The sequence below is a fragment of the Sebastes fasciatus genome, chromosome 8 (assembly GCF_043250625.1).
Source record: "Sebastes fasciatus isolate fSebFas1 chromosome 8, fSebFas1.pri, whole genome shotgun sequence".
NCBI lineage: Eukaryota > Metazoa > Chordata > Actinopteri > Perciformes > Sebastidae > Sebastes > Sebastes fasciatus.
Genome location: NC_133802.1, coordinates 21,951,954 through 22,017,176, shown reverse-complemented (window position 1 = coordinate 22,017,176; position 65,223 = coordinate 21,951,954). Strand labels below are relative to the sequence as shown.

General features: G+C 40.0%; 3 protein-coding genes across 5 annotated transcripts; all 3 read right to left on the bottom strand.

The window, feature by feature from the left end:
• Positions 1-8,339: 8,339 nt before the first annotated feature.
• znf740b (zinc finger protein 740b) lies at positions 8,340-15,398 on the bottom strand. 2 transcript variants are annotated; one of them, XM_074644291.1, is made up of 7 exons: positions 15,286-15,398; positions 12,722-12,876; positions 12,295-12,528; positions 11,820-11,948; positions 11,604-11,733; positions 11,034-11,152; positions 8,340-10,868 (listed from the first exon to the last, which is right to left on the bottom strand). In XM_074644291.1, the coding sequence occupies exons 2-7, from the start codon at positions 12,764-12,766 to the stop codon at positions 10,719-10,721; spliced, it is 807 nt and encodes a 268-aa protein (XP_074500392.1). In that variant the 5' UTR covers positions 12,767-12,876; positions 15,286-15,398; the 3' UTR covers positions 8,340-10,718. The 2 variants fall into 2 exon arrangements, with proteins under 2 accessions (XP_074500392.1, XP_074500393.1); XM_074644292.1 differs by lacking the exon at positions 12,722-12,876 and having other exon boundaries at positions 10,580-10,868; positions 15,286-15,387.
• A 2,237-nt stretch (positions 15,399-17,635) lies between these two features.
• Positions 17,636-23,648, bottom strand: csad (cysteine sulfinic acid decarboxylase). Of its 2 annotated transcripts, none has more exons than XM_074644289.1 (14): positions 23,504-23,648; positions 23,284-23,423; positions 23,082-23,208; positions 22,903-22,993; positions 21,587-21,809; positions 21,407-21,486; positions 20,471-20,525; positions 20,159-20,275; positions 19,990-20,054; positions 19,690-19,771; positions 19,404-19,603; positions 18,428-18,479; positions 18,246-18,335; positions 17,636-18,070 (listed from the first exon to the last, which is right to left on the bottom strand). In XM_074644289.1, exons 1-14 carry the CDS (start codon positions 23,526-23,528, stop codon positions 17,897-17,899), a joined length of 1,521 nt encoding a protein of 506 aa, XP_074500390.1. In that variant the 5' UTR covers positions 23,529-23,648; the 3' UTR covers positions 17,636-17,896. The 2 variants fall into 2 exon arrangements, with proteins under 2 accessions (XP_074500390.1, XP_074500391.1); XM_074644290.1 differs by having other exon boundaries at positions 23,284-23,420; positions 23,504-23,639.
• A 1,272-nt stretch (positions 23,649-24,920) lies between these two features.
• Positions 24,921-27,648, bottom strand: LOC141772847 (uncharacterized). Its single transcript, XM_074644288.1, has 4 exons — positions 27,465-27,648; positions 25,938-26,253; positions 25,771-25,851; positions 24,921-25,679 (listed from the first exon to the last, which is right to left on the bottom strand). The coding sequence occupies exons 2-4, from the start codon at positions 26,239-26,241 to the stop codon at positions 25,399-25,401; spliced, it is 666 nt and encodes a 221-aa protein (XP_074500389.1). The 5' UTR covers positions 26,242-26,253; positions 27,465-27,648; the 3' UTR covers positions 24,921-25,398.
• Between the last annotated feature and the right edge of the window lie 37,575 nt (positions 27,649-65,223).

Below are 65,223 nucleotides of genomic sequence, written 5' to 3'. Positions count from 1 at the left end.
ACATCTTGCCTCCGATTTTTCTACCTGCATGGGAATGTGCATTTGTCTTCTTCTCTTCTCTCATTCCACATCTCTAATGTTCAGCAGGTTTTTGCTTGACTTTGGGGTCAGAAGATCCTAAGCGACTGAGTAAATCACGCATATATCTCATAGCTGATCAACAGCAGCAAACTGCCAAAGTCACTTTGGGGTCTGACTACTGTATCTGCTCACCGCAGCCCTGGCGTTCGTGCAACGCCATCATCTATCTGCAGCCTATCTCTTCATCAGCCTGACAGTTTATCCTGACAAGATCAAGAGGAGCGAGAGCGCGGCCCTGTAACAGCCTTGACCCATGGAAATCTCTAAGGGTAAAAAGCATGGCTGCCCCTGCCCCGTCTATCAACCCCTGGTGAATTCATGCTCCGTTTCCCTTGGATATCAAATCCCTCTCTTTACTCTTTCACTTCACACTTGAGGTCGTCTGCTCAAGTGGAAAATTGTCGGAAAATAAAGAGACAGAGGAAAGCCCTGGACTTGCCTTGTCAAGTGGGATTGCATAATTTCATCAGGGACCTTCTCATGAACTTGATAACTCAGGGTTACACACATGCCCTCTGACAATGTGCCATGTAAGAGAAAGAAAACAGGTTTTACATCTTTAAGAGACATGATCCCTCTGAACTCAGCGCAATGATGGATAGTTTGGCGGTGTGTTTGAAGAGGTTGAGACAAATATACCTGTATAGAGTTAACTGTTTCACTGAGGTCTTTTCTGTTGAACCATGCTCTATTTGTAAACCTTTGTAAACTGTCTGAAGGAACAGTGTAGCATTTAGGGGGATCCATTGGCAGAAATGGAATATAATATAAATAAGTATGTTTTCTTTAGTGTTTAATCACCTGAAAATAAGAATCGTTGCATTTTCATTAACTCTATCTACAAACGGAGCGGGTCCTCTTCAGACAGCCGGCTGCCATGTTTCTGCAGTAGCCCAGAACTGACGGACAACCCAACACTGGACAGGACCATTCACGTTTTTGCATCGGCCACCATATTCTCCTATACGCTTGGCACATTGGTGAAGTTTAAGTTGGTTGCAATTTGCAACCTCACTGCTAGGTGCCGCCAGATCCTACACACTGCACCTTTAAAGGTCTTATTGATAAAATGTTTATGTAGACAAATATTTTTTTTGGCAGGACCGCAGAGGTTCAGCCCTACAAACTCAAAAGTCTGTCACTGAGTGAGTGAGTGACAGTGATGAAGTTACACGATTTTCCTTCTGAGTGTTGGAGTTTCCTCATTGGCCGTTGCTCTTTCAAAATGAAAAGGCGGGGAACGGTCCTTTATGCAAATGAGACCTGGTGGCCATGTACTGCTGGATTTAACATTATGGACATGACCACTGACTATATGTAAAACAATTTAGCCACAAATTCACAGACTGACCATACACTGTCCAGCCATATACTCGGTTTTAACCGAGTCTTATCAAATAAAATAATCTAAAACAATACATCCAGAGAGCCTTTAGAAAGGTGCCGGATAGAAGCATGGCTTTTTCTAAAAAAAAATATTATGATTGTGAATTAATAATTAAAAAAATGTTGGCGTGTCCAAAATGAATGTTTTTTTTTTTTATCTCTATGGAAGATATCTGACATTCAATTCCCACTTCTAACAAGGCTTGTGAGCCAATAGTGTAACAACGTTGGTACCACGTGTTATCTCCGTGTCGTCAGTTAGTGTGGAAAAAAACAGATAAATGGCTGAGATTGATGGTCAGTGCCGGGCAACAACTTGTTGTGAAGTGAATGCAATGGAACAGGGGAGGGAGGATGCAACATCTTGTGGCTGAATGTTATCAGTATTATCAATAGCACCTTTAATATATAATTGGGATATCTTTTGGACCGGCAAAATGACATTGTTTGCTTCATCGTTTACCAAATCTGCAGCTGTGAGGTCATGAAAAATGTATATTCTGATACATTTATACTGGAGAAGAAATGTTGAAATGGTTTTTATTTCATCTCTCCAGATACTTATTAAGTGTGTTTCTGGTTTATGGAACATAGAGGTCGTGGCTTCCCAGATAAATAGGACTTTCCGCAGTGCAGCGAGCATCCAGCACCTCTGAAGCCCAAGTATGGCCTCTTGTTGTGGCTGGTTGGTTGTTCCCCGGAGAAGCAACTCAGTCCAAACGTGTCCCAACCAGCTGTAGATTAATAGGGAGGCGTAAGGCCAAGGCATGTTAATGTATCTGTCGAGGCTTAACGCACCTCTGTTGGAAAGTGATTCTTACACAGTCGACAGGGCGCCGGGGTGTCCATCCTGTCAAGGGGAATGTGGATTACTCTGTTTGGCCAAATAAATCTCAGCAACAAGGTCCTGCACAACTGAACTTGATCTTAGTAAATATATCTGCTTACTGCAGACCCTTAGCAGAGGTGTACATGGTAGAGCAGGAGGCCGTCACACTGGGAGTGCTGTGTTTTACTAACATTTGTTCTAATTGAGGCAGAAGATTTAGTGATTGTTTGAACTGAGGACTGGCAGTCCAGTGCGGTATTGCACATTAGAAACTCGGATATGTGCACACCCTGAAACTGAAGCAATTCAGCCATCGTTCATTTATTATTTCAGCCCAGTCGCACAGCAGTTTGTGAAATAATCACAAAATTGAATGTATTGATTTGTGTACATAGACACGAATATCCCTTTTTTTCATGATGGTCAGCACAAAATAAATTCTTAAGTAATCCATGTAATTGTGAACTGGGAAGTATAAGGAGTGGTGAACGGCGTGTATAGAGGAGGTTAGGGTGGATGGGTGGGTCCAAAATCACCAGACTTTTGCACAGCAGACTGCTGTTCGTGTCCCGTGTGAAACCAGAAGGCAACGTTGATTTATTTATCACATAACTTACGGACTTAAGTTATGGCACTTGCGGAGTTCTTTCAACCCAAACCACAATCTTTTCCTAAACCTAACTAAGTAGTTTTGTTGCCTAAACCTAACCAAGTCAATCTTTTCCTAAACTTAAACTAAAATAAGTAGTTTTATTTTGAAAGGACTGGAGCGTAAATTGACACATGTGTTGCTTAAAACACACAAAAAATATGTGGAGCATCACAAAAAAAAGGGACTTTTGTGTCTATGTATCAAATAGATTAAATTTGGTGAATATTTGACAAACTGCCGTGAGACTGTGTTGACTATTTACACCTGTGCTTTGGTCAAAAGCCACCTCTGGTCAAATAATCAAAAGGTTTCAGCCTTTTTTGTGCCTCTGCTTCCCCGTAACCAGTTCCAGTTTTTCTCCCTCTCTCTCTCAAATCTCTCCGGCTTCACTCCGTACGTGAGATTGAGCCAAATTGCAAAAAGTTAATTTTAAAGATTCAGGTTGTTTTGACTCGACTGGAGATTAATTTTCATGTATGAATATTCATGATTTGAAAAATATCAAAACACGCAAGTAGGCCGAACTTTTTTGCTTTTTCCCTCGTTACCAGCCACATGGGTGATGGCTTTCGCTTCTCTTCTCCTCTGTGATACAGTTAGTAGTACTGGGAATGATACGCGGAGGCTAATTAATCTTGTTGAGTTACACTAATTAGAAAAGTAGTGGCACACATCTGAATATGGGACAGTTTGAAGCATGATAGTCCCCGTCAGAGATGTTTTGTGAGGCAGGTGGCTGGCAGACATCCCGTCGGTAATTTCCATACATTTACTAGATTTTGGCAACGCTAACAGTAAAACCCTGGCACCCTATGGACTTTGTGTATACACCAACTTTGTACACACTTTGGAGGCCATTTTGTCCTTCTCAGATTGGTGTGAAATGGCTGCCGCTGGCTAAGACGCCCTTCACTTAACCCAGCTATTCTTTAATTTTATACTGCTAAAAATTCTCCTACTGGTGCAGGATGCCTTTTGGTTATAAGGCAGTCCAGGATTCAGCTACATCCATAATTTATTTCTGAATAATAGCCCCCAGTATTAGAGAATATTACAATATTTGGTAATCATTAATAAGTAATGCGTTCACACTTTCACTGCTCTTTGTTTGACGAGAACTTTAGATTTATGGCAAATTCTCCTCATATAATATCAAATAGTCACTGAGCAAGTGTGATAAGTCAAATTGATGTTTTTACATTTATTCTGACACAGTTGGGTTAACGTTAAAATGTATGTAGAAAAAAACAGTGAGTGCCCCAACTGGGTTATGTTCACATTTAATTTCAGATTCTTCACATTTTTCATTTAGAGAAAAACAGTCGTGGTGATCTAATTTATTGTCGCCTTGCAGTGAACACTCGGCCCGTTCCCTCTGTGTGAATGTTTGAGGACGTGTTCACCGAGGTGTCCAGAGAAATGGGAGTAACCCGGACAGAGGAATTGAAATTTTAATGATGAGCAGCACCACCACGCTGACGGCCATGGAACACCTCAGACAGCTTAAATATCACCGCTAATTAACACAGAGAGGTGGGCTGTCACAGGCATGATGGATGTTATAGGTGGGGGGGTGGAGGGAGAGGGAGGGGGAGAGATCGCTGCTTTCAACCAACCAGCGGTTCCTTTATTAATCAAAGCCTGAGATGAAAAGGCTCTCCCACACCTCGGGGAGAGGCAGATAGCAGGAGCCATTGTTGGGAGGGTTTCAATCATTCGCTGTGAGCCTGTGATGTATTTGATCAGGGGGCATCCAAACATTTGTTGGAGACAGAATGTTTCTGCTGCCGAACCGCTTGTTTTTGTAAACCTCTGAACCACCCACATGTTTACAGAACTCAGTATGCACAGTCGGCTGAGATTTACTGGTTGTTGGGGAAAATTTCTGTTTGGAGGACCTCTTTTTTTATCATCCCTCTGACAGGAGAGGTGAGCTGGCTATCACTCTTAAACACTCCCTGATGGAGTGAGCCAGACTGAGCACAAGGCAGCACTCCCACACTTTACCTCTGGACCGACTCCATGATCAGTCTGTCTCGCAGAGATGATTTCGAACCTAGATGATTTCAGCACTTTGTGTATGAAGATGGAGTGTTATCTCCCCGTCTCTGGTCGCCTCCCCATCTACCTCACTTAAGGAGGTCCATTGTTAAGTGCCAGGGGCCTGTGGGTGCTGTAAATCAGGCTGCAGAGGGAGGGGATGTCTCCCATGGGGGAAGGCGCACACTCCCAGCAGCCTTCAGGCTGATCTCATCCTGCCTATCCTAATGCTTTAATTAAGGAACTGGTCAATAGCAAAAAGGAAGGTGCTAAAGGGTATGATCTGCCTAAAGTACGACTGATGTGGCAATACCTACGCAGACGGAATGACGGGGCAATGTACTTGAAGAAATTCTTCCCGCCTCTCTGAAGAATGTGGGTATCAGCTATCATCACACAGACAGTTTAATCACCCAGTGTGACAATAATACCTCTTACCAGCAACATCTGTAACAAATCGTATTTCTTTAAACAGGACTGACTGCCGTGTATATTGTTTTAGCAAGTTTTGTGATCAAATTGGATTTGCAAACTCATAAAATGTGACTGTTTTGACCTAAAGCAGTGGTTCCCAAACGTTTTCACATCAAGGACCCTTAAACTGACATGAATTAGACCACAGACCCCCTTTTGATATGATTTTGTTACAGGGTCCCCCATCTCATAGGATATTTATTTTTATTACAGTAAGTGAAGCCCATGACATAAAAATAGTCATACATTCTGGCATTGTGTTACTTATGGATGGAATTATAGTGAAAATCATTTTTTCTCCTTTTTTTCTGGGGACCCCCTCAAGGACCCCTGGGGAGCCCCGAACCCCACTTTGAAAACCATTGGCTTAAACTACTTTAACATTTATTTGCAAGTTCCAAGTAGTGGAATGCAACATCAGATATGATTGATCATCGGTTGTCTCGGCTTTAACGATGAATAAAAAAAAAAGCCCCAGAAAACTACAGAGCACTTGGCTTTGCTCAGTGAAAGTACCGTCTGTTTCTTACCGTCTCAAGGAAGGAAGGAAGATTGTGAACAGACGGTAGCTTGGGATACACCTCCCTCTTGTGGTGCAGACAAGGCTTTGTAGAAACCGACTAGAAATTATAAAATTGTATTGCAATGTGTAGTTGTGCTAGTTGATTAAAGTGGCAGTAGGCAGTATATTTTTGGCATCATTGGGCAAAAGTTCCATAATAACCTTTTAACATATTGTAATTCAAGTGTTCTGAGAGAAAACTAGACTTCTGCACCTCTTCATGGCTCTGTTTTCACGCTTTAACAAAATCTAGCCTGTGACGGGAAACTTTGACCAATCACAGGTCATTTCATTGAAAGAGCGGTCCTATTGGCTGTGCTCCGGTCATGTGACTGGAATTTGGCGTTCCTTCACCAGATTTCACAATGGCGGTGGCGTCACAAACTTTCTCATTATACAGCTAAACCGTGCACTACAAGATGATTCTGAAAACATTTGAGGTGAGTAATAGGCATTAACGTAACATAATATTGATTCATATTTGATCAGCGCGGCCTAGTTTGACCGTTTGGTCGGAGTTCAGAGTTATTGACAGCCGGCTCTCATAGACAGCAGACCTCAGTTCAGCTCTTACTGCTTGTTTTCCTCCGGTCTGTGAATCTTGCAGATGCCGTTAGGAGCACCGGAGGATTTTTTTCAGGTTACCTGTTTCATGTACTACTGTCATGATATAGCGACTGTTTTATAAAAATCACTTTTTTTAATCATATTTGCTCCAATCTGGCCTACTTCAGCTTTAATGAGGGTGATAAAAAGAGAATTAATCACTGCCTATATCCATTAGCAATTAATTGTTTAAATTCTCTCATCAACCGAAAGACAAGTGTTAGCTTTTTAAATGTGAGGATTTGCTTCATATTGGATTTGTTTTGTTAAACAATGGTCAGAAAAAAGGGACTCAGTTTTAAGACTCTGGGCTCTGGTTCAAGGAGATTTGTCTTTATTTGTGTCAATCAACAAATTCAATTTGCAGCCTCATTTAAAAGAAAAGAGTAAATGCCTTCATGTCATACAGTTTATGATGATTTATTGTGTATATCAGTGGTTCCCAACCTTTTTACTTAGGGGACAATTTTCTATCAATTAGTAAACTGACAACCCCTGACTAAGTGGCACATTTTATGAATATTTCATATTATATTCACTGCATAACAATAACAGTACAGAGCAACTGATAAACTGTACAATTAACCCGAAATAATGACTGCAATAACTGCAGGAAGTTTGTGTAAAACGAGCAAATTGGATGAATTTTGAGCAGATTATTTCCCGTGAATATTGCATCAGATGTGAGTTTTTCCTGTTAATTTTAGGGACGTTTTATACAATTTTCTGTATTGTGTATTTATTTATTTTTAAATTTTTTTTTGACCAATCACTCATACTTAAGACTTATTTTTTTGTTGTTGACAAAGTCAGTGTTTTTTTCTCCCTAAGGCTTGGTCATTGCTCTTTTAGCTCTTTGGTTGTTTTAACTGCGTACCTTTCTAATGTAGGACGAGGCTGTTTAGCAGAGTGAATATAGCTTGTGTTCAGGTCTTCACTGTGCTTATCCTGTTTATATCTTAAATAATAATCCAAACTTTAAAAATAACAATTTAATTTAGTATTCTTCACAGAAATTAATGAAATGCTGAGATGTAGGCAACTGTATATTTAAAAAAAAAAGTTATCCTACACCCCTTAAAATCAAGAAGCTTTGGCGACCCCTAGTGGGGCTCGGGACCCAAAGGTTGGGAACAAGCGTTGTATTAAATGTGATGTTTTTGGTAGACTCATAGTTTGATGGTCTTCTGGCCAAAACTTTGTATTCAAGCCAAATGAATGCAGACACAGGAGTTGATTCCCCTTGTGGCATTGAACACACCTGCCTCCCAAGACCCATCTATAAGTAACAACAATGTTTTTTAATTATTTAAACAACAGGTTATTAACCATCATAGAAAGTGAGGACTATCTGCTTTTATCCCATTCATATTAAATCCTTACCCAGAGTATTTTATGATAATTTACCACCAATATGGGAGAACATTTGAAGTGTTTCTTCATATGCTATAGAGAATATGGTCCCTCATGTGGTCATGGATGCCATCTGCTGACAAGATTTGTGCATTACATATTTCTGAATGTTTTGTAGTCTTTCTAGTCTGAAAGATTCAGTAAGTAATCTGCCATTTGAAGACGAGTAATTAAATTTCTCATATTGTGTTGAACTAAGTGGAAGACCACTAAAATAGGTCACAATGATTCGTTAATGGGGAAATCTGGAAAATCACTTAAGAACCAGTGTTGCAGAAAATGTGAACAACATGCAATTGTTTAAAAAGTGTAACAGCTTTATTGAGACTTGGGGCCCTAAAACTCCGTTCACTACAGTATGATTGACTTGAGTCAAAACCGATTTCACTTCAGCCCTGAAATGACAAATAAGGTGGGGCTCACATATTAAAAAAAAAAATCTCTTTACCAAAACAAAATTTATACAAGATCCTCCAACAAATACATGCAAAAGAAAAAAATATGCTGACTAATCATGGCTGCTATACTAAAAAACAAAAAAGCAAGAGTGGCAGCTTTTATTTGACTCCTAATAGCAAGTTGAAGGATGACGTTCCATTTTCAGTTGTCATAAGAAATCATCAGACTAAAGATTATAACTTTGTAAATACTTTGATTTTCTGTTGAAGTGTAGGTCCCATACATACTATTCTCTACCCCTAATACAATTTAAATATATATTAACTTCATAAAAAGTAGACAAGTCGGTGTCGGGCCCCAAATTCCTTTCACATAATCTAAAAGTCTGACAGCAACAGAAGTACCAGTCTACAATACAATCCTCTACAATAGAGCTAACATCTTCAGTCCAGTGTTTACAGTCTCATGTCTTCACACAGAGGCCTGAACATAATATAATGTAGGTAATCATCGTACAAAACGCCACGTGGACTTTATATTCCCCCTGTCCACTGATCATCATCTTCATTGAAGATGGTTAAACTGGAGATGAAATGACATGGCACTATATTCAGATCACATTCAGCCAGGTCAAGACGTAGGAGAGCTCTCGAAATCTGAATGAACCAAATTATACTTTCAACAGTTTGCACCTAATTTCGCCAGTACCTCCGGTGAAAATGATTTTACGCCTTGGATTAGTTTTGATCATCTTTCAGGTGAACCTCAGGATTTCAGCCTCACTTTGCAAAACACTTTTGAAAGGACGGATGTCTTTCAAAGTCAGACAAAATCTATTAACGCTGAGCAGGAAAAAACAGTGGTTTCTAGGAACAGAGAGACAATAAACACAATGCATTTATATCGCGAGGGTTATTACAGAAGCACCATAATTTCTTCAACAGATAGGTGATTCCTACATCCAGTCATTATATATAAAAAAAAAAAAAATCACTAAGTTTGTTCAAGAGCATCAAAACATCTGAGCTCTTCCTACAAAACCTGTCAGCTTTCTACTGTATTTCAACAGACAGGACAAAACCCCTTTAAAACAAGGTAGAACAGTGAATATGGGAGCCAACAGTCGCTACACAACTTAACTAATACCAACATTAGTTGAACATTTTACACTTCAGGAGCATCTAGTTTACTTTTAGTGTTTTTCAAACTGTTTGTACACATCACCAACAGGGTTGCACCTAGTGTTGTCGAAAATAATTTAATAAATCGATACTGAATATTTGAAACGGTTTGAAACGGCTCCCTCTTCTCTCCGACAGCGAGTTGACACACACACACACCGCTATTTATCTTTTAATAAAAATCTAAAATTGTATGCCTTCAATGTGACAATTTCTCCACTGTATCGAAAATGGTATTGTATATCGGTATTTTTCAAGGTAATGTATTGAAGTTAGACATTCCAGTATCGAGACAACACTAGTTGCACCTGTATTTCAGTTTAACAGCTGGCCGAGTAGCAGGCAAGATATTATTTTAAATCAATTTAAGACTTGTGTGTCGGGAAGAAAGTTGATCTTCTACATGAAGTGAAAATGGGTTACCAGATTTTGCTCTGTAATAAGCCCCATTCATGTTTAGATTGTTGTTATTAAAAATAACATCAAAATGAATTTCAGATGTGTTACGCACGCAACACCTCCAGTATTGGATAGGACCACGGGTCTGCTGTGACCTTTCACGTCTGAGCAGCAGCTGGTACTCGATTAGTAGCATTAGGAACGCAAAATGAGAAGAACTTGAACACTAAAAAGCTACATGGTTCTTTGTGTTCGTCCTTTAGTCAATATGTAGTAGAGAGCAACACTGGGGTTGATGCAGGTCAACAGGATACTAAAATAAGCTGCACGATACATTGACAGTCAAAAATATTTGCGATCCCTCGGCAGCAACAAAAAAAACCTGCAACCTGCAACCTTTCAGATAAAAGGAGACGTGTGCCTTTTTCCATTCAGTTATTGCCATAACACCAAGACCTGTTGTCCAAGATCTGGGATTAGTCCGTCCCCTTTTGTCGGTGTCGTGGATGGAACAGTAGATTAAAAAAGTACAAAAATCCATTTTCAAGCTCTGTGATGGAGCTGGCGGGAGCAAAGTAAAGTTTGTTTGTGTTTTAAGCGAGGCTGTTTTCAGGTTACAGTACTGTTGAGCTCCAACGTGTGACGTTGCTGAGCGGTAGACTGCTGTCTGTAGGGTCTCTGTGGCAAAACGGAGGGTCAGACAGTCAGACGGTTGTTGGAAGGCTGTAGGGGGCTCCAGGAGGCTGGATGGGCAGATTGGTCCTGTGAGTACTGGTTTTCCTCTTTGCTCATCCCGACTGTACATAGCCGTCGGTGTCTCAGCAGCCGGTCTGTCCGCGAGAAGTTCTGGAGGCAAAGAAAGACGTGTTTCAGTCAAAGTTAGCAGAACAATGCTACTGACGCCGCTAAGACAGATGGATTTGTTTAATGCTGTAAGATCCTGAATAATATGCAGAAACCTAAAAGTACATGAAAAGCATATAGGCTATACTGAAACAGCGGCTTACTAACCTGATGGCAGCGGTCACACTGGTACGGCTTCTCTCCGCTGTGCACCCTCTTGTGTCTGTCCAGGTGGTAGCGCTGAATGAACCGCATATCGCACGCGTCACAAGCAAATGGCTTCTCTCCTGTGAACAACACATGCCGATCATTTAGCAGTATATATCAATACTCGCGGCATATTTCACTGGATGCAAGATACTTCTAAAAATTAATTAGTAAATATAATCTCTTGTTTTGAAAGTCTTGGCCAAAAGAGCAGCACAATTTACGTTACATGGACTAACAGGACCAAAATTCAGAAAACGAAGAAAAGTAAGGACAGGTACGAATTCATATAAGGCATTATAACAACTTTAAAATATGCATTCTATGCATTAAAACAATTGTACATGCCCAGTTAAGATGGTTTGAGTCTGTGTTTTTTTTTTGTAGTTTAATCCAAGCAGATGGAGCTTCAGAAGGGTGGTCCACTGGCTGGATAGTGGACTCATTACACCACCCTGTTTCCCACATCTAACCACTAAATGCAAAGGAGTGAGAAAGGCCACATTGAAGACGTGAGCTGTGAGTTCTCACCTGTATGTGTGAGTATGTGCCGCTTGAGGTGGTAGCTACTCCGGAAAGCTCCATAGCAGTGGTCGCAGATGAAGTTCTTCTGGACTTTCAGGGAACTGTCATCGTCCATATCCATTTGTGGCATTAAATGCTAACAACAACAATAACAACATTATTTGAAAGTGACACTGAACATCAGGAGTATTTCTTTGCACTTTTGCATGTAACTACCCTCACCTCCACTTTCACTTTGCTGGATGAACTTGATTTTTTGTGCTTCTTCTTGGGTTGCATATTCTGGTTTGCCTGCATGTCCTTTCCATCCATCATTCTTGATGAGTGATAATCACCGTCTTTTCGGATCAGCTTTCAGAGAAAGGAAGGCTTATACGTAAACTGCACTGCATGCTAGCTTTCAATCAAGCAGAAAATACATAGCTACATATACAGGGTAACACTTTAACCCCTTTGAGATTTATAGGCAGTATATAAACATAGAATAAATGTTTTTTTATTACACGGCTTTGTTGAATACTCAAATACTCACCACAGAGTTAGAGCTGCCTGTTTTCAGTCTGAGTTTTAAGTTTAGTTAAGTTTATTTTCACTGTCATAAGATCTGTCTATTAACAACTTCAATTTTAAACAGAGTTGTAAATAACAGCTTTAAGGGGCTTTCTGGGTGACCGTGCCCAGTTTTCCTCTCTCTTACCAGGGGTGGACAGCTCCCGGTTGAAGGATGGCCCATGTGGCTGTGGTGGGGTTGTCCATGGTGGACCTGGTGTCCATGGTGGTTGTGGCTGTGCTGCGAGTGGGTTTGGTGGCTCTCAGGACTGGCCCTGTGCCCTTGACCCAAGGGTGACATCATCCTCTTCTGGCCTGGGATGTTGTTGGCTTGCATCAGGGCCATGCTGGACAGCACCGCCTCGCAGCCCAGCAACCCAGCCTGGCAACACAAACAACATGTCAGAGCAGAAAGAGGGGTTTGGCCGCAGGACTCCTCACAGAGACGAGGAGTCAGGGGAAAGAGGAGAGGGAGTTGAGTAATGGGAGGAACAGAGAAATGCACTGGCATCAGGGTTGGGAATACAAACTAAAAACATGATGGTGATTCTGGAGATGAAGAGACTTCCACTGACCCATTTCATATGGTCTCGAACAGAGTTGTTAGAATGGTGTGTCATCGCCGTGGTTTGAATGCGTGTGTGTTTGGGGGAACAGAGGGGGCTTCACTTAGGATGAGGGGCAACAGAAGAGACCACCACCACCCACCCAAATCATCAGGGGCCAAAGCCTGAAAGTAGAGGCATGACAACATAAGGCTAACATTTTGACATGCTGGAAAACCAGACCAATCTAGTAAATTTCACAAATCACCAAATCTGGATTTATGACCAGAAATTTAGGTCCAGCAGCATTCATAAGTGCAGTTTATAAGGCAAGAAAGCCCCAATGGTTTGGTGCATGCCACGTGTCCATGATTGAGAGAAAGCACAACAGTCAGATTGAGAAAAATAATGACATCCAATGGGAAAAATGAAAGCAGTCAAAAAGAAAAACATACATCTGTGTACGTATGATACATTAATCAAACAAACGCTTCATACACGAGGTAGCCTAATACTGAAATATATGAAAGACAAGTATCTAAACCTTTAAATTAAATGTAATATGGGCATCTTAAAATGGAATATAAGCATTGATGTGATGTTTTCTAAACTGAGTGAAGCTAGTTTGTCCTAATATATCTGTGGGACTGACACTTCAAAGCATATTCATGCACATAATGGCTTAAATAAGTCTACATCTAAGAAAGTTATATTGTTTTTTTGTCATATTTTATAGCGCAAACAAATTGATGAATCATCAAGGTGTCAAACAGTTCAGCAGCCAGCTAATCATTATACTGGATTGCATGCAATGAAATCTGGCATTAAGATTGCAGATGCCATAAACATTTGTACTCAGTGACCTGTGGTGCAACTTTAAAGCATTGCGTGATAATGACTGAACACAACACACCTATGTCCTTGGAATTAAAAGGTATAGTGTAAAAATAACTAACAGATTGTGTATACATTTGTAACATACAACAGGCATTTGGAAGGGACTTTGTCCTAGTCTTCCATGTTTGCCCTATTCTGAAGAGAAAAAGTTGTATTACCTCCAGTCAGTGATGTTTGATACTTTGATTATTTTTAAAACTGTTGAACATTTCGTGCACATGAATGATTTTAGGATTAAAATATGACTTCTTGAGCAGTTACTGAAGTAGAGACTGAGACACATTCATTACTTATTTCATCCTTTAGTATTTGGGATAGCAATTTTTGATGCTTAGTGTGACTGGTTGTGTTAAATGTATAACAACAACAACAAACAGGAACAGTTGTGTAAGCTGCTAGATCTACACACCTTACAATACATTTGGAAAATAGGAATAACCCTTGGTTAGAGTTTAGCGTTTAGATTCCATCAAAAACTTTGTGAATTTGCCAATAGAAATATGGTAGAAAAAAACAACTGTCTCTCAAAACATGTAGCACAAGTACAAAACTAAAAAGAGCCTTTAAATTAAAGATAATGGCCCCAAATTCAGTGGGGAATGGTTAAATCCTTGTCATATGAAAGCAGATAATTTGATAAAAACACATTAATTCCCTGGCAGCAAAGCAGTTTAACATAAACCCACAATGCACATAACTCCTAATTGACTAATATGCCATCGGGAGCATTATGATTATTGCAGTTCTATGTGTTAAATTGACATCAAATAGGCTGTGAATGAAAATGATGTAGCAGATAGATACAGACCATGCATTAAAGCGTTGATAGTAAACAAACGCTGCTAGCCTATATTCATCACTTTAGCGGAACATGTTATTAAATCTATTTAAATTCAAGTTGAAAATGATCTGTTGTTTTATGATCTTGCAAAAACAAAAACTGGATAATAAAAATGGTGCATTTGAGCACAATGCACATAACTCCTAATTGACTAATAGGCCATAGGGAGCATTAAGATTATTGCAGTTTTCTGTGTTATAAATTGACATCAAATAGGCTGTGAATGAAAAATGATGTAGCAGATACAGACCATGCATTAATTAAAGTGTTGATAGTAAACAAACACTGCTAGCCTATATTCATCACTTTAGTGGAACATGTTATTAAATCTATTTATCTTCAAGTTGTATCTGTAAGTAGTATGTCTTGCAAAAACAAATGACTGGTTAATAAAAATGGTGCATTTGAGCACAAGAGAGCGAGCTAGCGACTCATCCTCAAAAACGATGGAAAAGCGACCATCGCTGATCAAAACGATCTTTATTAATGAAACGGGACTGATGTTATATCCACTGGGGAGGCAGTGTAGTCTTTATTTGGACTCTAGGTTTACCAGCATGCTGAGAGTCTCTGCTGAATGAAACAGAGAAGGCTAGCCTGCTAGCCAGCCAGTAGTTGGTTTCTGGTACAACTCTTGTATGAGTGAACCCTCCTCCTCCACCCCTCCGCCACCAGACAACACAACAACAGCCCGGCAGGGTGCGGGGCGGTGCGGTGCGGGGCGGTGCGGGGCTCAGCGCAGACCGTTAAATACCGCCTCCCTCGCCGGCTACAGCCGCTACTAACACACACCTAGCTGATGATAAAACCTTTAGAGAGCAGCGAGTCAGATACCGTGAGAAAAGCGACTGCTTACCTTTTGATTTTTAAGAGTTTTGTAGGTTTTATTTCTTGTCGCACTTCCAATTTTTTCCTCAGTTTACAAACACTGACAGGAAACGACACCGGAAGTGCTCCCCCGGAGCGAGCGGCGATTGGCCGCACGCTCTGCCACGTGACTGAAGCTAAAGCGACACACGTTGCCGGCCATCGCTGTGAGGGGACTGACTGAGACCCCAATGGATGAGTGGGACAGAAACATAATCCACAGCTAGTTCAGTCTTGTGAAGGGCTCATTGCATGGGTGGAAAAAAGTACAAAATGCAAGTCTACCTCAAAAATATTCCAAAGCACACTGTAGTGTTTGAACAAAATTAAAATGCCTTTATTTTACATGGCAATAATTGTTTAAAATGACCAATGCGTTGCGACCAACTTGTACTTTTTTTAATCTGTAGTTTTACTTTTACTTAAAGGGACTATTTGTAACTTTGTACGCGCATAAATGTAGCGGGTCGTCACACATGCGCGCTCGCATATGCGCGTTCGCGTGTAGCCGCTGTACCCTCCTCCTCTGCCTGCTCGCCTTCACTCAGACAGAGGGCGCGTTCTCAGCTCGCTCCACCTCTAGACGTGAACGCGCGCTCACTCCACACTGCAGAAGAGTTAGTTTAGCTCTGAGAATATCTAGTGAATGTACAGGGGACGTTTGTGCAGAAATAACTGCTGCAGCTCCTCCAGACCAACAGAGGTTTCCCGTGTCTTGTGACGGAGCTCTACAGAGATTTACGTTGTCTTCTCGTTACCGACCGGGTGCCGGTGTCTCCTCTGCTCTCCGGCTGCGGCCAGAGAGAGCAGAGGAGACATGCTGCAGAGCCCCGCTGCAGAGCCCCGCTGTAGAGCCCCGCTGCCTCAGCCTGCACTTAGGCAGGAAAAGCCAACACTAAGATCAGATCTAAATCATGTTCATGGAGAGACCTTCGTCTGGTCAGCTAACATTACTGCCAAGCAGCTGAAATATAGAGTGATATTGTGGTTTTAGCTGACTTGTGTCGCCTCACTGTTTTGAGTGATGCTCGTTCAGGTATATTGAGAGCGAGCAAGCGCGAGCCCGACGCTGACTTTCGTTGATTTCACGGCCACAGGTGTCGCTGTTAAGAAGCATTTCTGAAAGTTACAAATAGTCCCTTTAAGTACTATTTATCAAAGAATAGTACTTTGATACATTTCAAGTGGCATCCATAACATAACAGAGTAAAGGCCAACACTGTTTAACAGACAGGCTTCACTAGATACAACTTTGCGGTTTTGGTGCTTCCGTGTAGTTTGTGTTGGAGTCTTGTCTGAAGACGCGAGCGCGCATGGGACACTGACCTGGATTGATTTATACGTGTAAGAAGTTACAAACAGTCCCTTTAAGTACTATTTATCAAAGAATAGTACTTCGATACATTTCAAGTGGCATCCGTAACAGAGTAAAGAAAAAGTCACAAAAGCGTTTTAATGCCACTAATAACACAACTTGTGATTTTTGGTTGTAGCGGGCTCAGTTTTAAAGCTACAATCCATTGGTACTAACCATGTCATACTAGCTTGTTGCAAAGGAGGCTAAATAACGCTCTAAACTTATGCTGAATTTTGACGAGGAAAAACTGGCATTGCCATTTTCAAAGGGGTCCCTTGACCTCTGACCTCAAGATATGTGAATGAAAATGGATTCTATGGGTACCCACGAGTCTCCCCTTTACAGACATGCCCACTTTATGATAATCACATGCAGTTTGGGGCAAGTCATAGTTAAGTCAGCACACTGACACACTGACAGCTGTTGTTGCCTGTTGGGCTGCAGTTTGCCATGTTGCTCGGTGCCAGGCGAGCAATTCTTATTGGACTGAATAGGGACCATCTTGGCGTCCGGTATCCAGTTGTTATTATACATCCATGCTGCAGCCACTGTGGATTTTATATTGTTTACATATCCACGTTGTCTGCTTTGGTGATGTTTTATCCTGTTGATTCTTTAAGGTTTAGACTGTTGGTCAGACAAACCAAGACATTTCAAGCTATCACCTTGGACACTGGAAAGTGTGATGGTCATTTTTCAGTTTTCTGATGTTTTATAGAACAAAACATTAATGAAAATAATCACCAGTTGCAGCCCTAGAGTTATGAAAGCAAATACGAGGGACCAGCTGACATAAAGACATGAAGGCTTTACATTCAGAAAATTTACCATGGACAAAAGTAAAATATAAAAGGATAGATCCCCACAAATGTTTGGGTTGACAATTCTCCAGCTCTGCAAAATGTTTTTTTTAAAAAGTGAACTGATTTCAGAACAGTTGTTTAATTCACTAGAAATGTTTCAAATAAAGGCCACAAATCAATTAAATTCAAATAAAGTCTTTATTCTTTTATTCTACACAGTTATCAAGAATAAGGAATCTTTATTTGTTGATTTATTCATTCATTTTCTGGTCCATTGTCCTCAGATTTCACAGTTTAGTAGCTCTTATATTATCACAGCTGTCTAAATTCCCACAGGAGTTGGTACAGTTAGCTAGTTTGTGTCATTAATGGCAGGCTTTGTGCGTAACCTTGAATTCTTGATAGACAAGAGTTACACATCTTACAAGTTTTGTTTTTGTTCACAAGTCATTTCCCAGTCTTTCGATTTCGTCAAGGACGAAGTCCATATCTTTCTGGGAAACCAGCGGTGAGAAAACAAGCATGCGGAAAAAGTTGACTTTTTCTCGCAAAGGTTGGTAGCCCACCATCATAGTGCCTTGTTTCATCATGCGTTCCTTGATGACTGGAGCAACCTGTTATTAAGAGCAAAAACACACACACATACACAGTTCACTGTTTGATTCAGAAGTGCTGCACAGAAGTGGTAAATTAACAATTAAAAAGCATGCACAGTGCTTAATGTGTGTGTGCAACAGAAGAGTTACAAAACTAATTTCTGTAGTCCTCTGATGTAATACAGAAACTTACTTTTGCTAGTCGGTCCTGGTAATCTGCACTCCCTTCCTTCCCCCTCATACTTGGTGGTATAAACCAGAAGCATACATTCACAAACTCTGGCTGTCCATGGAGACAAACAAACACAGGTACTCAACAATTTGGCAGGGAGAAAACATCTCATCTTTCTCAGTATGCTTGAGATATTTACTTACCTCGCGCAAAAGATGAAACCCTTCTCTTTTCTTCATCTGCTCCACCAGATATCTGCAGGATATATGTTAATAGACTTTTGTTTTTAAAGAGAAAAGAAAGAAAAGATTTGAATGAAAATGTTCCTGTTGTATAACTTAGGATTCAATGTTAAGCAAAGATGAGGAAAATGAGGCGATTAAATGTCAAAAGCAGCCTACAAGCTATCTGAACCTGCTGTGCATGATGGACCCAAATGCCCCTTGTTCCTTGATGTTTGTATTCAGAGAAATCAGCATCTAAGTAGCCACCCGATTTGACTGTTCTCAGGCCATTAAATAGGCATTTTTGCTATAACCATCATAGATGTGGGTCATTAGGGGCCTACTATGGTATAAAAGCAAAACTTAAAAGCAACACATTCTAAAACATTCTAAAACTGAATGAAATGTTATGTTTTGAACACAAACAAAAAGGCTTCTTTAGGTTAGGCAACAAAACCAATCACCTAAGTTTAGGGAAAAACATTGTGTTTTGGCTTAAAATAACTACGTTTCAAAAGTGAAAGTAAAACTTAATGCTTGTGAACACAAAGACAACTACACGTTGAGTTTCCCACTGTCCTGACCTCTGCCTCTGCTCCTGTCATAATTACTACGGTCGCTGGAGGTCGCTGTCGTGTTCTTTTATACCTTTTTTCGGTGATCTACCATGTGAATAGATGATAAAACCTACTATTGGGTGTAGAAGGCCCCTATTGACCCACATGTATGGTGCTTAGAGCGACCGATAACGCTTATTTAATAGCTTGATAATCATCTAATCAGCTGAAATGGCCAACTCACTCATAAAGGTGTAAATTATTTTGACATGCAAAAAGTGAAACAGATAAATATCAGTACTTTTAAATCATACCTCTTAAAGATTAGATCATTTTGAATTTACTACTTGACTCCTAACCTATGCCAGGCTTGTGTTGTGCTACAGCTGCATGCCTACCTTGCATGGATAAAAGCTTTGTCCACTCGCTCCGCAAAGCCAATGGAGCCAACGGCTTTCCACATCAACCAGAACTTCAGACAGTCAACCTTGCGGCTGCACTGTACTGACTTATCCCCGACATCCAGATTCACATCATAGAATTTGTCTTGCTGGAAGAGGTATGTGGCGTTGGCACTGTGGCACTTCTTCAACAAGTTCTGAGGACAAGCAGAAATGATTGTTAAAGATTTTTAAAAAACATAAACTGTTTTTGTGCGTATCAGATAATGTTGTAGCCTCAAACCGTGGTATCCTGTAGCAGCAAGGCAGAACACTGCAGGCCAGCCACCAGCATCTTGTGTGGATTCCAGGCTACTGAATTTGCTCTTATCACACACACACGCACACGCACACACGCATGCACGCACACACACACACACACACACACACACACACACACACACACACACACACACACACACACACACACACACACACACACACACACACACACACACACACACACACACACACATAAAAACATAAACAAAATGTTGCCTTCCTCATAATGAAAAATGCATTTTTCTGGCATGCGTATCAATACCTGTGAACCCCTTTCATCAGATGTCTGTGTTGCTTGGAAAAGAGCACGCTACCTCCCCAGGCAGCCTGAAACACATGACCAAAAAGACAAAACTCTGCATGTTCTCAAATTTGAACAAATACAACAGAAGCTTGTCAACAGACATAGTTTTTTCTTCTACCAGACTCACGTCTACGTGCATCCAGAGCTTGTGTTTCTCACAGACATCAGCTATTTGGTCCAGTGGGTCAAACGCACCCTGCACTGTGGTCCCTGACGTGCAGCTTACAAGGAACGGCTCTGCACCCTGGTAGAAACAAACTGAAAATGAACTCCGCTTTCTTGCACTTGGTGCTTTCTGGTTTGCACAGGATGTACAAAATCTTTTATGGTTAGTTATACCTCGTGGATAATTACTGTTAAAACCAATACAAGTTACCCTAAATCTACAACTTATTGTATGTGATACACCTGAGTGCTTACTAAATATCAGTGAATTTACCTGAGATTTTACCAGCTTTATCTTTTCATCCAGGTCCTCTGGAATCATGTGGCCTCTGAAGCACACAAGAGATTCATTTTGTCTGTATAGAAACCTGGGATTCATTATGAATAGGGCTGCAACTAACAATGATTTTCATTATAGATTTTTGAATAATTGTCTTGGCTATAAAATGTCAAAAAAAGAATGGAATAATACCATCAAATTGGTAATTTTATCTGACCAATTGTCCAAAAGATGTTCAATTTACAATTGTATAAAATAGAGGAAAGCTGCAAATCCACACATTTGATGAGATGGAACCAGTTTTAGGTACAGTACAGGTATAATGTGTAAGATTTGGCGGCATCTAGTGGTGTGGTTGCAGATTGCAACCAACTGAGTACTCCTCCACTCACTCCTCCCTTTCCAAGACTGCGGTAACGTGAGCCACCAAGTGCAAAATCGTGGTAATGCCGTTCGCCTCGCTCAGAGGCCATCCTTACCATAATGACACTACTTAGGAGCAACGGAAGTCAAACGGCGACTGGCAGTTTTGCACTCTGCGGCTCAGGTTACAGCAGTTTCACAAGCGTCGGAGAACTACGTTGGCCTTCAGGTAACGTAAAAACGTGAAAGGCTCTCTCTAGAACCAATGTTTGGTTTGTTCGTTCTCGGCTACTGTAGAAACATGGCGGAGCAACATGGCAGACTCCGTGATGAGGACTCGCTCCCATGCAGATATGAAGGACTCATTCTAAGCTAATGAAAACACAATGATTTTTAGTTTCAGGTGATTATATACTAATGAAAACATAGTTATGAATATTATATTCCATTTCTGCCAATATCCCCCCAAAAAATACACACTGTTCTTTAAGAAATTAATTGATTATGCCAATTGATGGGCTCATTTATTATCAATAGTTGCAGCTCTTATCATGAAAAATACATTACCCATCTTCCACTTCCACCAAGATGACATTGTCTGTCCCAATGCCCAGAAAGGCAGCCCCTTTCTTCACAGAGTAATGGCTCTGAAAAAACAATCATGTTATATAGAGACAACACATAAACTACAGTGTGATCATCAATAAACACCTCTGATAGATCATCAACCCCTCCGACATGACTGACCTCTAGAGATGTAAAGATGGTTAGTCTTGGCAAACCCCACAGCCCCTGGCTTTTGACATCTGGGAAGAGTCGGTAGCGTGCGAGGTTCATGGCGTACATGTTCGAGGTAGAACCCCCTGGGCAGAAAAGACCGTCACCCTCTGTCCAGCCAACCAGCTGCCTCATTCCTCTCAGAACCTCAGCCTCCATCAGCACAAACACCGGGGCCACCTCATAGGTGAAGCTGCACACAAAAAAAGTATAATAAACAAAATATAATAAGTTGTATTTCATACTATTGCATTGTATTCCACATTTTATACACACAGACATTACCACATCTGCCTAACACCAGTAGCGCAACATATTAAGCACATTAAGTCAAGCACAAGTTTAATTTTGAGGTATTTTTACTTTACTAGAGTATAACATTTTTCTTCTACTTTATACTTTTACTACACTACATTTATTTGAGAGCTATAGGGACTTCTTACTTTCCAGATTCAGATTTATGTACAAAACATATGATCATGCAACATGAATATAACTCTGCATAACAGCTACTTTACTTTTTCTACTTTCACTCTTTTCACTTTTTTTTTTGCGTAATATAGTCATTTTGAATGCAGGACTTCTAAAAGACTATGTCACTAATCTTCCCTAATCTCTCATTCATTCTGCCCGGTTTTCCATGTTACCCATTGTCCCAGCTGCTCTCTGATAATCCAATCCGTTCTCAACAAACACCAGACCGCTGTTCATGTCTCATGTTCACAATGTTTAGTTTCATTTTCACTGTACAAACATGGTAATTAAAACCGCAAACCTAACTAAGTGGTTTTGTTGCCTAAACCAAAGTGGTTTTGTTTGAATTCACAACGTTAACCACATGTTTACTGCGACCATAAAGTAATGCCAAGGGGTCCTGACAAAGCATGCAAGCATTCATGACAAAGCAAAGTTGCATGACCCCTTTCCCACCAGTTTCACCACCTGACCTGCTCCTCCCACTCACTCACCTGCGTCCTGTAGTATACTGGCCCACTTCCACTGGTCCTTCGCCAGATTGTCTTCATTACTCATTACCTAGCTTATCTGCCTGTGTTTTTTGGACTTGTTTTTAACTTGTCTCAAGTTGTGCTTGAGGGTTTCTGTCCATTCTGTGCCAGCCAGCGTTACAGATTATTGCTTACTTTTACTTCCTCCACCACCGCCTAATACAGTCACAGTACCTTATTTAAAGCATTATTTGGATCATATTTCTACAGACTTATTCATGCATCCCCTGTATAATGATGTGCTTATATGTTTTAGTTATATATTATATTTATTCTTACAGGTTAGTGTTGAGAGCCTCAGTGAGGAATCTGCCAGCCAGGGCATGATAGTCCACTCCTGCAAACAGCTGATTAAAAAAACGTGGGTGACCTTAAAAGAAACAAGAAAAATCTTATCATGAAAGAAAAAGGGTCAATCTACAGTATTTAACTGTCTCAGCGGTCTCTGACAGTCTTACTTGTCTTGATGCTGTACTTGGCGACATCTTTGACTCTCTGTAGGAGGCTGTGTTGTGGCTCCCCCGTCGCCCTCAGCTCCAGATCCAGAATCCGGGCCAGCTCCTCCGGCTCTCTCCACTCACAAACCTGCAAGAGGAACACAGGGATTAAGAGATTCTGCTCAGAGTACTCACTGTAATCGGACACCATTGCGATTTTGACCTTTTGCTCGACGTCGGTGCCCTTGCAGAGCACCTCCTCCATAATAATTCTGAAGGCTTCATTCAAGAAGAGTTGGCCCTCCGAGTGATCAACAAGAGGCTCATTCAGGTCACGGAGATTAGCTGGCTCCTGTCCATCTGCTGTTGCAAGAACCGTTAAACATGTTAACACTTTCAAGAGTTATACACAGGAACAGACAGGAATAGCACACTGTACTTACATGAGACTGGGAACCTGTTTGCCATATCCTCGCCTATGAAAAGTTGGTGAAACTTTACCCCTTTATATTTGGCTGTACTGAGAAGGCAGACAGAGGGAAATGGCTGCAAAGGAAAGGCAGGGTGAGACACAGTAGGAGTGGGAGGGACCTCTTGTCCCTGTTAATTTAACTGTCCGCAATGAGGGCAAAGAATGAAAATGAATAACTTCTGATTTATGAGTTTCTGTCACAAAAAGAAAGATAATTGGTTTCATCCAGTCCCATGTGAATTTCTCATGAGTGAAACAAGGTATTGTGCATTTCATTAAATGATTCTCATTGCATCTCAACCCATTTAAAACCTTATTTTCAAGACTATCAGATAAATAGTTATCGAATTTTACAGAGAAATAAACTCCTAGAGGCAGCAACTGTGATATGAGTTTTTTAATCTAAAAGACCACGATATGGAGATCAATAGGGAATACCACAATATAACTGACTCCTAATCATCTGTACGTTCAGGGAAAATGACATTTTCTCCCACATACTGAACATTTATCAAGTTAAGTAAAACGTAAACTAGAGCTGCAACAATTAGTCGACTAATCGATCAACAGAAAAATAATTGCCAACCATTTTGATAGTAAGTAATTTGTCATGAAAACAGGACTCTGTCAAAACCGAGTATATGTCTGGACCGTGTATGGTCAGTCTGTGAATTTATAGCTAAATTGTTACACAAATAGTCAGTGGTCATGTCTATAATGTTGAATACAGGAAATCTTTCTTAAATGTACTGCAGTAGCATTTCACGACATTGTAAAGCTATGTATGAAAAATAAGAGAGGACCAATGGAGTGGAATGACACGGCCCCCCCTGGAAACATAAACAAAGGACTGTTCCCGCCTTTTCATATTGAAAGAGCAACGACCAATGAGGAAACTCCAACACTCGGCCGACCAATCATCTAACTTCATCACTCAGTCAGTCAGTCACTCTGTGACAGACTTTAGCCTCTGTAGGGCTGGCCCTCTCGGTCCAGCCAAAAATGGCAGAACATTTAAATTTCCTGCTGTGTGAATTGATTTGGGTTTTGGAGTGACAAAACAAGACATTTAAAGACATCACCTTGGACTTGGAGAAACTGGGATGGACATTTTTCACTTTTTTTCTGACATTTCATAAACCAAACGATTCAATCGATTAATCTAGAAAATAATCGTCAGATTAATCGATAATGAAAATAATCGTTAGTTGCAGCCCAACGTTAAACAAAACATAAAAAAGATAGAAATATTATTTCATCCTCCTCTTTAAATCCCCTAGTGTATTTACATTACAATAAAATGAGCACTGCTCAGTTGTTTTCCTAATTTCTCCCTGACTGGAAGGAGAATACAAAACATGAATACAGACACTATAAAAAAAAAAACACCTCTTTCAAAGAAATTTAATAAAACAATACTCAGTTTTGTATATTATTGTAAAAGTATTATAAATTGATCATTGACCATAGCCCAATATCTCAAGGGACTTTATAATCTGTACAGCATACGACACCCTCTATCTTTAGACCCGCGGTTCGGATAAGGACAGCCCCCCCCCCGCCCCCCCCACCCGGTAACTGTAAAACCAGGACGGTGAGACCTGCAATAGATGTCATGTGTACAGAATGAAGAACCTTGAACAAAAGGCCTCGGTGGTACTAAGTGGCACTGTGGGGGAATTCCATAAAGTACTAAAGTCTTCAAGTGTTGTTTTTTCCTGATATGGAATACATCAGAGCGGCACATACGGGTACTTTGCAAAAAGTCAAGGTGGTCTGATGTATGAGAGTCTATATCATGTGAAACACACTCATTCTGAGTAAAAACAGGGTTTCGGTCTCAGTGAGCACCAGACAGTGAAGGCCTCAGTCAGTCTCCAACAGAAAGTCGATGCTCTCGGGTGGCAGCTCCCAGTCTTCCTGACTGAGCAGCAAGTGCAGGTGAGCAGCAGTGGCTTTTCGTCTCTGGCGGGCGCTCCAGTAGCGCAGCATGGCAAACACTCGCTCCACATGCTGCGAATGGTCCTCTTCAATCTGTTCCAGCTTCACAGAGGGGATGTCCAGAGCCAGCCTGCCAATCTCCCTCCAAGATTTGCCGATGGTGCGGGCCACGGCCATCAGCTGCTTCTCTTTAACCAAGCGAGAGCCTGCATGTGCAATGAGATAGAGGCAGATAAAGTAGGTGACAGTCTCTACAATGTTTTAAAAGGGAATAAATTTGAGTGTAGTGTGACCCACCTTTGTTGCAGATCTGTTTCGCTGGAATAATCTCTTGTAAATCAGGAGCTGTTTTTCTCTTTCTTGATGTTTCACTTTTTCCTTGTAAATTGAGAAAACTTGTTTATTTAACATGGAAATCTAACAGTATTTCCATTGCTGACAATACTGAGCAGACTTTGTCCTACCTGAAGACAGAAGTGTGTTGACTGTGTTGAGCATTGGGAAGGTTTCCTGCAGGGCCTGGTCGTTCAGCAGCGCCAGCAGACCCCGTGCTGCTTCAGGACCTCTCTGGATGACGTGATCCAGCAGCTCTGTCACCTTCTCAATAGGGACACGGCAAGCTTTCACCTGCTGGTAGCCGCGATCAGACAGCAAACAGCGAGAGTCCGCATGCTGCAGGACAAAGTCGGCATCTGCGCTTAGAATTTCTATCAGCTTGACCTTTAGGCTTCTGAGTAGCTGGATCTCTGCTGCTGGTTCCTCAGCCATGACTGGATGTCACTGAAATTAGATAATAAAGGGATGATGAGTTATTTTAATGCAAGCACAGATAAAAAAATAAGTTATTTCCCATTTAGATTCTCACAATGAGATCATGGTGTACTTATTTAAGCAATGAAACCTTAACAGATATTATTGATAGATAATGACTATTGCATCTACAGTACTTTTTTGCCCAATTAGGCACACTGTATGGGAATCTAACCCAGTTGAAAAGACAGCTGATGGGATTTAAATCCTTGAAAGATTTTGTAAATTACAGTAAATGTGGCTACAGCAGGTGGGAAGTCTTAAATATGATGCTGTCTACTAACACAAGTACTGATTGTTTGTGAAAGTAAGTAGCTTTGGTCATGCAGAATGTCGAGTCTAAAAATAAATACATTATTGCAGTGGTGCAAAGTAACTAAGTACATTTACTCAAGTACTGTACTTAAGTCCAATTTTGAGGTAATTTACTTGAGTATTTCCGTTTTCTGCTACTTTCTACTTTTATTCCACTCAATCTCAAAGGAAATATTGTAATTTTTACTCCACTACATTTATATAACAGCTTTACAGATTGAGATTATTAAAACAAAATATAACCATAACTAATAAATGATGATGTATTATTATATATTAAACTACCCAGCAGTATATAAAGTCATTAAAATGAGCTCCACCTTTACCAGCTGCAACATTTAAGTGATGAACACATTAATGCATCAATAGTAATAATATAATATAAATTATTCTGCAGGATGAGTACTTTTACTTTTGGTACTTTAAGTATATTTTAATGCTGATACTTTTGTACTTTTGAATGCATGACTTTTACTTATACGTAACAGAGTATTTCTACACTGTGGTATTAGTACTTTTATTGAAGTAAAAGAGTACTTCTTCCACCGCTGCATTATTGTGCTGTGCACTATTATTCTGCAGCAAATCAACAAGTGCTCAAATCTACAATACAATATTCTAATGGGGAAAAGGTGTTTTAAAACAATATGTTTGCATGTTTGTTATTTTAACACAATATTATTTACATTATGAAACTACATGTCTGTGTCAGCAGCAGTCCCATGCTGAATAATATCTGTCTGGACTTCCTGGTGCAGCATCTGTTGTTGTCTCGAGCTCCAGATGCGCTTCACACTTAACTGTCTTACACCAAAGTACAGCTTTATGTAAGTAACAAACTAAATCTATTCCCATAAGACTCTTACCGTAGTGTAACAGCTGGAGAATAGAAAATAACACGATTAAACTAAAGCAGGTTTTTGCAGACAGCCGGAGAACATTTCCTCTGTTTACATGGTTTGGATCACCAGCATCAGACTCTTCATTCCTCCCGCTGCTGTTTCTTCTTTGTTTTTTTGTTTTTTTCAGCCTGATGCCATACAATGCATTGAACATGCATGCATTCATTTCTGTGTGCTTCCATCCAGCGGGTGGATGACTTCACTGCAGTAATGTGCCCATGGCTGTGAGGATTTAGGGACATCTGGTGGACACACATTGCACTCTGTGGTGAGAGAAGCACTCAGGGGGCTTTTATTTCAGAATTAATAACACAATGTTTAAATAAAGATAATTGATTCGCATGTTACAGCAGAACAGAGACAATCTGAGAGGTAAGAAAATGGGATAACGAACTATTTGAATGAAACAAATAAGAAAAGAAATTGACGAAATTATAGGTGTGATTTATACAATATATAATACAGAGACTATATCTTTGACTATGTAAAAGTGAATTGTGCAAATATTTGTGCAAAAAAAATTGTGCCATGGTGTGTGTGAACTATATATACAGTGTATGTGTGTAGTGTATGTAATATACAAACTCAATACAATAATAATGCAATAATATGAAGTATGTATAATAGAAATAAAAGAGAATACCATGGCATATAATATGATAATACAAAAGTACAATGATAGCAATATAGTAGCAATATAATGTCATTACATTTTGTTATAAGTAATAATAATAATAATAATAATAATAATAATGATGATCTATAATCAGGGACAAGGTGCAGTCTGTCTGTCTATTTATCTACAAACAAAATACTACTAAATATTAATAAAAATGAACGTAAATTCACTTCAGTGTTAGTTTTTTAGCTAAAATATATCACTGACGAAAAAAAGAGACTGCATGAATTTCTATCTATCTATCTATCTATCTACCTACCTACCTACCTACCTACCTACCTACCTACCTACCTACCTACCTACCTACCCCTTCAATCCATCCATCCATCTATCCATCTATCCATCCATCCATCCATCTATCCATCTATCCATCCATCCATCTATCCATCTATCCATCTATCCATCTATCCATCTATCTATCTATCTATCTATCTGTCTATCTATCTATCTATCTATCTATCTATCTATCTATCTATCTATCTATCTATCTATCTAATATGTTATATGTTTATAAAAGGAGAAGAGAAGAGAAGAGAATAATGTTATCTGTAATACGGTTTCCCTGAAATGAACTCAAAATTCCTGATCCAGGACAAACACTCTCTGCTGTTGTTAATCATTCAAATAGTTAAACTGTAAACTAAACGACTTCTATTCTTCTGGGCCCTCTTCTTCACAACAAGAAGCTCAAACATTCACATCGACTCCGACAAACGTTTTGTTGTTCATACCGCGGAAGTGCTGTAAACATGGGAATAAATATTTGATTGATTTGTTGGAGCAGAAAAGATTCAAAGAGAAGTGATTACCACAAACAGGAGACGTTCCACGCACGGCCATGTGAGCGATGCAGGATGTACAGTACATCTGAGTTCAGTGTCTCATTTCCTCCCAAGGCCTCTACTACTGTTACCGGTCAACAATTATCAGCCACCGCCGGTCACACGTCTGCTTAGCCTGTTTACTCAGCTCCAGCTCTGGGAAATGACAAATCAATATCTTATTCCTGGACAGATATTTGCTTTGTGTGAGAGGAAAAGCCTCTGGAGCCCATTTCATCCACACACAGTATACACTCTGAGTCACTGTGTGTGCATTAGCTGTCTGAATAAATCCAGTTTTCTCAGTGGGTGGAAAGAGTAGAGAGAAACATCATTTATTCTTATTGTTTATTCTTCCCACCCAGGTGAGCCTGCTATAGGAGAGAGGAATGCACAATTCATCTACATTTATGTACTTCTAACGGCTTTATTATGCTATAAATTTGCATTATGTTCACACTTGATCTTGAGAAGATACATTGTGAAGACTTATCGCACAAACGCAGTGATGTACTGATCTGAGAAAATATACACATGTTGACACTCTGGTGAGCTTTCAACTCCAAATGCTGTATAATGTGCCTGCGAGATGTGCACTTAGTCGTTCTGCATTAAATCACTGCAACGCAAGTGGAGCATAGTCTGTATGGAATATGAAAATGAACTTAGTCTGCCGCTGATCGAGCACGATCCCACTCGTATACCCTTGTGCTTTTCAGGCCCCATCGCACTCTCCGTCAAGTGGTAAACTCCATTTGTGTGTGCATGCTAGTGGTGGATGGTGTAATAGCTTGGACGCTCTGCAGTGCTGATGGAGAATAATGCAGTTTCCTTATGAGTGGCTCTGGCTCTATTCTACAGACCTCTGCACCTGGAAAATTGGGATTTTGTAGAAGAGTGTGTGAGTGTGTGTGTGTGTGTGTGTGTGTGTGTGTGTGTGTGTGTGTGTGTGTGTGTTTATTTATGCATGTATACAATTCAAGAGTGAGCCAGCGCAGCAGCTTATCCCCTCCACGCCTTAACAGATAAATTAGATTTACATGTAAAGCAACAGACAAGGGAAATCACTCTTACTGGCAGTCTTTAGCACTCTGGGACCAAATGGAGTTTTGCATGGATCAAACATAGCTTTGTATGTCACGATATGCGAGTATGGACTTTTATGTGTACACAAAGACACAGACATGAACGTAAACGGAACTCCTTTACAAGAAAGTGGCGGTAAAAAAAAATCCTTTTGAATAAGCATCTACTTTACAAATAGCTTCGGATGCAACTCTTTTGTGATATTTCCTTGAAACTTCGATACTGCATAAAAGCTCCTCTCTCAGAACTGGTATGGTTTTTATGTGAGGAAACAGGTTTCACCTTTATGTATAAATAAACTCTCCCCTGTATAATGTATAGTGTGTGTTTGCTGTATAGTTCACCTGCACACGGGGGCCTTGGAGACGTGACACCGCCACTCTCGGGGTGAATAGGGCAGCAACGAGGGGACAGCCATGCATTTGAGTGACTCTGACATGTCTGTTTGTTTAACATGCATTATATATGAAAAGACCAGAGTGAAAGGAGGAAAGAGCATGGGAGCAGGGCAGCAGAACAGAGACAGAGAGGGAGGACGACACAGACACCAGCAGGAGACAGACAGACATTGAGAGTGAGAGGGCAAAGGGACGCAGCTTTTTACAGTAGAGTAGACACATATTGTAGCATCACTTCCCTGTAAAAAGGGAAGAATAAGAGAAAAGAGATTCCAGTAAGGCTCAACTCAGAGTGCCTATGAGGTGATCCTGAGAGGAAAGAAGGTTGTAAAATGGCATAAAGGCAGGATGACCATCCGTTATCATTCAACATGTCATATACATTCCCTCAGATTAAATATATATGAAGCTGTTGTTCATTATGGGAAGGAGACAGTTTGCAGAGGACTTATAGGTTGAGCCCGTATAATGTAATTGAAGGGTCCATTAACGCTGATAGAAGTGTAAATAATTTAAGCGTATGTGTGTGTGTGTGTGTGTGTGTGCTCCTCAGCAACCCTACTTTAGAGAGGAGACTGAAAAATGGCAAACACAAAGGCATTTTCCTCCCTTTAAGTCTAACGAATGGAAAAGACAGTGAGTCTGACTGACAGACAGACTGCATTAAAGCCACACGGAGGAGCTGCTGGAGAAAATGGATGAGCGCAGGAGAAAGGGAGACGGTGTGTGTGTGTGTGTGTGTGCGGGAGTGTATATGTGTGTGTGTGTTTTGGTGGGTGTGAGGTAAGCAGGAGACTGTGATATCATCACAGTTGAAGACTCAGGGAGAGGAAGGTGTCAGCTGATGTCACACCTGCTGTAATTCAATAAAGTCACCAGTCGGTGTTGTGTCGAGACCTTGTTTACAGGATTTCATCAACCACCATTCAAATCTCTGAAACAGGGGAGATCTGCATCGTCACACATAAATGCAAAGGAACAAAGTGAACGAAAGAGGAGAGAGAGCGTGTACTGCAATGTGAGTCTGCCTCTAGAGGGAGCTCTTATCATTCTATTTGAGTGCTTTCAGCCGGCTCCCTCACTCAGCTCTTCCTTTAAGCATACCTTTTTGGATAATTTCAGCCATAAAGCTCAGACCTGCCTCAGCCCAACAGCATCTCTGTTTTTTAGGACACAAAACGACGCATGTAGATACGTCAAAAGAGGGCGAGCTAGGTTTCCTGAGCTCCTGAAAGAAAGCCAGTGAACCCACACGGTGCCGAGTTTGGTCTGGACTGTCCTAAACTCAGTTACCTCTGTGTAAGAACTGGAGTGACTCTGGACTTTCTGAGGTCTGGATCTGAAAGTGTAATGTTTTCTGGGGACATCACACATAATCTTTTGATCCAAGCGAGGGCCGCTTTGACACCAACTGAACATAAACTGAAGTCTTGCATTTAGGGTCCTTGTGGATTTGCAGCAACATGAACAATAATGAAAACACTGGCCATACAGAGAAAAGCTGTCCAGAATGTCTTCCCACTGCTGTTCTGTTTCTAATGAGATATTTTAGTGAGGAACTGTTACTCTAGTCAATGGGGACATCATCATTTTTACAGATAAACCAGATCACAACTCATCCCTATATAATCCAGTCTTTCTCTGTGGTTCCCTAACAGGTTCGCTGCTCGTTGCAGCACAGACATGATCCTGTGAATCTGTACTGTGAATAGTTGTTGTAAGCATTTTCATCTGTGAGAAGGAACATTTCCAAGTCGTGCCTTCTGTGTTTAAACTATTTGATATTATCTAATGCAGTAGTTCTCAAACTTTTTAATGTCAAGGACCCCTAAACTGAGCTAAATTAGACCACGGACCCCCATTTCATAAGATTTTGTCCAGGGCTGCACAATTAATCAAAATTTTTATCGAAATCGCAATATGGCCTACTGCAATTCTCCAATAACAGTATTTGTTAAAATCATAATATTTGTTAAATTATATATATTTATATTATATTTAATATTTGTTTGCAAAATGTGTGTAAAAATTAAACTAAATATTGTCGTGCTGCAGAGATGTTCTGGCCTACACATCATCTTCTACAGACTTAGGATGTTTTTCAATGAAAATGAGAATAATGATAGTTTAATGATCATTCCCTTTAATATCGCAAAACATATCGCAATTGCAATATAAGTCAAAATAATCATAATTTCTTTTCAAAATCGTGCAGCCCTAATTATGTCACAGGGTCCCTCATCGGAGTTTTGCTTTTAGATGTTGTATTACAGAAAATTTATTAAACCAATGACCAAAATAGTCAGACATTATGTCATTGTGTTACTTATGGATGGAATTATAATGAAAATTAGTTATTCCCCTTTTTGCTAGGGACCCCCTGGAACACCCTCAAGGACCCCTGTGGGGTCACCGAACCCCACTTTGAGAACCACTGATCTAATGTGTTTTCATAGTTTGGAGGACATGTGTCACACTAAAGTTACAAAGTATGGCCATTTAGTTGATCACTGTATTTGGCAGTTTCTTAGAGGTGTCCATAGATTGGTAGTGAGAGGTTTGCAGATGCGCCTCTTGCTATGTATCTGTCTGTAGTTACTCTATTGCACACAGTCGTCACATTTTGAGAATGCACTGCTACCTGCCTGTGCTCCTATTCAAAGCTCAATAGTACTGGAAGTATGACAAAATACTAGTTTGTAATTACTAAAAGTAATTACAAAACTAATAAGAGTTGGAGGTTGTATTATGTATATAAGGTCGGATCCAGAGAACAAAACAAACAAGATTCAGTTCATTTCCAGTTTGCACATATGGACACAGGCTTGTCCACCGCACACACACTCATCTACACATACATACTTATTTGAATTGGTAATATTTGTTGGACTCCAATGAAAAAGTTCACAAACGTATTCATTTTATTTGTAGATTTAATGATCTCATAAAAAACAACTTTTGCAGGCAAAAAGGGAAATGCAGAGTATAGAAAGGAATTATTATCGAACCAACTGCTTGCATTGCCTTCAGCTATATTTCCTCTTGTTCCATCAAGTGAGTATACCAATTGTTTTCAATGCTTAAATTATCCTCAGTGTTCATCAACCACTGAAAGAATCCCATGAACCTCATCGATCTGATCAATACAGGAAAAACAGTGCTGTTTGTGACAAAATCAAATCCCATGCTGTTAGTTTCTTTGCCGTCGTAAAGAATTATACGAGCGGGCAAATTGTCTCTTGTTCTTTCCAGTCAGCCACCACCATTACCTGCAGACACTCATTCCTGCTGCACTTACTACATCCTAATAACCCCATTAGTGCTGGAAAACAGCTAATTCTGACTGCAAAGAAGTCCACTGACTGACTGCATATATCCTGGGTGTGTTTCTCTTAACAAACCCTGCTCTAACTATAAGCTAATTAAAGCTCTAGGAGACAGGGGAGATGACTTGAGTGACTGATTTACGTATGTGTGAGTGTGTGTGCTGTAAGTGTCTGTGCGTATATCCAAAGCTTCCAGGTGGCGTCTCTGTCTCTGTGATTTTAAGTGTTTGTGACAGCCGTCACTCTCTCCTGCTGTGTTTTCACTGCGTGTCGGTGTGAATATGTGTATTTGTGCCCGTGTGTGTGTATGTGTGTGTGTGTATAATATTTGGTGGTGGTCCGGATATGGCAGTGATTCACGTTTGAGTGTTGCATCACACCCAGAATCTCCCAGCGAGAGGAAGTCTCCTTACGATTCAGTAAAAAAAAAAAGCTTTGCTTAGAAGCCTTGAAAAAAAGAGACGGATTGAAGTTGAAGCTGTAATATATTATTTCTAATCCGACATGTTGGAGTGTTTCATTCATCATTTTCTCCATATTTATTTTGAATGCTCTCACTTTAACGCAATATTGATTTTCAACGGCGGATGCTGATGCAGATATTTTTAGACCAAGTTGCTGATTGCTTGTATTTTGTGACAATATCTGTACATTTGAGTTTTTCACAAGTGTTTGTCACAGATATTATACGCTCACAGCAACTTTATCTTCTGAAACTTCGGTGTCAGTCAGCAGATTTTATAATTAGTGTATAAAACTATTGTTGAGTGTTTTGACATTTCACCTTCCTGCCTAGTATGGTCACCTAGATATAAGAATACACTGGATTGTGTCCATGGCAAGCAAAATAGTTGGTAAACCCCAAAAGCCCTTGAGGAAGAAAGCTCTTCTCTTCAGCCAGTTTGAGCTCCGGGAGGCACAATAGAGTCCCTCTGGCAAATAAAAATGTGCTGTGCCATCAATATTCTTAACTCAACAAAGTGACTGAGCAGATCTAAGCCACAGACACTGTCATGAACTGATTTTAATGTGTAACATAATCTGTATTTGTTTTCACTAGCAGCATGTATGTTTTTTTAATGTTGTTGTTTCCTGCGTTTGGTGAGCCGAAGACAAATTTCCACCCTGGTTAACAATAAAGCTTTATTGTATTGTATTTTATTCTCAGAATGGTTGAAAAATCTTTTAAAATAACCAATGAAGTTGCTTTAGTTGGGTTATAAGCAGGGTCGGCATAAGGCATAGGCCATATAGGCGGCCGCCGAGCGCGCCAACTCCTTCTTCTCACTTTCTTCTCTTCATTTTCTGCATTGAGGTAACAAATGAACAACTAAATAAATAAATAAAAAGACACTTTTCACCACTGTAACTCTCATTGTAGTGAAACTGACTAATCACATTTAAGCCAATAATATCAGGGACCAATTGTTTATTTATATCATAATAAATACAGATATTTATGAAAATAAAAATCGAAATTTTTGTCTCAAAATCATTGTGATATCTGATGTGTGTTGCAGTTTACAGGGCTAGGTTAGGGTTCTCGGGGGTTCAACCCTATCCATAGAGCAGCTCCGGTGGCGGTGGCGGCGGCGGCGGCGGCGGTGGCGGCGGCGGTGGCAGCGGCGGCGGGGACGCCAAATCCAAATTTTGCCAAGGGCACCAAAAGGGCTAGATCCGGCCCTGATTAAAAGTTCTTTATACCAGGTCCTAATCTCACTGTGGGGCGCTGGCACTTACTGTATTCAATGGCAAGGAAACCGCTGAATACAGTTCATATATGAAGAATCAATTCATGATAAAGGAAACCAAATGAGTGGAAATACAGTTGCACAGTGATGTGTCGAACATGCAGATCCATGTTAGTCAGGTGGACTGGATTGTAGCCAGAGTGAGTGTTTGTCTATTTTCTTAGCTCAGGGCTGGCAATGAATCCAGGGTGGTTCCCTGCTTTCTACTCCGTGCATGCTTGGATATGTTCCAGAAAATCAGCAGTGAAAACAATGATTGAGTAACTAAGCAAATGCATTAAATGAAGAAAATGTGCACATCACAGGGGTCCTGACTGGTTAATGACAACTGACGATGAAATAGTATTGGTACTTTGTAGCAGTTCCATTCTCCGAGTGTGCCTCTTCCACCCACACACATGTCTTACTGAAAACCTGTATCCCTGCCATCCCAATAGATCTCCATGCTATAACCAGACAATCACTTAGTGTCTGGCTGTGGCCTGCAACCCACAGATTGCACTATTCCTCCCTTGGCCGCCACGGGAATGGTGTATTATGCAACGAGTGGCCTACCTCAGGTCATTAAGATGCCCTCACTCAGCAGAACTGGCACATCTGCGTGTGCTGATCAGCCCGGCCCTGTGGTTGGTGCAGGGCTGATAACTGCACGCTAATTAAAAAGCCATTCATTGGAGTGAAAGGCCAATTAAAGGCCTAATATTTGATAAGGCTCTCAGTTCACTCAGCAGCAAGCCCACCTGGGAAGTATTTATTAAATGTTAATGGAGACTGTAATTAATATCCAGGGCGGATTAATGTGCAACTGAATATCATTCACACTCGCAGAGAGAGGCGGAGGGAGAGAGAGAGAGAGAGAGAGGGAACAAGTACAAATGAGAGACAGATATGTACCTCAGCATTTTGCTCTGGGCTGAAGTGAACACAAGAGGCTGTTACACAAGTTTGTCATCAATCCAGAGCATTGCTGCCACGGAGCATGACGATTCTTTTTTCCCCACAAATTATAGCAGAAATATTGCGATTTCTTGTCGCAGCACACGTCTGCTAAATATAGCAGCCAGTTAGATGTTGATAATTGGGTGCATGTGTCTCTGTATATATTCACACTGATGTGCCACGTGAATAGAGTGTTTTTTTGTAAATGAGCTTCGTGTGTGTCTGTCGCTGCTTTTGAAGTGATAGTATTCTACATTATAGTATTTAATGAACACTGGGCATACAGGAACTAGAACGCAATAGGCACCATGTAATACATATGAACATAATGCCATGTAATGATTTGACTAGGTGTAAGATACCCTATGCAATTGAGGATTTGTTTGTTGTTGTTTTCCTGTTCATCTTTTCCACCTGCTAAAATCATGTTTTTATCATGGAATGAAAATCAAATGTAGATTTTTCTAATTTGGGCCACTGCTCCTCTCCTTTTCGGTCATATTGACCAAAAAATATCCTTTGACCAGGTTGTTGCTCTACACTTAGATGTCCCTTAAATCTTTGCGGGGTATATAAGGTTGGGTAATTTGTACGTTAGCTTTTATTATTTTTGACATAATGTCTGTAACCTTTTTAGTGTTATTTTTAGTTTGTTGTGTCCTTTTATACTTTTATTCCCCTATTTTTCTTCCTTTCCTATCTACCTGGTTTAAATGTCACAATGGTAGCTCACATCTTGGAAAATAAAGTTATAAAAAAAAACTTTACTGAACTCACTGGATATTTTGTATTATGGTGCGACTACGCCTGTAAATTGAAGATGTCATGATGGGGTCTAATCAACAAAGACTCCTCACATATCTCTTCAACTTTTCCTATTAAGCAAGTCCAGTTTATTGATATTCAATTCAAAGTGTTCTACATAAAGCATAAAAGACATGAAAATATAAAACAGATAAATATACTATAATACACTAATTAAAAAAACAAAACAAAAACAACAATAATAGAAATACGATAGATTTAAAAGATTTAAAGGTACAGTGTGTAGGACTTGGTGGCATCTAGTGGTGAAGTTGCAACCAACTGAAACTTCTCCCGTGTGCCGAGCGTCTAGGAGAGTTAAGGTGGCCGATGCGAAAACATGAAAACACGAATGGCACTCTCTAGAGCCAGAGTTTGGTTTATCCGTTCTGGGCTAACATGGCGTCCCGATCTGTATGTAGATATGAAGGGCTCATTCTAAGGTAACAAAAACACAGCGGCTCTTATTTTCCGGTGATTATACACTAAAGAAAACAGAAATATTAATATTATATTCCATATCTGCCAATAGATCCCCCTACATGTTTCACACTGGTCCTTTAAGAATTGCAGGATTATAAAAATATAAAATCTTTAAATGACTTCAGGAAAGGCAGTGGCAAACGGAAACGTTTTAAGCCCCAATTTAAAAGTCAAATAAATGCATTTAATTATTCTTTAAGCCTCTATTTCATTTAAGTTTTTTTCCTGATTGAACTGACATTGCACATACTATACAATTTCCATTCTATTAGCATGTAGTACGAAGTATTCGGACACTGGTACTCTTCTGTATGCGTCGCTGCCTGGTTGTGTGACTGTGTCAGTGAGTTCTGTCCTCTCTTCTGTCCCTCAGAAGCTGGCCTCTATTTATAAGTTGTACTTTTTTAAAAACTGTGTCCTCCTGGTCACTGAGCAGCACAAAGCTGTGTGTTCCTCGGCCTCTCAACAACAGAGGACAGGCCAAGTTGAACTGTAGATAACAAAATGATTTCCCCCGCTAGAACCAGGCCTCTGCTCCCCTTTTCCTTTTACAAATACCTTTGTTAGTTCCTGCTGCTGTGAGCCAAGTTATTGTCACACCGTGATGATGCTTTTCTTTCATTTTCCTCTCATTGTGATGAGCTGTTTTGGTTTCACTGTTGACCTTGTTTACATCTCTTCCCTTCCACAAGCCATTGGGAACTATGTAGTGTGTCTTCATTACAGATAGCTGCTCTATTAGCCAAGACTAATAGACACGGTCACTGAGGAAGGACATGCCAATAGCACTAAATATGCTAAAGGTAACGATCCATTGGATTGGTGGCAGGATTAAGGCTGCGGCTAAAGGTTAAGGTTAGAGTTACAATCTGATACTGGTGAATAGGGATCGAAATTGATAGTGTTTAGTGAGTGTCAAGGGGCCAGCTGTTTACCAGTGGAAAAAAGGAGGTAAGTCGATGATGCAATGACCTCGCAAACACACCACAGGAGCGCTATTATCTAATGTGGTTGTAAATTTATTCCCGATTTGTGTGCGTTTTGACATGGCTCACATGTGTGCATACTTGTCTGTTTGTATGTGTGTTTTTATTTCCTCCACACCGGCGACAGCTAAGGCCAGAGGTATTGTGTTTTCGGGTTGTCCGTCCGTCCAGTCAATTCTCGTGAACTCGATATCTCAGGAATACCTTGAAGGAATTTCTTCAAATTTGGTGTGAACATCCACTTGGACTCTAGGATTTCCTGATTTAACTTTGGTGGTCAAAGGTCAAAGTTCAAGGTCAGTCTGACCTCATATCCGTCTCATTGTCGTGAAAGCAAAATCTCAGGAACACCTTGAGCGTTTTTTTTTTTCAAATTTGGCACAAACGTCCACTTGGAATCGATGATGAACTGATTGGATTGTGGTAGTCAAAGGTCAAGGTCACTGTGACCTCACAAAACATGTTTTTGGCCATAATTCAAGAATTCATATCCTAATTATGACTATTTCACACACACGTCTCATAGCATGAGAGTGATGACATTTTGCAAAGACATGGATGTAAACTGCAACTTCACTGGTTGGCGGAGGCATACAACCGCGAGGTGGTAATTCTAGTTTGTGTCTACATCTCATGATGGATGACGTTGGCAGGACACACTGTGTGGGGTGAGAAGTGACATTAATACTATGAATAATACACATGCCTCAACCTGTGTTATTTAAATGCCCCATTAATAATAAAGGGACACTGATCGTGAGCTTTGCACCAGTACACTTTACCTTCATATTCGTTGCACACACTGGGCTTTTTGGCAGAGTGTGTATGAGTGTATTTGTATACGTGCATGTGTGTGTGTGCATTCAAGTGGATTGATGTTACAGAAAGTCTGATTAAAGCCGACATTGTTTGATTTAACTAAAATAGAAGCCTTGAAATGTCATTGTGTTTACTGTAAGTCTGCAAACAACTGACTGAGCAGCAGCAAACCAGGCTGAGTATCACGTGCCTCCATGTGAGGAGAGTCTGAGGACCCCGTAGTAAATAGTGATCGTTTCAATAATAGATGTGTGTGTGCGTGTGAGGTGTGTGCAAACAGCAGGAATGAAGTGGATGTGTGCGTGTGTGCGTGGCTTTATTGGTCAATAAAATACTCAGACCTGAGCTTGAATGTAAATTTATTGTTTCTGTGGTCAGTTAGTTGTACGTGCACGAGTGTGTGTAGCGGCATTAGGGCCACAATATCCAGTAAATCAGTCAAACACAGCAGACAAAGTACTGTGTTGAAACTTCACTGTAGAGCTGCTACAGAGCTGAGATGGATGGGTGGGGGTCGGGGTTGGGGGTGGTGGGCGCTATTAAAGGATATAAAGTAAGAAAAGGAGGGAGGGCGAACGAGAGGAAATCAGCAGGAAACGGCTGTTGAACGGCGCTGAGATCAATACTAATAACCACACACAGAGAATGACTTCCTCTCATCCCTAATAACTCACACACAGGAGGAGGAGAGGAGGAGGAGGAGGAGAAATGGAGGCACGCATCGAGAAGGGAGAGGTGAGAACATGGAGGCTGATAAAGGAGAGGCGGAGGGAAGGAAAAATGAGTGTGAAGTTCAAATTTGTCTGTTTTGCAATCTCTGTTGGTCTCTTTCTGTTTAATAAGAAGAAGGCAGGGCGAACAGACGGCCATGTTTGAGGTGCCACTTTATCACGGTGGAAACGGGGTGCCACCCATCTCCTCCTCCCGCAGCCCTCGCTGAGCTCACAGAGCTGCAGTCATATTGGGAAGATTAGAGGAGTGTGTGCGTGTGCGGAGTCTCGGAGTGCCACACAATTTCTGGTGAATTAGATTTTTCTAAAAGCATCTCTCAATAAGAGGCTGCTGAATGCGTTTGCCCTAATGGCCTGCCATTTTATATTTCTTTAATGAAGTTACAGAAGAAGAGAAAATGGTCAACCCCGCCGTGCTCCTCTACACACACACACACACACACACACACACACACACACACACACACACACACACACACACAGTGCGCTCCACTTTCTTTCTAAACTGAAGTGCAGACATTAACCTCAGCTAATTCTGTGAGCCAGAGAGAAACTGAAGCTGCATAATGCTTACCTCCTCACACCTCAGCACGCAGGGAAATTCAGTTTTGTGTGTGTTTCTTCTTGTGTGTTTCATATCTGTGCACAGTGACGACGTCAGCTGAACTCACCAACACTGTATCAAAGCATAATAATGTGATCCCGGCTTACTATAGAGTGACAATCCCATTTCACCCAGGCTTCACAGCTTTGGTGAAATTTCAACACCTTGCTCAAACTCAAACATATTCATGCTCCGCTGAGTTGAAGCTTCCCCATGAGAGAGAGTGCGCATGAGAGATATAGAGGGGCAGAATAAAGTAAAGGGTTTGTCTGATGTCAGATGAGAAAACTATACATACATGCAGAAATGTTTTAATGTTGCGCATTGCCTGACAAGTGGAACAAGGAATCCAGTTTCTCCTTTTTGGTGCCAAAATATGAGAACCAAAGGCAGTCCAAAGCACATGCCTTCCCAAATATGTTGCATGGTTGTTTGAAGAACCTCTTCAGATCATTTCCAAACGCAGCGAGCATGCGCGTCGGAAAGCAGACTTGTTGTGATTCCCAGATGGCAGACTGTCTGCTGCTACGTACATAGAGCCAAATTTTAGGACAGAGCTTTCATAAGCCGGTCATTATGGTGGGACTCAAGAGCAGATGGCCCCACTAAAGCCCCGCCTGGAATCTACTTCCTGCAACCACCACTAGGACATATTGTCTGTAATATTTTTCATGCATTACTTTGGTAGGTAATGACCCTTGGGTATAGAAAAGAGATGATATGAATCCTCGCTTAAAAAGCAATATGTTGCAATTAATTCAAGTAGTGTTTGTAGTAGTGTCTATTATCCAGGCAATCTGCTCAAAAAAGGCCTCATCAACTAAACCTGAAGCTGAAAGAAAAGTTTCCATGCTTTGAGGAATAAATTGGAAACTCTGGGTCATATTCTTTTTTGCGATATGCAACTTTGAAACACTATAATTTGCAACAGAGAGAGATGTGCTTAGGCAGAGAGCACCCCAGGTGTATTGATGTGCAGCTAAACTGTTTCCCCCGCACACAAACCGGAAAGCACCTGAACTATATATAACCGTCCTTCCAGGTAAGTAATTAGGGATCTAATCAAACAGAATGGTGCATATGAGGATTCCCTATTGATTTAATGAACATTTCACCGACACACGTTTAGTTGTCATCAGAGCTTCTATAAGATATGCGCTAATCAATAGTCTACCCTTACCTACTGCATAGATTTTCTCTAGGGCTATCTTCAGATGGTGCTATAGCTTATCAAACAACAATGATACATATCACCATCGACCCATCCTAATCAATTATTTAATCCTAGGCCATACCTGCATATTTTACTGCCCCTAATGGCCAAACTATTCTTGCCGTTTCTGTCCCTCCATGTCTCCGTGATATCGACTGAGCCAGAGCTAAGGTATAGCTGGTATTGAGTAGAACAATGTCTGGCCAAAATATTATTGACTTGGACAGTCGGTATTCATCAAAGTTCATCCCATTGGTGAGGAAAGGTCTTCCATGGATATCACACATATACTGTACATGAACACATGTTTATGGAGAACAGTCAATATCACAGTAGAAGCAGAACAGCATTACCAGCAGTCCGGCTACTTTTCTGTATTTCTTGTGTGATGTCATATAACTAGGGCTGTCAAAGTTAACACAATAATAATGTGTTAACGCAAATTTGTTTCAACGCCACAAATTTCTATAACGCATTAACGTAATCGATTTTTCAGAGGTTGTAGCGGGCTCAGTTTTAAAGCTATAAAGTGAAGATACTGCCATCATATGAAACTAGAAACCTAAGCTAACCTAAGGAATCCATTGGTACCAACCATGTCATACTAGCTTGTCGCGAAGGAGGCTAAAAAACGCTTCTGAATTTTGGCGAGGTCAGATTGGTGCAGCTGAGGAAGCAGATGTGGGACTTCTACAGTGCCATAACATATGGTGGTGGATGAATATAGCTCTACAAACTGTAAATTCCTTTAATTATGTTTGTGTTATTTGTATTGTGTTGAATGTGTCTCTGTGGAAGTTGTATTTATTCTTCTGGTTAAACTTTTACTGCTGTGTCTTCATAATTTGAATGAATGACTTTATTTCGAACATAAAAATAAATAAAAACAGATACAAAATAATAACAAACAAAACAAGAGTAATAGTTTCCGAAAAGGAGTAGGTAGAAGTAAAACTTATATTTTCCTACCCATTTCACACTTCTCCTCTAATAACTCATATATCATAGAATGATAATATAATATAATATATAAACTATCCCAGATTTATTTACATCCCAAATTAAATATATGAACAGCATCCCAAATTTATTTACAAGTTTATTTACAACCCACATATCCATCCGGAGTTAAAAAGTAGATATAAACCAACCCTTAACACAACCTTATCACAACTCTTCCTCAACTATATACTGTACCTCCCAAAAATATATTTTTTGTATAGCTTTTTAAATTGATTTATATTTGATTTAAAAAAAATACTGGCTTTGTATTTTTCCATGGCTGAGTTATATTGGCCACCTTGTCATCACTAAATGCTTGTGACTTTTTCTGTGTGATAGATAGATAGATAGATAGATAGACTTTATTGTTCCCTGAAGGGAAATTGAGGTGTTACAGCAGCAATTTACATACATCACAAAGACATGCATCACTCGACACAAGGTAAGTCTAAACATTTTTACAAATCTCTATATACATACCAACGACTACTACACACTAGAAAAAAAGAAATAAAAAATGCAATAAAAATAGAATTAAAGATATATCTCTGCTGTGCATCAGAACATAAGTCTCCTCTCCTGGCACAGAAGAGAGTCATTGTATGTATGACAGATTAATATAGCTCAAAACACAATGGAGTTTATTGCAGTGTTTGGTTAGTATGGAAGCAAATCCGAATGTGTTGGATAGTATTTTATATGAGAGTTTTAGTTTGTTGGCCTATTTGCATTTGGTGTTTGGTCCCATTCCAGGATTTTTCCAGTTGTTTTGCTACCAGGGAGTGTACCAACTTCACATTGTTATTCTTTATTTGACCCTCCTTCATTATCATTAACACATTCTGCCTAGAAATATGACTTTTCCCTCTGATCTCACATTATGAATATAATGTGTGCTTACTAGGGATGCACCGATACCTGGATTGGGTATCGGGCCGATACTGACTCAAATAGCTGGATTGGATATCGGTGACAATGGGGCCGATCTATTAAATTCAATTCTATGTTTATATACTATATACATTATATACTGGAATTTTAATTCCTGTTCAAGTTTTGACCAATTTGGTGCTGCAATAAAACAGTTTACACCTGAATTGTAATCCTATTAATTTTGAAGATTTTTTTGCCAAGTTGTTGGTCTACAATTTATTATTTGAATAATAAATAATAATTCACTAAATTTAAGTTATGTTATCTACAGTATGTATTTATGTCACATTTTGTTTTACATTTATGTTTCAGTCAAGTCTAATCTTTCCTTACACATAAAAGAATGATCCCAGTCACTTCCACACAGCGATGCATACAGCTTATTAATTAAACACTGGTATCGGATCGGTACTATGTATCGGCAGATACCCAAAGCCCAGGTATCGGTATCGGGACTGAAATAGTCGGATCGGTGCATCCCTAGTGCTCAAATGTTTTAGGCATATTATATGCACTACAGATCGGGGTATTTGTCATCAGACAGTTGAATGCCGTCAGAGCTTGGTATTGCATTTGCATATAAAGCTATTCTTATCATCAAGGTTTATCATGAATAATTAAGACTTCTTTTTCACTACAATCTAATAGAAATAATCACTTTTATTTGTACATGAGAAATAACACAGTATAAAAGATGAAGCTCTGGTCATCATTTCTACAACTATGATATGAAAGTCTCATGGAATGGGACAAGAGGGAGGATTTTTATGTTGCCATAACAGAAGATGGCTAAATAGAAGTCATTCTCTAAGTAATTTAATCATTTCTTTTTTGTTTTATGTTGTGTTTGTGCCGTAGCCGAATCTGAGGCTGTGCTTGTTGTTACCTGTTGAATGTGTGGTGCTGTGCAAGCTGCATTTCGGCTGCTGATGAGTTATTGTGATTAGACCTTGGCAACAGCTACACCGCTGCACAGTGTTCTCACTGACAGAAAGTGGTTGTATTCATATAAATAATTCTGTTGACTCCCAGCTTTGTATTTGCATGCTTGAGTTATGTTGGCTGCCCTGCCATTAGTAGACCACATAAAATGCTTTTGATTATCTCTCTGTGACAGATTCATAGGACTAATTAAAAACACACTGTCCACACAGCGATTTGGATAATATGGGAGGCAAAACCGGATGTGTTGCATAATGTGTTGACATTTTTGTCAGTTAGTATTTGCATTTGGGCTTTCGTCATATAAGACTTGCAAAGCTTTCCCCTGTTGTTTCAGTACCACGGACAGCAACATTGTTCTTTATTCATCCTGGTGTGACTTTCCTCAATGAAAAAGTTGTTGTACCGTATGGGTAATATTGTGTGGGCTATGTGCTGGTCATTAGGAAACCCCATTCAATTTAATTAAAAATACTTTATTCATTCTTCAAGGGGCAATTCAAGGCAAGCAAGTGTGCAAACACAGACAATGCCTTATACACATAAGAAACAATCTAAAAATACAAGTATGACAAAATTGTGTTAGAAAACAGGCTTAATAGCAGCAATATCTGACACAGGTTAAAGTGTAAAAGGTCAAGAGTATCAGTTTATATGCAAGGTGAACTGACCATATCTTCTACTGTGGCTGTTCACAAGTCTAATGGCTTCTGGACTGAAGCTAATCTTCCTTCTATTAGTTTTACATACAGGCAATCTAAAACTCATTCCTGATGGCAGCAGCTTAAAGTAGTCATACCTCTTTCACACCAATGACCAGGGTTGTCTGACCCATGTTCAATCCTCCTTTTGTAAATTCAAACCAAGCCAGTCAACACGGGTTGATCCCTGCAATGACAATTCAGATACGACCTGGGTCACAACCCAGCAGCAATGCATACCAATTAGCTCAGGTGCTAGGGGGGGGAAATGTGCAAACATGCTTTAAAAACAGATGCGCTCACTGCTGGCTGTACCGTGAGGTGGTCGGCTTGCACGGTGTGTTTCTGTTTCTGTGCGTAACGGCGGATGCCTCTCTCATTCAGCAACCTTATTATGTCCGTATAACGTTGCACTACGTTGTCCCTCACTGTCCCGGTCATCTGATGTTTGTTTTTTCTTCCTCACCGTGGACGGCCAGGAGCTCCCGCACCTCAAAGTCTTGCCACACATCCATGTTGTTCAAATCGACTGTCTGTCACCTCCAAATATCTGAAAACATTCCCGTCACACCAGTAGTTTGAGCTACGGCAACCTGTGACAATTGCATCACGACTGTGCGCCCCCATTTGCCAAATAGATTTTGCTTTTTTTGTCATCAGAGCTTGATATGGTCCTTTTTCATGGTAGACATTTTGACTTGTCATAACAGGAAAAGCAAAGGCGTCACTAATAACATAAAAAATGGCTTCATTAATTGTCCCATAACTACACCAGTGAGACAGCATACACAAAGCACAGCCCTGAAACTGGCTCAACTAAATGAATACAGTCAGTATGAATGTTATTAATCACATGCGTTTCCTGCTAGGGCAAATGAAAATGTCTTGCCTCCTGCGGAAAAGGTTTATGTGGATATAAAATTGAAATACAAAGTGATTTTGTTAGTGTCAAAGTTCATGATGAATGATTTTGCTTCCGTTTCACTTTTAATGTGAAAGCTAAAATGTCTAATTTCATTTTCAACAGATTTTTGTAGCGCAAGAAATAATGTAAAAAGTTAGCCGGGGTGAATTCTTTTGTAATTCACTCGATTGTATATATGATGGCAAGACCAAATGGAAGATGTAGCTGAATGATTTGGGTCGGTATGTTTGTATGTGTGTGTGTGTGCTCTCACTCACATGTGTGAAGTGGGTGTGGACACGGCACGGGAACTAATGGTGACTTATTAACATCATAATTCAGCCAGGCAGGACAACTAATCACTGAGACCTCAGATAGACCAGCCACAGGGGGTGATGGATGAAGCCTGTGTGTTTGTGTGTGTGCGTGTCTGCATGTGTGTGTGTTTCTGTGAGTGTTGGTGATAGATGGGTTGTGTGGGGGTCCTTTCACACTGAGATGTCTCCCAATCAGTCTTAATGATTAGGCGCCATTGATGAGGTGCATCGATGAGAATGGGATTGTGGGTGTAGGGCGTGGCAACAAAACTCTCCGAAACAGGAAATACACCCAACCGATATCCTCATGTCTACTTCAGGATTTGAAGAAGGTATATTTAAGACTAAACAGCAAATCACTATGTCTCTGCCTGCTTGTGTGTGTGTGTGTTTGCATGTGTGCTACTGATTAGTATTTCTGTGTTTTTTATGTGTTGGGACTGCTGCCTGGCTTTAGCTCATGGAGGGCCGGGCTGAGGCCGTTTATCACCAGGAACTCTATAGAGAGGAGTGTGTGGAAGTCCCTTCTTCTGTCTTCTCCTCCTTCGTCTGTGTCTCCATCCATCTCTCGGCCTCCTCCCTCGACGGTGGCACTCATCCGTCTCTGGCCCAGTCAGGGCTGTTTACACTCATTTAGCTCCAACTGAGGTGCAGCCAGGGCCGGCTTTGAGGTATTTATAGGCAGCAGGTGAATAAGAGAGTAAACAGGAAGCAAGGGAGTAAGAAATACAAAAAAAAGAGAAAATTGTGTTGACATCATTTGGGCAGTTTATTTTTAGAGGACTGGCAAAAACAACAGGTTCATTTTGGAGTCAAAAACATTGGCAGTGACCGAGATGCAGATAGTAGGGGTGGAAAAAAATCTATTCATCTATGTATCGCAATCTTTTTCATTATTTTGAAATACATTTTTGAATGCCAGAATCGATATATTTGCTTCATTTCAGTCTATACAGAGGTAGAAGGAAGTTACCACTTTTTTGGTTGTAGCCAGAGTAACGTGACGTCATATCCGTTCACCAAAACAAAACACATCCGGCGGCCGCGAACCGAAACAACAAAGAAGAAAACGGCGAAGGGTCTGCGTGGATACGACCTGGAACCTCACATGTTAAATACAACGTGGTAAACACTACACATACAGTAAAGTATGGAAAAACTTTGGGTTTCACACATTGCCAGGAAAAGCAGAGCTAGACATGGCTAAAGCTGCATGCTAACTCTGTCATGGACAGGAAGCGTTACTTGCATCTCCGTGGTCAAATCGGCCGACGCTACAACTGTAGAGCACCCATATACTGACATCTATGTTAAATGCATTCAAACGGCCCCGATGGAGCTGACTATGGATGTATAAAGAGAACGGAGCTGACGGGAGAGCTAGTGACAGACTCGGCGAAGTTAGTGGAAGTATACACGTCTCACTACGTCCGGTTTTCAATATAAGGTGTTAACAATAGGAACTCTATATGGAAAACACACATATAGAAATAAGATTGATGGTTTATATTCGCCAGAAGTATAAAACATTACATATCCCCTATAAATTAAAAGAAAATACCACTAATTTGTGAGGGTGATTCAACCTTTTCCCATGGTCTAGTGTTAAAAAAGTTAACAAAAATCGCAATAAATCTTAATATTAAATCGCAATACATATCGAATCGGCACCCAAGTATTGAATCGGGAGATAGGTGAATTGTCCCAGCACTAGCAGATAGGCGAGAATGAGATTTCCATGATGGCTTTTGCTCTCTTAAGCTTGCAGTTATTGTAACCAGTGTAAGCAATGAAATTACACTGCAGAGATGATTTAGCACATGTCGGATAGGAGTTATTCTTAATATGGACATTTCCCCACCCTTCCTCTTTCTCTCTCTGCGTCCCTTAGAAAGCAGCGGGGGCCAGCGGAACTGAGGAAGAGACAAACTGAATTAGTGTTCTTTTCATCATCCGTGACCAGCGAGCCGTCTGATAACCCTGATCTCATTATGAACGCTAATTGTTAAGTTGCCCCTCCTCTCATCCTTTCTTCCTCGTCATTTAGGACTAAAGGCCCATCTCGGTGAGAGGAAGCTTCTCTCTCTCTCTTTGTGTGCGTGTCTAAGTATTTACTTCCTGCCTGCTAATGGCACCAACTTCAGGGAGAGGTCCAATATCCACTTTTAGCATAATCATCCTGAGCATGGGCAGCAACATGAGAGATTTATGGTCTGCTGAATGCAGTCTGGCAAATCTTCCAGCGTTCACATCTCAACCTCTTAGCTGTCTGTTTTCCCCAACCATCTCCATCCTGCCTCTCCTTCCTTTCTCTCTTTCCACTCATTCTTGCAGCCACTGTGTGCATATTTGTGTATATATGTGTGCATATGCAGCATTTTATTTATTGCTCTATTTGTATATATCTGTATTTTTGCTAGGGCAAAATCATTTTAACGCCACTAATTTCTTTAACATATTAACGCAATCGGTCTTTTCGAGGTTGTAGCGGGCTCAGTTTTAAAGCTAGAGTGAAGATAAATGGCATCATATGAAACTAGAAAACCTAAGGAATCCATTGGTACCATGTCATACTTTTTTGTTTGTTTGTTTGTCGCGTTAGAGGCTAAATAACGCTACGAAGTTGCGATAAATTTTGGTGAGGAAAAACTGTCATGGCCATTTTCAAAGGGGTCCCTTGACCTCTGACCTCAAGATATGTGAATGAAAATGAGTTCTATGGGTACCCACGAGTCTCCCCTTTACAGACATGTCCACTTTATGATAATCACATGCAGTTTGGGGCAAGTCATAGTCAAGTCAGCACACTGACACACTGACAGCTGTTGTTGCCTGTTGGGCTTGAGTTTTTTATGCTAAATGCAATACCACGGGACAATATTAGTCATTGTTTTGTGTTTGTAATTGATTTCCAATAATAAATATATACATACATTTGCATAAAGCAAGCATATTTGTCCACTCCCATGTTGATGAGAGTATTAAATACTTGACAAATGTCCCTTTAAGGTACATTTTAAACAGATACAAAATGTGAGATTAATTTGTGATTCAATATTTGAGTCAATTGATGGCCCTAATTTTTACGTTGGTTTGTTAGTAAGTCTTTCTCAAACAACAGCAAAGTAAAATTTCCCCAAGTTTTCCTTTGTAATACTTTTTCTATAAGATAAACAACACGTCCGGTGTCCTTGGTTCAACTGGCTGAAGCCCTGAATATGGGACAAGGTAGCATCAGCCATGTTTTGATTATTGGTTTCCTCTATGTTCCTGCTGTGAGTAATGACCACGATTTTTAATGGAGGTCTTAGCAGTGTCCTGCTATTAATTAAAGCTTGATTGGAAGAATAAATTAATCTAGCTGTGGTCTGCCCGATCAATAACCCATATGAGGGCTCCATTAAGCATCAAGGGCTGAGCGCTCTGCATGTGATATGTGTGTGTTGAAGGAGTTAGGGGAGTCAAATGGGCCTCTTATATTGCAAGTGATTTTCACCTCCATTAATCATAACAACCTCATCAAGTCATGGGAGGTGTGTGTGCGTGTTTGTGTGTATGCATCCATCCAACTATGCATGTGTGTTCCATGCAGCAGTCATTTTATTTGTGATTTTTTTCTTTTCTTGAGTTCTTCGTATCGACACTGAACAGATGGTATTTCGCACACATAAGTCAGGGCAATCTGACATATTTCACTTGAATCAGTGAAAACCTCTGCTGCGAAACAAAGGCAAATGGCATTTGCACATAAAGTTCACTCAAATGAAATGCTAATCCAGAATGCGGAGTCGGTTTAATATGCAGGCCCAACTTTGGCATAATATTTTTGCAGAGGAGCTTCATAATGGTGGCAAATATCGTATCGACTAGTGCTGAATTCACAAACACAAGCAAGAAGTGTTATATTTAAAGTGATATTATTTGCAGGCTTTGAAGTTCTTGCAACCTCTCGGATTGAAAACACAAAACACATCAATACAGACCTGTGAAGACTGTACGTGTTTGAAATATAATTGGCTTAGGTGCTCTTGTGTTTTAAAATTAATTAGACTCAAGCAATGAGAGTGCATGTAATAGGAGTAGTTTATTGCAAGATCAGTGTAGGTTAAAGCACATGCAAGTTTGCATTTTAATTGGGCATGTGTATTACAAACACTGACATTGTCAGTGCTCCACTTTTCCCTAGTGATAATAATAATTATTACTGTTATTATATAATAAAAATAGTAAATTCCCTATTTACGTTTTGACTCAGTTTCAAGAAAAGCCATGTTGTTGTTTAAGTGCCCTGAGAACATTAATTTGCTTTGAAAGGTTAATCTGCTAATAGGACCATGAAATACATTATCTTCTGCATAATGTTGGCCTGAGGATGGCAAGTAGTGTCCAAAATGGAAAGGGTTCACCCTCAGTAAACTTGGTGATCCACCTATGAGATTTAGTTTTTTTCTGTGTACGAATAAACATTGTGGCCTTATTGTAGTACAAGAGGAAAGGTCAGTAGGTAAAAAAAGTATGATGCCTCCTCTGGGGGCCATAAGCATCTACAGCAAATTTATAGAAAGACACCCAAAAGTTTACGAGGTACCATGTCATGACTTGATCAAGAGAACTATTGGATTGATTGGATAATATTAAGTGAACGCATTCACAGACAATAAATCACATTGACTTGATTTCTGACTGGTGATCTGATCTCCCAACAGCAGGTCGACATTTTTGGATAAGAGTGAAATGTCTCAAAACATATTGGATGGATTGTGCCGTGACACCGTCGGCACAGGTTGCTGATGTAGGCTGGCGTTTAATTGTCCAGAATGTGTCATAATGACAAATACTGGTTCTGCCGCTTGGCATAAAATCAAACGAGTGTAAGCTCGTACACCAGACCGGACTGGCAAAACCAGAAATCGACCTAGCTCTAGTCAGAGCGGGGCTAAAACTGGATGACTGCATGCTTTATGTGCTCTATGTATAGCAGGAAAGGTAAACATTATAGATACAATATGAAAATATTTGATATGTGGACAGAGACAAAGTAAAATTTACATTCAGTCAGTCCTTTGTATCAGTCATGCATTTTGAGTAGCTTCCAGGCTGCAGTGAAACAAAAGATAGAAGCATTAATGATTCTCAGTTTCTGCAGTCTCTCCCTGAGTAAGCACTGAATTTTCATTCAGCTTTAATACAGAATGTTTGATCATTTTCACAGAAACTGATATTTTCTGTTGTACAGATTTATTCCATATACCTCTTGACTCACTTGACTTTTCACTGTAAATCATTCTAAGCTGGTTCATATTGAAAGTGTAAGTTCCCCTGCTGCCTCCTAAATGTGAGTTAACTGAACTTGAGAAAACAAGAGAAACAATAAACTTGGATATTAAGGTGAATAAACTGTTCAATATCACTGACAAACATTACCGACTTTCCATTTCCATTTTGGTGTATGTAAGGCGGCAGGGACTGAATGAAATACTAACTTTCATCGTGATTAGCATTTTTCAAATTATTGTGAAAAGAAACAACCATGACTTATCTGAATATGTATTGAAGACACAGCAAATGTCCATCATGTATGTCTTCTTCAAACTACAAAAAAGAAGAGTCTCTGGATAGTTTAACTCTCAAACAATGCATTCTGGTAAGTCTGCTAATATTCTGATCAAATTACGGCTGAGCCGGCGGCTCGCAGATAACGAGGTTAACAGCGCTAACAGTGAAAACAACGGCAACAGTGCTGACAGAGCTAACTGTGTTAAACTGGGGGGGGAACCGGAGGGTGGGTGCTACACTTCTGCAACGGCGCTGCCGGTCGGGACGGCGTAATCGGCTGCAACCGCTGTGAGCGCAGTGCAGAGTGGCAGCAGTGAGCTAGCCTGTGGGGCACGCTTACATGCACAAACATGCACTAAAAGCATAGACTATAAGAAGTGGACGTAGTCACCGTGACGACAACCATTGGTTTGCTGTCGCCATCTTGGTTTTTGCAACCAGAAGTGACAACAGAAAGTGGAGCTAAGTACAGTCGAATGCTGAATAAGACATTTATAGGTGAAAATCTTACAATTAACTTCCAAAAAATGAAAACTCACTGTGAAAGGGTTAAAGTTGTAAGACGAAAACATGGACAACTCCAAGACCGGACAACGCCGTGGTAGCGACCTGTCAATCACAAGGTAGCCGCGCCCTAAAGCATACCCTGCTTTATGGTCTATTTGACTCTAAATGGGACCATAATTTACTAAATGAACATCATGCTGTATTGAAGAAGACTTGAAACTAGTGATTGAGACCATAAACTCATGTTTACAATGTTTACTGAGGTAATAAATGAAGTGAGAAGTAGGCTCATTTTCTCATAGACTTCTATACAATCAGACTTCTTTTTGCAACCAGAGGAGTCGCCCCCTGCTGGCTATTAGAAAGAATGCAGGTTTAAGGCACTTCAGCATTGGCTTCACTTTTCAGACCATTTTCTAGCCCACAGACTAAAAGGCATGCACATATTGCGTGGGCGGCCCGGCTATATCAACAAAGCACGTAGAAGCTCGGATTACAACCAACTCCTCTATATCTTTACATTGCAAATACTTGTTATATTAGCTATATTAATGCTCTGGATATCATATATATAGAGCACTTTTAATGAACAAAAAAAAGAGTAATTGATTCCACTGTGTTCTTCCTGTATGATGTTTTATAGTGTACACTCCCCCCACCCCCACACAGACAGCACACACCATGTAGGTCTCATTTGGATATGCATTGGGCTGTTTCAGCATGAGAGCTCACACAGATTGGGACTAGTCATACGCACAAAAGTACAAACCCCAAGCAAACAGCAGTAGGAGCTTGTGAATGCACCCTTTCTTATGGAGTGCTGCAGTGCTTGTTAGTCTGGTAAATTGTTTTTTTTTTTTACCCCTCTTGCTAATGATTCATTTGTTGTTGGAGATGTTTCCCTTGCAGCCCGAAAAGACTGATAATCAAAATGCCTGCTCTAATTTCATTACAGCATTTTAAATACGCCTCGCACTGTTTCCTGGTGCAAATAGAGAGGTCCCTCTCTCCCCATTCTTCCCCGTCGCTCTGCATTGAATTCCATTTCAGAATAAAGAAACCAATAAACCAGAGTCCATCTTGGGCCATGCATAAATGAATTTCTAACATAAAGATGTCAAAAAAACTATTCCCCCTCTACTGTTTCCCATTTTGCTTTCCATTTGACTCGCTCTTTTTGTATTGTGTGTGTGCATGTGTGTAAAAGCGTGTGTCTATGTACCCTATTGTGTGGCATGCCACGGTTTAATGGAAAACCTTGCTTAGTTTCCTCTACCTCATTATTTGATAGACCAGATGAGAAATAGATTTATGATTCCGATTAATAACGTTAGCCAGAGTTCATTGTTTCCGCCAGTCAGCCGAACAACTTCATATCAGTCCCACTAATGCGTTTGAAACACCAGTGCTGTGTGTTTAATAATATCGCTGTTAGAAAAGCCATTCGTTCTCATTTGAGCAGCAAGTCTCATTTGGTTGGAGTAGCTCTCCACCTCACCAATCCTGCAGAGACTATAGGGAATACCAGGCAAATGAAGGATAGAAATAGCAATATTTCTGCTATCTCGCTGTGCAGCTCTCTTAAGAGACTCTGTTGTAATATAGGAATAAAATATATTGAAAGAATATATTGAAGACTTTACGGAAAACAGATTAAAACAAATCTTACACCCAGTGTGCACATTTAATACATGTGTTCCAACTTCTTAGTAATATGTGTGCATTTGTGAGTTTAGATTGTGTATTTAGTTTCTCATTTGCACAGTCAGAGTTATATATTACGTCGAGGTCACATGCTTTGGGAGACGTCGGGCCCCGGCTACAGCTGTGAACAGGGGTGCACGCTAACAATAAATGAATGTGGCAGCAAAGGAGCTAATCGGCCAAACAGTGCTGGTCACAACGGGACACCAGCAACCCTTAATCATCGAGCTGCAGCAAATTAATTACCACAATCATCTACCTACGGCAAATTAATTATCACAATCAATCACCACAAATTAAACTGGGCCTTAAAATAGCCCCCGCGGTCAACTGGCAATCAGCACCTCTGGCCCGCACCCAGGACGGGTCGAACACACGCAAGCAAAATATGGCTACGCACCTCTGAAGACAAACATGGAAGGATTTATACAAAGTACACATTTACATATGCATGCATATACCAAATCATAAACACACACCTACAGATTAAATAGGAAGAGAAGGACATGAGAGTTATTTAACGGTAAATGTCATGTAGACAGCCCACTTAATTAAAAACTGCAGAGCTAAAAGGGGGAGATGGGAGAAAGGCGTGGGGGTGGATTAAGGAAGGAGATTGGAAAAACAATGTTGAATTGAGAAAATGGAATAAGAGAAAAAAGGGAACGCAGGGAGTATACTGGCACTAGGTCAACTTGAACACCCCCCGCCTCCTTGAAAGCAGTGAAGCTGAGCGAAAATCTCAAAATGAAAAACAATTTCTCATAATTAATTTGTAACACCTTCCATTAGTACAATTTAGCAGATGAGACATGTTGTGTCAGAACGGGGTTTCAGAGCTCTATATGTGGTGTTTGTGTGGGAGTGAAACCTGAAGGGAAAACTGTTTTATGGGACTAACTGTGAAATATGTGTTAATGACAAGCTGTTTTTTCTGCCTCCAACTGTCTCTGGTACAACAAGCCAATGAGGGTTCTTGTTTTTCAATGTACTGTGTATTTGAAAAATGTATGCCCATTGTACATCTGTCCTTTAACATAACAAAACAGCTTGTTAACATTGTTAGCATTTCTCAGTAATGAGTACTTAAAGCTGAGTGGGTCAGTTGGAAGTATTGACACAGTTAATGTGCTGATTTTATTTGAGTTGATGAGATCAAAGACTCAAGTAAATTAGATTTCATTTAGTGGATAAAGATATACTCAGTGTTGCACTGTCCGTGTCTGGTGGTACAGAGTTTTCCCTCCCATTGCCCCCCAACGGGACCCCCCGCTCCAATAAAATCCGATGGCCCGTCATCGGGCCCGGCCGCTATTCGATCTTTCGGAGGTTGTAGCGGGCTCAGTTTTAAAGCTAAAGTGAAGATACTGGCATCATTCTAGAAAACATAAGGAATCCATTGGTACAGACCATGTCATACTAGCTTGTCGCTAAATAACGCTCCAGAGTTGCGCTAAATTGTGGCGAGGAAAAACTGGCATGGCCATTTTCAAAGGAGTCTCTTGACCTCTGACCTCAAGATATATGAATGAAATTGGGTTCCATGGGTACTCATGAGTCTCCCCTTTACAGAAATGTCCACTCTATGATGATCACATGCAGTTTTGTTGTGTTTTCTTGTGTGTTGTGTTATTTTTGCCTATTCTAAAAATAGTGTATTTCTGGTGTGTTCTTTATACCATGACAGTTTTCCTAAAATTAGATTAAAAAAATCTAAATATATTTCCTTGTTTACAGTATAGCAATATTTTGCAATATATTGAATTGTTACCCTTGTATCATGATACGTATCATATCATCAGATTCCTGTCAATACCCAGACCTTGACGACCCCCAAATCCTCCCCTCAAACAAGCGTATGTTGTGAGCGAGACTCAACTCATGTCTGTGCAGGAGACCAGAGAGAAAGACGTTTTAAAAGTCCCTGTGTGTTCAGCTCTTCATACTTTTGTAGCTTCTAGTCGGATCTCTGTGGTTTGAAGTTAAGTTTTTCTCCTACATCCCTGTTTGTGCTTTCAGATATGTGCTTTATTTCACGGCTTCATGTTTGCTTTCAGCTGTACAGGGGTTGTTACTGCTGACACAAACCCGACATTTCCTGATTTTGCTGCTTTATAATAAAAGCTTTTATTAAAATGCCATAACAGTTTTCCTAAAATCAAATTCAAAATTAGATTCGATTAGATAAACTAGATTAGATAGAATAACAAAACTCATGAAAAAAATTGTGAAGAATAGGAAATGAAATGAGTTTATTACCGAAACCCCCCAAAGCAGTCAAACGCTGCAGTATATTTGGTTTTGAAGTTGTCTCTTCTGGTGTATTTTCCACATGTTAGGAGGAAGTACACATCTGTCTCAACCTCACCTACTGTATTACACTGACCACATATCCTATCTAGGTATGTCCCAGGCTGGTTTACTGCAAAGCATTTTTTAATGTTTAGATATCAGCTCCAGTATATAAATCCATTTCCATTTCCAATCCTTACATTATAGTAACCAGTTGCTTTCCAGGTAGGCTGTAAAAAATACCCCATTGCGCTCTTTTACATCACTGGAACCATTTTCTAATGCACGGTATTAGGAGCCAGTGAACCGCGAAGCAGCACAAACAAGTAAATAGCAGCAAGCAGGCTCAATTAATGAGATCTACTCTGACAGCTCATGCTGGTAAGTGATGCGAGCAGAGATGCTTTGGGTGAGAAAAAAAAAAGGATTTCAGTATTGCAGGTTGACAGCACCTCTAAAGTGATGCTGCCGGTTAAAAACTGAATTTGAAATTCAGCGTTTTGTTCATGGTAGGGATGAAGAGAGGCCGTCCAAATTCTGTTCAAACCTTCCTGCCTCAGAAATCTCACATTCATATTCCTCTCTCCCTACAGGATACTAGAAAATACTAAAGGAAATCATTAAAGGAACGCTGTAATGCAGGCCGTGTTTTGTTAATGCAGAGCTGTTTGGCTGTCTAACATATTTATATTGATTCGATATTAGTCATTTTTTGACTAAATGTATACTTTGCAGTCATGTAATGCATAAATGCATAAATGTAGTTTTTGGCGAGAAACTTGAATAAATCCAGTTGTTTGAAGGAGATATTTTCACAGCAATATGAATATTAGAGAGGGAGTTATCTGTTTAACTTTATAACACTAGCTCTAAGTAGCTTATAATGCATAATTAAAACTGCTAATGCCAAGATTGTTTTTTATCAGAGCAAATATTTAAACAGAAATACAAAAATGTATTTTTTAATTATTTAAATTGTGTGTTTTTATGCAAATAACCACCATAGATGACAATAACAAAGTACAGTACTGAAAAATAGGGCTCCTTTGGAAGCTACGTTGTAATTTGAACACTGGAATTTACCGTGCATTTAATGTTTTTCTGTGTAAAATATATCAAACATTGAATGACATCTAAAATGTTATTCCTTCATTTAGCGCATAGATTTCAAAAGTGGCAGATAAAAGAAACAATATTTCCCTGCCACAGTGGGCAGGCAGTGAAAATAAGTTAATTTCAGGCCCTGATATGGACATTTATTCTTATTGGTCACTGAACATTTGGTCAGTATTTGTCTTTGTTTTCTGTATTCAAGAGTTGAGAGATAACTTCTAGTCTCTTTTTAGGGCTCAATAACTTTTGAATCAATTTAAAGTCAGATTTTCTTTGCAGTGCTTTATAATATAGTTTGTAAAGATTTTTGTATAAAGAAAGCAGTGTTAGTCTGCTACTGAGTACTAAAAGGGCCTGAGAGGGAGATGCTTGTGTTTCTGTGTAAAAAAGATAACTGTACACAAGGGCTGCATCAATAATACAAAAGACAGAGAAGCTACTAATGTTCAGTGGCGATTTGGTGAATAACATGTTTAATATGTCTTATATGATTCCTTTGAATTTACTTCCCTGGTGTGTTATTGAAAGATGAATCATCCAGTGACAAAGCTGAAGGAACCAAGACTCTATTATTTAGTTTACTCTTTACAATCCCAAGAGCTGCCCATGGATGACTCTGTGTACAGCAGACCCTCCTCCATCCTGTGTAACCTCCCTTCATCGTATCTCCACTTGGTTTCCCTTTTCTCTGTTTCCACCAACTCCTTCTCTCTCTGTGTATCAATAACTCTCTCTTTTTTGTTTCTGTCCCTCTTTCTTTATCTGTGCCGCTCTCTTTTTGTCCCCGTCATTCTCTGTATCTCTGTCACTCGTCCTCTTTTCTTCCTGCTCTCTGCCTGGCTCTGCTGATCTCTTGGAAACTGAGCAGACACCGTTCAGTTCCTGTGGGACCCGGGCTAAGCCATATTGTGTGACACCCTGATGGCGCCTAAAGGCAACTTAGCGCACACACACACACACACACACACACACACACACACACACACACACACACACAAACACACACACACAAACACACACACACGAGAAGATTCGTCTGCATTCCTCATACATACGCATGCAGGCTTAATGCATTCAAATTGAATACCACTGGTGGTGAATGTAAGTGCTGTTTTATTGAAGTTGACTGTGCATGTGTTTGTGTGCTTTTTGGGGTTTTATGATGTATATAACTTTTGGCATGCATGCATTTCTGTGTGTGTGTGTGTGTGTGTCTGGGATTAAAGGGAGTACTTCATTGTGTGGGGGGTCCCTTGATGGCCTTTAGCCCTCATCTGGGCATGCTCCAATACCACAGTCTGATTGGTCTCAAACTGTCCTGACAGGAAATCCATCTGTGTGTGTGTGTGTGTGTGTGTGTGTGCAGGGAGGGATGCATCTGGATGACAGCTAAATTGAATGCCAGGGCCAACAAGGCCACAGGATCACAATGAGAGAGATGAGGACAACACTGCACAGAGAGCGACTGAGAGAGAGAGAGAGATGCTGGCATTAAGCCCAGGGATGACACAGAGAGACAGTTGTTGGGAGGTGTGTGTGTATGTATGTGTGTGTGTGTGTGTGTGTGTAATTGATTGAGTTTTAATGTGGTCCCTGATGAGGAGTCACTGACATCAAGGGGAGGAGAAAAGAGGAAGGAAGGAGAGGAGGAGATGGGAAAACAATGTCTTCTTCAAAGCGAGATAAAAAAGGATCATGCACACTGCTTTGTCCAGGGATCTTTTTTTAGCTTTTGTCCTGAAGGTGGCTTTTCTGATGCATCTGACACTCAAAACTTTCATGCAAAAGTGCAAAAAGTGTGCATCTTCTGTATTCGTCTCCTTCTAAATGTGAAAAGTGAAATGTAGTTTATCCTTATAAATTTGGAGTCGAATGCACCTGCACCAGACATCTAAATAACACGTTATGATTGTCTGTTCCTTAGTAAGTTGTAGATAAACGTACCATGTTTGCTGATCCGTAAACAAATGTAACTGTATCGTCCTATAAACCCACAACTGTGACCGCATTACAATAGTATCACTGGGCCAGTTAGTCACCTATTGTTTCAAAATGTCAGATTTTGTAGTGAATTTTGATTTACTGGGTGGGCTAAGCATGGATAAGTAGATGGAAGACATGGAAAGGATAGAGGAGGAAGATAAAAAAGAAAGGAGACATGCTGAATATAATCAGAGACAGAGAAATTGAAGATCTGGACAAATCAAGCTAACGTTTCTCTAGTTATGTTGTCAATTTCTAGTGATATAATTTTATTACAGTGTAGCTTGGCTACTCAGCAAGTAATCAAAGTAAAATTCAAGGCTTTTATGAGGACACATACATGCTCTGTTCGTATTTATAACAGCTATTGTCACTACAAGCAACCACAGCGCATGATATGTGATATGATATGTGACGTAGTGTACATGACCACATATAACGTAGTATCTCGTGACTTGTATGCTCGTAATTAGTGCTAATAAGTGCTAACATGATTGAATACTACTTCAACAATTGCACAATTAATGGCGCTATCCAGATAAACGTTAATAATCACCCCAATCTTTAAACATGCTTTCCACTGCACCTGTGTGTTGCTTGGCAACTGTTCTGCTAAATGTTGCTGAAGAACTAGATTGCTTGGCGGAAGAATGATTATTTGTCATCAATAAATTATTGCATTTTTGTTGTTGTTGTGTGTTTATTTAATGAAACCATGCCAGGTATATGTAGTAACCGTTTTTATATAAAAAACATACAACCCTTAGCTGTTAAATCACTTTAAATCACAGCCTCTCATGGCTTATTGCTTAATCATACCTTCCATTTGATCCTGCAAAAAAGTGAGTCTTCCCTCAGGATTTGTCCAAACATCAAGAAACAGAATCAGACAATGGTTTGTATGTTGTTCTTGTTGATGTTTTAGGTTTTCTATGAATTGGTATCATTCTTTCTTTGTAGCTGATTTGTTCCCAATTTTTCCATCTTTTTGTTGGTCGCCCTCTCATATATATTGCAAAACACTTTTGGCTCATTAGTGTATGTAGGTGCATTATTTATGATTCAGGATATTCATGTTTGGTTGAGTGTGTGTGTTTTCTGTGCATCTGTACATTTTATATCTTAACTGTAACACATGCAAAGTTATAAAAATACATTTTTGTGTGTAGCCTATATAAGCGTGGTTGTGGTTGTGTGTGTATTACTTGTTAATGATGCAACACAGATGCAAGAACACAGTTTCTTCATCACGGAGTTGTTGACGTGTCAGGTGAAATCTTTGGCTCCAACGCACAGAGATTTGGGCACTTATGCCAACCAAACCTACCCTCTGAATATTTGCAGAGGTGTGTTTTGACTTTGACATTTGACAAGTCTTCTTAAACTCAATTCATCCACTATATTATAATGTTGTAAAACAACACTTTTTTTTGTAATAGATGTTGTATATTATTACGAATACAAGTGAAGATTTTTTTAAATTTGATGTCTTTTCATTTGTATTTGGCCCATTGCCCTTTGCAATGAAACACTTAGATCCAGACAATTGCTTGTTATTGTGAGAAGGTACATACTGTAGCTCATAATACTGCAATTATAGAAAAGAAACAAACTGATTTCCAGTTCTGGCCTTTTATTTGTTTACATTTTATGAATGAATTTAAACTCACAGCCTCATTGTTGTTCAGACAAGGTGTCTGTAGGAGAGTGACAACTGCATTTTATAAGCAAAATCACTGCCTGAAATTTTCAGATATTTGCTGCCAAATTTGTCTGTGGTTTTGTCTGATTTGTGTTCACCACAGCTTACAGTAAACATCGCTCTCCTCATGTGAGCCTCACAGATTCCTATCTTAAGATTGGTTAGTATTCCTGTTCGTGTGTGATCTCTCTCTCTCTCTCTCTCTCTCTCTCTCTCCTTCACTTTCTCTTTTTCCTCTTCTCTTTCTCTTTTCACTCTCTCTCCCTTTCTCCTGGGTTGTTAGTGAGCATCCAAGGTCAACCACTCCACTGTTGAGCTGAGCTTTAGTACTGACACAGCCCTTTGATGTTCTCAGAGAGAGAGAGAGAGAGAAAGAGAGAGAGAGAGAGAGGCATGTAAGGTTGGAAGGAAAAAGAAGAATCTTGGGAATGGGAAAGGAGAGAAGGCGGAGGAATACAAAAAGAGGAGAGAGGGAAAAAAAGAGGTGGAGGCAAGAAAAGAGGGATGGTTTGGCAGCACAAAAAATATGGCATGTACAAATTTTAGCGTGTTTCACTTACCTGCACACAGACCCGCAGCAAAGGCTAATGTTTATTTGATATGGGGATCAGTACGGTCTGAAATAATTTGATACTAGCACCAATATTTTACTCAAGCGATACTGAAACAATACTTCATCTTCTTTCTATGCTAAATATAAATATGTTTTCTACAACACCCTTTCGTCATTTAACAAAGGAAATCGGTTAAACAACAACAACATAGACTCAGTGGTTTTGCTGAAACAGCCTTATTTGGACAGGAATGACCAGTAGCTTATGATGGCTAATGTTATCAAACTTTAGATAGATATATTGCCATGGATCCAACTCTGTTTAGTTATCTTTTTCTGACTTTCTGTTATCCTGCAACTAGGGATGCACCGATTGTGAAATTCTGGGCCGATACTGATGTCTAAGATAACAATTTGGCTGAAACCGATGTTTTTGTTTATTTGTTTTTTGCTGTTACTTATTCCCCTCTTGTGCCAGGGGAACAAAGTGTTTTAAAGTCATTCAGCCTTTCACTACACTGTCTTTGAATGAGCAAAAATTCAGCCATACAAATTTATGAAACAACCTTTTATATAACCTTCTTTCACATGAAAAAGATACTTTTATTTTGGTAAATAACTATTTCAAAAGCCTTTGTAGCTACTCTACATCTACCTACTCAGCGAGAAGAATGTTTCAGTATTTACAGAGCCCATCAAAAGTATTAGTTTTGTGAAGAGAGAGATAACTGGTTGCTCTGTGTACTCAACTGTAAGGCAAAAACGTATTGGGTGCTCTTGGAAAACGGGGAAAAATCAGGCTAGACAGGAAGGCAATCGAGGCACAAGGCGAATATCAACCAATACCGATGTTCAGCAGATAAATCGGTGCATCCCTGTAACCTGTAACTGCCACTTGTTACTACAGTCCAACTGTTTAGGATCACTTTAAATTTTGCAGCCGTACAAGAACTTTGTTGAAATAACATAAGCTAAATTTGGCAAAACTTTGATTAAAATATCTGGTTAAAGACTATATTATGAACAAGATTACAACTCTGACCAGGCATTCTGCAGCTTTAAATCATTCAGCTTTTCATACTATATTTTGGTCGGTACCAAAAATTATTGAGGTTTGATTCCTGGTTTGAATAGAGTATACTTTAGGTGAGGATGACAGAAGACATACAGATAAGAGAGCAACCCTTTCAAAGAGAGGCACCCACTAATCCTCCGCTCGTCCTCTGTAATTTACTATTTCAGTACAATAAAAAAAAGCAAAACAGTGAGTGATGGAGGAACGGTAATGGAGAGGAGATGAAAAAGAGAGCAATGGGAGTGCACTGAAGTGGTAGAGATAAGAAGTGAGCAAACTGAATAAATGGTGACAACAAGTCAAAGAAAGATAAAAGACACAAAGGCCTACAGAAAGTGTGAGAAGTACAAGCGGGAACAGTAAGGCAAAGGCAAACAAATGGTAGCCATTGCAAGTGAGAAAGAGAGACAGGTCATATGGTAAATCTGTGGGTGAGGCCCCTGCCTATTAGAGTGTATTAGCCTGTGGCTGATGTATGGAGTGTTGTCAGGGATATGAGGTTTAGATAGGCCGCAGTCTGGGTTAGATAGAGTTTGTGTAATGGAATCCAGTCCCATATCACTCGCTATGGGCCAGAGAGAGTGGGGGTAATTCAATTGCCCCCTTCCACACCTCAGAGAATGGTGTGAGGCTCGGGGATAAAGGATGGACTCTTTTACAGGTGAGTGCACGAGGAAAATCTATCAGTCAATCCAAATGCTGTTTTCATTCTGATAATTTGTGGTCCAGTACAGCGTGATAGCCGTCTTTAATGACATCGCGATCGATTTCTATTGTGTGAGACCTTCAGAGGACCCCACATCTACTTAATTCTAATTCAGATATAATCGCTGCAATTTATACATAATTTCATTCCTCTGTTAGTTCAAGTACTACATTATTTTCTAGACTGGAGTATCCTCTTGTACTTCTTGTGAACTTAAAACCAGCCAATTAGACTGTTGTCAGGCTATTAAAAGGCATTATCAGTCGCTATAAGCACCATAGATGTCATCAATAGGGGCCTACTTCACCTAGTAGTAGGTTTTATCCTCTATTCAAATGGTAGATCACCAAAAGGAGGTATAAAAGAACATGACAGCGACCTCTAGCTCTACCTTAGGAAACCGGGGTTCGCATGCCCAACAATGTGTAATTGTCTTTGTGTTCATATACCTTGAGTTTCGTTTTCACTTTAGAAACGTAGTTATTTTAAGCCAAAACATTGGTTTTCCCTTAACTTATCTAAGTGGTTTTGCTGCCTAAACCTAAAGAAGTTGTAGTTTTGTTGCCTAAACCAAAAGAAGCCTTATTGTTTGTGTTAAAAATGTAACATTTCAGTCAGTTTTACAATATGTTAGAACATGTTGCTTTTTCAGTTTCACTTTCACTTTTACAATGTAATGACATACATCTATGGTGCTTATAATGACTGATAACGCCTAATTAATGGCCGGAAAAAAGTCAAATCGGGTCTTAAATCACACTTAATCATAAACAAACCATTACTAAAGATGAGTATTTTTGCTTGACTCTGGACCTCTGCATGCAAGACACAGAGAGTACAGTTTAGTTAGTGCAGATACACCCAAAGTGTTCACTCAAAGTTCCAACAGTAAGCTTATCTTCATTTTAATGTGTTTTACGAGCTTAGAATTGCATTAAATAAGTGGCTATGTTCACACGGGTTACTCGTTTTGCAGTCCTGTGACAAATCAATAACAGCTATTTTTAAAAGGCAAGTGTGGATGTAAAACAAGATCATAATCGTTCAGTGACTGCTATATTTGACATTAGGGCACAGGTAGAATTTAACAGAG

Excerpts from the sequence above, each read along its gene's own strand:
- csad (XM_074644289.1), bottom strand. The coding sequence starts at position 23,528 with ATGGCAAACAGGTTCCCAGTCTCAT. Across the intron at positions 21,487-21,586 it reads CCATCTTTACATCTCTAGAG|AGCCATTACTCTGTGAAGAA; the intron begins GTCAGTCATGTC and ends TTGTTTTTTCAG. Across the intron at positions 20,276-20,470 it reads TAAAGCTGGTAAAATCTCAG|GGTGCAGAGCCGTTCCTTGT; the intron begins GTAAATTCACTG and ends TGTTTCTACCAG.
- znf740b (XM_074644291.1), bottom strand. The coding sequence starts at position 12,766 with ATGACACACCATTCTAACAACTCTGTTCGAGACCATATGAAATGG. Across the intron at positions 12,529-12,721 it reads TTCGAGACCATATGAAATGG|GCTGGGTTGCTGGGCTGCGA; the intron begins GTCAGTGGAAGT and ends TTGTGTTGCCAG. Across the intron at positions 11,949-12,294 it reads CCGGGAGCTGTCCACCCCTG|CTGATCCGAAAAGACGGTGA; the intron begins GTAAGAGAGAGG and ends TTTCTCTGAAAG.
- LOC141772847 (XM_074644288.1), bottom strand. The coding sequence starts at position 26,241 with ATGGCTGAGGAACCAGCAGCAGAGATCCAGCTACTCAGAAGCCTAAAG. Across the intron at positions 25,852-25,937 it reads CAACACACTTCTGTCTTCAG|GAAAAAGTGAAACATCAAGA; the intron begins GTAGGACAAAGT and ends TCAATTTACAAG. Across the intron at positions 25,680-25,770 it reads GAAACAGATCTGCAACAAAG|GCTCTCGCTTGGTTAAAGAG; the intron begins GTGGGTCACACT and ends TTGCACATGCAG.